This window comes from Tauraco erythrolophus, chromosome 3, assembly GCF_009769465.1.
Source record: "Tauraco erythrolophus isolate bTauEry1 chromosome 3, bTauEry1.pri, whole genome shotgun sequence".
NCBI classification, from domain to species: Eukaryota; Metazoa; Chordata; class Aves; order Musophagiformes; family Musophagidae; genus Tauraco; species Tauraco erythrolophus.
This window is the reverse complement of record NC_141467.1, coordinates 92501696-92567028: the sequence shown is the minus strand read 5'-3', so window position 1 is coordinate 92567028 and position 65333 is coordinate 92501696. Positions and strand designations below refer to the sequence as shown.

At 44.7% G+C, this 65333-nt stretch overlaps 2 protein-coding genes across 3 annotated transcripts; both read left to right on the top strand.

The window, feature by feature from the left end:
- The first annotated feature begins 5788 nt into the window (after positions 1-5788).
- Positions 5789-35009, top strand: ANXA13 (annexin A13). The gene is made up of 12 exons (XM_086609556.1): positions 5789-5803; positions 7506-7580; positions 22508-22586; positions 24855-24949; positions 27293-27463; positions 28141-28174; positions 28255-28334; positions 30210-30278; positions 30497-30598; positions 32674-32749; positions 33575-33687; positions 34890-35009. Exons 1-12 carry the CDS (start codon positions 5789-5791, stop codon positions 35007-35009), a joined length of 1029 nt encoding a protein of 342 aa, XP_086465682.1.
- Positions 35010-43207: 8198 nt separating this feature from the next.
- On the top strand, positions 43208-48356 carry KLHL38 (kelch like family member 38). Of its 2 annotated transcripts, XM_086609554.1 has the most exons (4): positions 43208-44576; positions 45587-45591; positions 45987-46092; positions 48070-48356. In XM_086609554.1, exons 1-4 carry the CDS (start codon positions 43208-43210, stop codon positions 48354-48356), a joined length of 1767 nt encoding a protein of 588 aa, XP_086465680.1. The 2 variants fall into 2 exon arrangements, with proteins under 2 accessions (XP_086465680.1, XP_009976503.2); XM_009978201.2 differs by lacking the exon at positions 45587-45591 and having other exon boundaries at positions 43208-44557.
- Positions 48357-65333: the final 16977 nt, after the last annotated feature.

The window sequence follows — 65333 nt, the reverse complement described above, 5'->3', positions numbered from 1 at the left end:
GGACGTGCCCCATGGCACCTACAGGCAGAGATCCCTGCAGCTGAGGAGATGGTGAGCAGCTCACACAATCTCCAGAGTCTCAAATAAGGCCTCCCTGCTGATATCACCGGCAGGATTCAGTCCAGGAACACAGTGACAGCCTGCCAACCTGACCTCATCCTTAATTCCTTTAACTCCGGTTGTCAGGTTTCTTATGAGCCTTTCTCTGTCACACCCTACGTTGGTTTATAAATAAACTATGAAAAGACATTAATGAGAAACCCTTTTTGCCGTGCCCATTGCCACATAAACCAGATGGTATGAGTCTCTGGCTGGTACTGTCTGTTTGCTTTTGATATCAGTAATTAGACACGCCTCTCAATAGGGCAGGACAGTTTTTTTCTCGGATGGTTCTGAGGTAAATCATCTTGTTAGTGGCACCAGCACCTGAATAATACTTGTGGTAAGACACAGATAGGAGAATCCACAAGCTAAAACTGCAGGTGCTCAGAATAACAGAAACATAGACAGTATTCCTCTTCCATTATATTCCTATCAGCTGCCTCAGAGTTTTCAGTGATAGCACTGGCAAAAGGGAAGAAAAAACAAGACAGTTAGAAACTATTGATGTGGGGTAGATCTTCAGACAGGCAGAATAATTGAGCAGAGCTGTAATTAGAAGCCAATAGTGGAAGTACCTAACTTTTAACAGGATTTTAATTTATTACCAGAAAGGGTACCATACAACAAAATTGTTCTGTGTTTGTTGATGAGAATTTACAGACAACTGATTCAAATTCACTTTCTAAATGAAGATCATAGATAAAACACACTGAACTCCTGCACCTTCAGTTGAGGTCATTGAACTCTGAAGTTATAATCACATTGGTTTAAATCATGTGTAAAATACAGTAAACTGTGCAGATCAGGCCACTGATCCTTTCATTTTTCCAAACCTTAGGATATCAGTAAAACCACACCTACTCCCTCTCAGCTCTGCTCCTCAGGATGGATATGTATGTGTTAGATGTTGTGCAGTTTACAGTTTCTCCAGTTGACCCTTCAGGCAGTTGCAGCAATGAGCAGGTTTATCCTGGAACACGGGCACTATGTGTAGACTTCTCCAGTCATTTACAACTTTCCCTGACTCGCGTTAGTGCTCCCAGGTATTCAGCCCTGGTTCAGATATCACTACCTACCCCTAGTCTGACACTCAGTAGACCTGAACTGCTGACTATATATAACAAATATTCATTACTTGTATTATTTTTTTTCTATTCTTGTTGGTACACATGACTACTTGCTTAAATGCATTCATTTCTGGCAGGAATAATCTTCCTTTGTGAGGACAAGCAAAACAAGGATTGAACACTTTAGCCTGGTCTGCATCATCCATTACCTGCTCTCCTTCCACATTCTGTAATAAATCTCCACTTACCTTTGTTTATCCCTTACTTTTGAGATATTTTTAGACCGCTTTTTTTTTATTTTGATATCTCTTGCTCATAACTTATTCTGTCCATTTGCTTTTCTAAATTGATTCCTGTGTAGTTCTTGTTCTCTGTATCTACTTGCAACCTCAGTTATGGTTTATTGTCTTTTGGAGTTTCATTTTCTTAAAGAGAACTTGTTGCAGAGTTATTGCTATACATTTTGCTTACTATACTTCCTGTCTGTCCTTCCTATAGAGAAAATTTGCTTCCAGTTATTCTCAGCAGCCTTAATTCTTGAGGCACCTTCTCAAAAGACGTTTTGTTTCACTGTCTTTTCAAAAGTCTTTTTTCCTTATTCCAAGTGTTCTGTGCTTTTTGCTTGCAATAAGTTAACTCCATGTGTCATTACCACTTTCAAACAAGCTACCTTCCCCTTCTGAATTTTCAACTAGTTCCTGCTTGCTTAAAATCAGAAGTAGCAGCTTGGTTTCGTCTAGTGACTTGCTGTGTTTCCTGAAACAGAAGTTGATTCAACAGTGTGCTCAACAAGTTTGATGGACTGGTAGAGGCCTGCCAGTTTGCTTTTTCCTCTGACAAGTAGCTAAGGCACATCTACGGAGCAAAATACAGCTCTCTGACAGAGTGAGCTGAGCTGAATCAGTACAGCTGTCCTCTGAACTGAGTGCTTGGACTGGGAAGTTGCAATGAGGTCTCATTCCTTCTAGTCCTGGCTGGCCTGATCAGCTGCATGCCACCTTCACCAGCGTGTGAAGAATATCTACTCTCCAAGATAACTCTTGTCTCTTTCTCAGGAGTGAGTTGTGCAGCAACCCCAAGCTGCTTATTCAAATTGACAGCTGTTGATCAGATCTCAAGACCAAATAGTTCCCAGGGACTTCTTTCCTCAGAAATAATGGGTTTTTGCATATCCAGGAATGAGACAGTGACTTCCTTTAAGGACACTGACCTCCAACTGGAGACAAATTCATTGTAAATGCCTGGTTTTAGCTGAGTTTGTTGGCAGGCTGAATTGTTTATTTAGGACTTCCACCTCAGTTTTCAGCCCCTGATATTCCTTTCCAAAGTGAACATTTAAAAGCTTAAATCCTTCCTGCAGCTTATCCCTTTTAGTGAATGTCTTGGTAAACCTGTCTGAAAATCTGTTGGTCCCTGATAGTGCCCAATAAGCCTCCAGTCAACCCACTTCCCTTTTTGTCTGGTCTGGATAAATCTCCAAATACTGTTCAGAATTCTTGTGGTTGTCTTTACTTTCTGCAAATTCTCTGTCTCACACAGGTTCACCAGGGATCAGCAGAGTTGAACAGGACTGCCAGGCACCACTACCACTGTAAGAGCCATTTCATGGCTCATACCAATGCTGCAGTCAAGGTCGGCGAAGGCATTAATTCTGTTGATGCTTATGTAATCCACAAGCCATGTTTCTCTGTCACGCAGAAATCCAGGTGTCTGTCTCTCCGTGGAAAGTTCTGCCTCTTCTGGCAGACAGACGAAGCACCATCCTGTTGCCCAGCCATGTGGACACACTGCTACCACAAATATCCTCTGCAAAAAGCACAAAGCACAGCTTCACTTAGTTCTTACCTGTTACCGCCTTGGTTCTTCATGATTTCACTTACTTCACTAGACTGAAGATTTTAGTTTCCTCTTGCATTTAGCCTCAGTTAAGGCCCATCAGTTTTAACCAATTCTGTGGTTACCTTTAGAGCAAAGAGTCACTTGGTGGTCACCCGCAATAATCTCCAGAGTCACAGTGTTATCAGTCAACAGCTACACACTGCAGTGTATGGTGTTTCTTACCTGGTATAAGGTTTTATCTCCTTTTCAGCTTTTTGAATTCTCTCCACTCCACCTTTCAGAGGAGAATGTTCATAGGCACCCTTTTGATAAGTCCTTAGTGCCTTCTCATCCTCTGCATCCAGCCTGCTTGATCTTGCCGTGGCTAAATATCTGTCCCTCAGCTTTCCGTCCTACTGGCAAAAGAAGGAAGAAATAGGTGGAGGCGGACTCCATTCACTAGATACCAAGAGATGCCCCTATCTCATTTCCTGGGGTATGTTACCCACAGGACTATGGCCCTCAGGTCTTCTGCAGGGAGTCAGTCCTGTTATTTACAAAGCTGAAAAGTACCATACATTCCTTACTTTTAGTTAATTATTCAAACTTCTAAACTCCCTGTACCTAAGCTAAGTCAACTAAATTGATCAGTGGGAGTAGCACATCGTTTTCCTACTGATACCCTGTTTGCATGTTTAGATAGACCATTTGCATGCACAACACAATATTGTCTGACTCCATCTGCTGTTTGTTTTAAATCCTTAATGAGTTGCACCTTCTGGGGTGCTGTATTTCACTCACAACCAGTAAAAGCAGTAGGATTACCAGTCTGTATTGGAGCTTATGAGTGCCCTCCAACCTGACAGATTCCAGAGAAACCCTACCGTAGCTTTCTCTCCAACTTTAGTATTTCCTTTAATGTCAGTTGGGCTGGCTTTATTCCCAAAAATATTATGAAAGAAGTGGGTAGTTAACAAGTCAGTAAAGGCTTTGAAGATGCCTTTGAGACAGTGTGTTACCACAAAGCATTGAATTCTGGGTAAAATTCCTCATATTCACGTTTGATTTTTGCATTGCATGTGTTCAAACACCATAATCAAAGCTAATTATTTCTAAGTATGTTTGAATGGTAGCGACGTCTTTGCAGGAAAGTACTATCTGTCAAATCATTTTAAATCTGGAATTATTACTGCACTTTAAGTAACGCATTGATTTTCTTTTGCTTACTGTTCAGATAATCACATAGATTTATTTTTTTCCCTTGAACTGCTATCAATTCAAATGTACTTGTTTTCTGCTCTTATTTTTCTCTGATTGTCCTACCTGAGGTCTAAAGCAAGACCGGGGCTGGCTGCGAGGTGCCCACCACGCTGCTCTCTCGCTCCCCCTCCTCAAAAGGACAGGAGGAAAAAGCAAGACAAGAAAGCTCGTGGGTTGAGATAAAGACAGGGAGATTGTTCACCAGTTACTGTCATCGGCAAAAGAGGCTTGACTTAGGGAAATTAATTTACTTTATTGCCAATTAAAACCAGAGTAGGATAGTGAGAAACAAAGACAAAACTAAAACCACTTCCCTCCACTCCCCCTGCCTTCTTCCCAGGCTCAGCTACCTTCATTCTCAGCTTTTCTACCTCCTCCCCAAGTGGTGCAAGGGGATGCGGAGCGGAGGTTATAATCAGTCCATAATACTTGTCTCTGCTGCTTCTTCCTCCTCATGTTCTTCCCCTGTTGTAGCATGGGTCCCCCACAGGGACACACGTCCTGCCAGAAAACTTGCTCCTGCCTGGGCTCCTCTCCGCAGGCCACCGCTCCTGCCAGGAGCCTGCTCCAGTGCAGGCTCTGCATAAGCTGCAGCTTCTCTCAGGACGCATCCACCTGCTCCAGCATGGAGTCCTCCATGGGCTGCAGTGTGGATGTCTGCTCCACTGTGGACCTCCATGGGCTGCAGGGAGACCACCTGCATCATCATGGTCTTCACCATGGGCTGCAGGAGAATTTCTGCTGGAGCACCTAGGGCACCTCCTCCCCCTCCTTCCTCACTGGCCTGGGTGTCTGCTGGGGTGTTTCTCTCACGTTTTTCTCATTCCTCTCTCGCAGCTGCTGTGCAGTATTTTTTTACCCTTTCTTAAATACGTTATCACAGAGGCACCACCAGTGTCACTGACTGAGCTCAGCTTTGTCCAGCGGTGGATCCATTTTGGAGTCGGCTGTCACTGGCTCTGTCTGGCATAGGGGCAACCCCTGCTCTCTTCTCAGAGAGGCCACCCTGCAGCTCCCCCACTACTGAAACCTTGCCACGTAAACCCAATAAAGCAGTGAGATTCTGTTTGAAACATTTTGTAGGAGCTGAGGGTTCTCAATGACATATTAAATACCGCTGAATCCCATAAGATCTGATATAAACTCTTTAGAGGAGGCATCCTTCCTTCTAAAATGTTTGGAAGGCTCGTGTTGGGCACTACCATAGCTATATGTTTTAAATCATTGTAATAACAATTAGAAAAATGAGTATGTTTCATCTCAAGGCTTATGTTGTGAAATTCTGATTTTCCTTGGATAAATCAGCCAGCTCCATGAGCCAACAGGATGTGATATTAGATAGCAGGGATAATAAAGCCACCATGTAATGATGAATACGCCCCATCCTGAAGTGACTAGAATTTAAATAATGTCAGAAGTTATTGATTAACCCAGGGTTGGGTAGAATTTACCTGCTGTAGTGAAAGTTGGCTATTCCATCTGAATGCTCGTTTTATTGAAGAGCAGAAGAGTTGCGTCTTCCACACTCAGGCTAAGCAAAAATGGGCAGTTCACATGTAAGTAGTTATTTAATTTGCATTCTTGAGAAGGCAACAATTTCCTGTTTTTATTTTTGTCCATTTCACTTTAAATGACATTAATACAGCTGCAAATGAAGATTTAACCTCAAAATCTACTTTAAGTGTGGGTGGGAAACTTGTATGTAGCTGGTAACATCACTTAATTGCAATATATGAATAATGAAACTATTACTGTTACACACAGATTCAGAGTGTTTTAACGCTCATTGTGGCTTAGTGAAAAAGGGAAGTGCTTTAATTTTGAGAAAAAGAAATTGTGTTTAGGACGTAATGGGAAAACCTATTTTAGTTAGTTTAGCTAATCTGTGTTGGAACATTCTGAACTCTAAAATAATGCCCTAAAGATGTATGAAAAAATTCCTTTCCCAAAGGCCAACACTTTCAAAATTTGGCTAAGTTTGTCACTGAATGATAGGGACAGGAGAAATCTGAAAGTGTGGTGCTTACAGAAGGGCCTGGTTAAAATCCAAGTGTCAGGATTTACTGCATCAAATTACCATATGAGTTTTGACTGAGACAATTTTGGCTAATGTTTGGGTGTTTAATAATAAATGTCTAAACCTGCATAAGGATATTTAACCTCAAAACAGCCCGATTGTCAAAAGTTTGTGTGGTAGTTGTGAACAATCGGTGCTTCTGAAAATTAAGTAGCTTGTGCTGAAGAAGTTGGTAGTTTTTAGCTCCAATTTTAAAACTAATGCATAAAAGACAATATTTATTCAGCAGCGTATTTTCTCCTTGAATGCTAAAAACCTGCAGTTTTACAGTATGCATCAACAGAAGACAGCCTGTTTCCCGATACAGGCTAATGTTACGTTAGTTTCTCTAAGGTTTATATTATTCTATTACCTGACTCCTTTTCTAATTCAAATTCAGCAAGTCCTTGAGAGATGGGGAGCATGTGCTGCTTTTGGACCAGCTCTCCAGGACATTTCTTCTACCAGACTGAGCAAGAGAGCCCATACCATTTGCGCAAAGCTCCAGCTACTAAGCCAAGGAGCTTTTTGTCTCCCTGTGAAAGGTGAATGGTCCCATCCCCTCATCATTTTGTGGCCTGGCTGCTTGCAAAAGGGGAGAGAAGCGAGCAGTTCGGCACCCTATCTTTGCATAGGAAACACGGCGAGAAAGCTCCTGCCACACAGCGCTGTGCGTAGACACAAGCACGCATTGTCCACAGGCATCTCCTAAGGGTCCGCAACCTGGAGAGCCTTTCACTGGATGCTGCACGGAATGCAATGTAGAGCAAGCATATTCAATTTAGGCTTAAACTAGCCAGTTGAGGTCTAGCTATGGCAAGAGAGATCCCAGCACTGCATCTCGGACAGGTTTAGCAGTTGTACGAGCTCCATGCTGGACTAGGTAGCCTGACTGTAGATGCAGTATGCTGGAGTTGGACTGTAAGCTTCAGCAGGTAGAGGTGCGAGCCCTTGTTGGAAGAGAATCTCAGGATTCAGCCCATGACTCACCTGGGAATTGCATCATTCTGTTTGTCCCTAGGAAATTACAGGTAATCTTGGACAAATGCCTGCATTCGTATCAGTGAACCATTCTGGAACAGCCTGAAAATACTCCATTCTTAAGAGAGCTTTTCAGCTGCAGTTTGTTCTTTCTCCAAATCTCGTGTTTTGCAACCATAGGTTCAAGAGTGTCTTACATGTTGTGTTTTTTAAACCTCCAGAGCAAGTCTTACAGACTCACAGAGGATATACGGGAACCAGCCATAGGGACTGCCAGTTTGTCAGCAGATGAGCCAGTAAGCACTTTTTTTATGAAGGATGAAAGGGGCACTGTGGTGTTGCAGCACATGTTGCTGTGGTTTATGGTGGCTGTGGGAGCACTGCAGTGCACAAGGGCAACTCCTCTTTCATGGTCAAGACTGGCACTGGAAAGCTGGGTAAAAATGGGTTGTTTCATTCTGTTCAGTACTGCATCTTTACAAAATTTGCCTGCTTTGAAATTTCAGAAGTGGAATTTTTTTGAATAGCCCAAATTCTGCTGGGAGAAATATCAAATTAATCATCCGTGTCAAAAGAGGTATTTTATTTGGTTAAATGGATTTAGGTTTTAAAGGTTTTTTTTAAATGTCATTATTAAGTGAAGTTTTCACTGAAAGCTAAGCCTTGTTCAAAGAAAAGTTTCCATATGTGGATGTTAAAATAAAACTTTTCAGCTATACCAAAAGGTCTCATTTTAAAATGAAGCTTTCATCAAAATTAATATCTTCCTGAACATATTAATTTGAACAAAAGTAACAAATTTTACTGGAAGACATTATTTCAGCAAAAAATTTTCAACCAGCTCCAAAGTGTACCTTTCTCTTAGAAACTGAGCTCTCAATGAAGAGCTGCACCTGGTGTAACATTACAGCTCCAAATCCGCATATTTCCACACGCTTTTTGCTCTCTGAAGTTGATCCGGTCCCTTTTTCTACAATCAAAGTTTTTGACTGCACATCCTTAGAGATTTAAAGTCTCTAATTATTTTCTCTGTTTGCAGTCTTGCATCAAGCTTATCTGTACTGCTGTCTTCAAAATTACCACAAGTAGAATCAATCCACCTGAAAATCTGGGTAGCTGCTCTGCTGTAAGCATGGTGCTTTGGGGACATTTTGGGAATAGCATAAATGCTTTTGATAATATGATGGTTTGAAAAGTTTGATGGGTTTTGACTTTTGTGAAATTGTGTAATTGTTTTTTTAACCTTCTGTCTCTCAAGAATCCAAGGAGACTCTTTGTGCATTATTCTGTTGTTTCCTGTGGCATTTGTGACTTGAATTAATCTGGGGAGTAGGCAAGTTATGTATTTTTAATTTAAACCACTTTTTGAGGTTCTCTGGGACACCCTTGAGTTTCATCTTCTCATTGTAAAGCAGCCCAAACCTTCTGCTGGGGAGAACTCTGTAACGTAAGAAGGGGGTGGCAGGTTGTCATGGGCCAGACGGTTTGAGAACTTGAAGGTAAAAAGTAAGTATAACCTGGAAAACGTATCTGTCCGAGGAGTCCTCTTGAGGATAAGCTCACGAACATCACAAGGGCCTCAGTGTTGCCTATGGACATTTCTGTCCTTGTAGAAGTGTTTCCTTAGTACAAGTTTTACTTACCACAGCGTGATTTTATTATCTCATCACAAAGCTCAACAATTGCTATTTGTTGCTTCCCCTGGCAGACCAATATTCAGTGACAGTTGATTCTTGTTCAGTCCTTGGCTGTAAGCCAGAGTCAACAGAAGACAGAAATACCTTCTTGTTCAGCCACCCAACACTGGGGAAGAGCTGTGGCAGATTCTTTTCCATTCCATGGTCCCCTTTTATCCAGGATATTTGCTGTTCGTTTTAGGTCTGAGGCTGACCTGCGAGTGCAGCTGTGGTAGGTGTTAACAAGCATCTGCCCATTTATGATGCACTTGTGGCAAAAAAAAAGAACCCATCTGAAGTATAAAAGGGTCATTATGTTTATATTTTGTATAATGTAAATATGCCAAACAATTAGGTTTTACAAAAATATAAAAAAATCCAAAATATCTGGACTCTAACGCTCTTCTTTTTGTATACAACATTTTTAGTTTATTCTACCAAGTTCTGTTGTTACTATCCAGAAAAATTACTCTGCCTTTATTGTTAACTATGATTACTGACTGAAGCAATGGACTGATTATTGCTGCTCTGGGTGACTCAGCTGACCTGGGAGTATCCTGAGACCTCCTCCACCCTGTGAGGTGGCAGGGAGTTAAACACAGAAACCTCCAAGTTCAATAGACACAATTGGTTTGTTGGACACTAAACATGCAATGTCTGTACAGTAAGAGCCCTTCTATGTGTCTATGAATATATAGACGGTGTTTAGGTAATGCACCTTGCAGAGAAATGTTTTAAAAACAGTGAAGGGACCGAGAGAAGCATGTCATCATGGAGCTTCCCTGATGGGATGCAACATCCGTCTTGTTCTTCTCCTTTTAAGTAACTCAGCTTTAGAATGTATGACAGAATCAGCATGATGTTCCCAAGGATTATGTCCATGTATTTTAGCTCTGCATATGTGTATTTATTTAAGACATGCTAGCTTTTGTGCTGGAATACTCAAGAATCAACTTCAGTTCCATCAATGTTAACTTAGCAGAACTCATCACAAGTCTTAGCTGAGATAATGAGTGTAAAATTTTTAATAAAATGTAACAACACTTATCTCTGTATCTGCATGCAAGTCAGAAATTTGGTATCTCAGCTGAAAAAGAGGGAAAGTATACCAGTTTCCAATCATTTTATTTATCATTATCCCTAATGGCCCAGCACACAGTGTTTTGCTACCAGGCATTATGGTCAATAAAATGAAAGTAAACAAATCCACCCCTAGTGTAACAGAGAATTATTCCAGATTTGGAATTCTAGATTCTTCCTAGGTGAATAAAGCCATTTGTTTGCCCTTTTTTTGTGGCTTCCGTTTGCAAGATAAGTATTAAAAGGAAGTGATGCAAGGCGTGACTCATGCCTAAACACAGGGGTGACGTCTCTGGAGATTTCTGGCATCCTTTCCTGCCTTGGCTTCAGCTGCCACACTTGCGGAGTCAGGTCCCTGGCAGCCCTGTGTCACCTCTGCCAGCCCCACGCAGGTGCCAGGTGCTCTGGCACGTGTCTGTATTTGAGCAGATGAATTGAGCCCTCTAGAAATAAAAGCTGCAGCTTTGCAACTTTAGCATTCCCACTACATGGTAATCTGGTACCTAACTGATTTTAAAAATAATCTGCATTAAGGAGTTCCATCAGGAACAGGAGGGTAGGATGCATTAAAACTGGACGGTGTAAAATTCAGCAATGAGAGAACTTGTTTATAATAGGAAAAAAGTAAATGTGACTAATTCTATCAGCATCTTGTTGACACTGTAGTTTTAGTCTCAGATGTAGAAAATAAGACAATTTGCACCTCTCTATTTGAAATCATAGAATCATAGACTCATAGAATGGCATAGGCTGGAAGGGACCTCAGAGATCATCTAATCCAACCTCCCTGTCATGGGCAGGGACGCCTCTCAACTAGACCAGGCTACTCAAGGCTCCATCCAACCTGGCCTTGAACACCTCCAGGGAGGGGGCATCCACAACTTCTCTGGGCAATCTATTCCAAAGTCTTACCACCCTCGTACTGAAGAATTGCTTCCTAAGATCTAATCTAAATCTGTTCTCCTTCAACTTAAACCCATTTCCCCTTGCCCTATCAGTGGACACTCTTGTAAAGTCCCTCCCCAGCCTTCCTGTAAGTTCCCTTCAGGTATTGGAAGGCAGCTATTAGGTCCCCCCAAAGTCTTCTCTTTTCAAGGCTGAACAATCCCAGCTCCTGCAACCTGTCCTCATAGCAGAGGTGTTCCAGCCCCTGGATCATCTTTGTGGCCCTCCTCTGAACACGATCCAACAAATCTATGTCTCTCTTATGATGGGGACACCAGAACTGGACACAGTTTTCGGGGTGGGGTCTCACAAGAGCAGAGTAGAGGGGGAGAATCACCTCTCTTGACCTGCTGACCACGCTTCTCTTGATACATCCCAGGATGTGGTTGGCCTTCTGGGCCGCATGAGCGCACTGCCGGCTCATGTTGAGCTTCTCATCTATAAACACCCCCAAATCCTTCTCATCAGGGCTACTCTCAACCCACTCTGTGCCCAGTTTGTATTTGTGCCTAGGATTGGCCTGACCCAGGTGAAGGACCTTGCATTTTGACTTGTTGAAGCTCATGCAGTTAGCACTGGCCCAATTCTCAAGCCTATCAAGGTCCCTCTGTATGGCATCTCTTCCCTCAAGTGAGTCCATGGCACTGAGTCATTGCAAAGGCTGTCGAGTAGCGAAGTCTAATCTACATGACATATATATTGTATTGTCCAGTATAGACTTCATCTAGAAAGTGTTTTGTTCTTGATAGCAACAAACTGTCAGCAACAAGCTAGCCCGACAGTGCTTGTTGCTGTCATACAGCTGTTAGACCTAAAACAGCCGTGAGGATTTGGGAGAGTGACAGCCTGCCTGGCAGATGGCGGATAGCATTCGGAAATGCTGATACCATTCTCTGAGCAGTCGAGGAGGCAGATGGCAATTTTCCAGTTACATGTTGTGGTTGACTGAGAAAATTACTCAAACAAACAAAAATGACAGGTACGTTTTACAAAACAGCAGAGGAAGAAACCCTGCGGTCAAAAGGACACGCATAGTCCTTAAGGCAGCACTTGCCAATTGACATACGTCACAAAGGTGTTTATTAACCCCACCTTTTATTACCATAGTACAAACCCTGGTGCTCACTGATACTGCCCCACTGCCAACATGACACAGCTGTCGGCTTTTGTTTGTTTTTTTAAATGTCAGCACCCATCTACTCTGACCTGTGTCCTAAAAGCCTCTACATTTCTCAAAAATTCCTACCTGAATAACTGAGCACAATTATTTGAATTTCACTGAAGAAGAGCTTGCAGAACATCTTTTCTTGATACAAGGAAAATAGGAGATGGTGAACCCACTATCTGGTAATGACTAGATATCCTCACCCTTCAACAGCCTTTCCCAGTTAGATGAGACCTAACCTTGCCTGCCAGTAATTGCTCTCTATTTCTTTTGCTTCTCCAGTGTATTACAGAGCTCTAATATTTGGAAGTTTTTCTCGTGGAAGTACCTATACACTGAAATGAAATGGGCTTTATCTGCTTTTCTGCCCTTTCTCATTGATGATCTGGAGCTTTCTGAAGCAAGTCACCCTTTTATCCCTCAGGAGTATTTGCAGCCCCGTTCCAGGCTGGCTGACATGACCAGGAACAGGGCTGTGTTGGTGTCCTGGGGCCTTGCTGCCACAGAAAGCAGCCACAGGTCACCAAACCCCATTGACAGCTTGTTCCCAGCCCCTTATACATCCCACAGCAAAGCCAGAGGCTCCCAGCGGAGGGCCAATCTTCTACCTGCCCACTCCAAGAGCTCTTCCACTCACAGCTCTGAGATGCGTGATACGTGTCTCCAGACTCTGCCATGGGTGAGGGAGGCATGTCACTTGACAGGCAGGCTGGATGCTACCACTGAAAAGGCTTTTCCTTCTCTCTCTGTTGATGTTCGTTCCAGTCTCAATGGCATTTTTAAACAACACAAGCAGGAAGATTTATTTTCTATTAGGAACGCATAGGTTTAAAAAAAAGTTGACGTTATTATATAAGAATAATATACCTTAAATAGTGGTAGGAGACTCCTACTATTCCTGTTGTGCTCATGCCTTCTGCTATGACCTAAAAATTGATCCAGTTCAAAGGGGCCTAAGACAGCACTGCAATAGGTGGAAAAAAATATAAATTTATGACTGGAAATGTCTGTTCTAGTAAATCAGAGTATTGATGAAGTACAAACGTAGCATCATGCTTTCAGTCTGTCTTTGGAAGTAGATCAGAACCACGATGCAGCAGCCTACTCCCATGTTTGTTCTTGTGTTTTATTCTTAACATATGGAAATGCTTGGAAATGAGTGATGAGATTTGGGCTGTTTGTCACAGAGACTGTCCCTTTGGATGGGAGTTCAGAGTTCGTTCTGCTAACGGGATGTTATCCTGACAACATGTGATGTAATAGAAGACTGAAACCACAAGATCTGAGAAAACATGCCTTTTTTTTTTCCTATCCAGTACTATTAGTCTAGTTAACCTTGGATTCCAGTTGCATTGTAGCTCATTAAAGGCTTCTGCCAGGATAAATAATTAATCTTGAGTATGCACGTGTTGATAAAAAATTAATCATGTAGCTGCTGCTTTGCTAAAAGCTGTCTTCTGTGATGGTAGTATAGTAGATACAATTTGACTAATGAGATGAACGCCCCAGTCCTGTTGTTTATTATGCTAACAAGGTGACTAGATGGTTTGCAACATTTCTTGGTAGACAGAGAAAACAAATTTTCCTCTCCACACAAAAGAGGAATATAGAAAATCACAGAACTGGAAGGCACCTTGAGATGTCAGCTCACTTGTCCATTGCCCACAGCAAGATCAGCTCTGCCCAAACCAGTCCTGACAGCTTTAGCCGTGCTGAACTGGAGGAAAACTGGTTCATTAGGTGAAAAAGGGGCTCCCTGAAGGTCTTTGAACTGGTGACTCAGTGACTGTGCTTAGAGAGAGCTGAGAAATCTCAGCCACTTCCACAGTTTCCCATTTGTGATGGGGTTTCAATTGTTATGGCTTGTTTGTTTTTCTGGCATTCCTGTGCTCACCTTTGGGACATTAGGAATTGTTTGGGGCTTGGCTTCCTAAAGAAACAGGTTGCATGGCACTGCAGTTTGTATATATCTGTTACCCTAGCTAAAAATATTTGAACCCATTGGACAATTTTTAGATAAATTTACCAGTTAGTTTCAAAATTATTAGGTGCCTTTTATGCTTCTTGACAATCTTGAGAAGAGAGAGTCTGTATTAGAAATCCATTGAACAAAAGACTGAGGCATGAGCTCATCCCTTGGAAGCCGCCACAGAATCCACACAGTGATGGGCCATTATGCCTGTGCCCATCACAGGAATCACTTCAGCTGCAGTAGGCAGTAGAAGCACCAGAATCAACCAGACAGGAGATGTAAATCTGTGGGAAACCAGGCAGAAGGCTTTTGGGTGTTCCCCTGCTTGGCAGAAAGGAAAGCTGACATTGTTGCACATGGAACCAGTTGATGTCATTCTTTGTAAAACCTTGGTTTTCTCCGATGCATTTTTAGAGCATAATTGAATGTACGTGAAGAATAACAAAACTGGTGAAATAGCTGTAGCGTGATTCTGTTGCCCACTTCTGGTAACCATTGGTGATGCCCTCAGGTATGTGAGATCTGCAGCAGGTTAACGGAATCAGGTCCCCCAGGAGACCATGCGTTTCTGACAGGCAGCTTACCCTGGGGCATCTCTATCGGCACTAGATACCTACCTTTGGACAACTGAATACAGCCCTAAATTTTATTCCAGACCCCACTCACGTGCACTAGTCAGTGCTGTAAAGAGCATGGCTAGGTCAGTCTGCCCTTTCTATGTGCTGCCATTTTCACATTTAATTCTTATTTCTGTCAAGCCAGAGAAAAATGAAAGCAGCAACCAAAGAGAAGCTTGAAATTAGACATCCACTAAATAAAGCACATTAAATGGACCTGGCAAAAATGAAGACGGGGGTAGGCACTCAACATCCCTGGAGCAATCCAGCCCTTTTTAGAGCTCTGCCCATTGCTATTAGACCTGCATCTCCACTGCTCTGCTCAGCAGCCACATTCCTGCTGGTTCTTCCTAGCAATTTGCTTGTAAGAGTTTGCCTCTGCATTTATCCGTGCACATTATCAGGATCGATCTGTGTTAGAGCTGCAGCGGGTGAGCACTGTCAGCGGCACCCCGAGCAGATACCCTTTTTGTTGTTTTGCCAGTACTCCTCCATAAACCTCTGTTCCCGAGCATGGTTGTGGCATCTGCTTGAGATGATGGAAATAAAAAAATAGTTGTGATTGCTCAGCTATATTATCAGCTATTTTCAGCCAGGGTACGTTGTCTCTCTTTTGCAATACAGGAAGCTACCTGGCAAGCTCATCATAGGGTTTCTTCTGTTCTTGTCTACTGACAGATGAGCACTTTGTATGTACTGCAAGCTTAATTGTCTTTAGCTCAAGGAAGATATTACATTTTGTCTTCAGAAATGTCTGCAATGTATTGCAACATCCCACCAATTCTAACTACTGATGCCTTGAATCCACCAGAGCTCTTATTTCTCACTCGTCCATGTCTTTCCTGGTTTTGCTGACCTTTTTGTTAAACTTTATTTGTGCACCATAAGGACTCCACATGCTGAAATATCAAAGAACAGTCTCCAAATGCTTCTCTAAGCATTGCAGGCCATCTTCAACTATAAACTCATCTTACATCTCCTGAAAATCCAGTGTAATTTACAGTAGGAAAACTACTTGGTGTGCTTTACAAGGTAGAAGTGTTAGTTTTAAACCAGTTATAATCTATCCAGTTTAATAGAAATAAATCTGTGGCAATTATTGCCAAAGCTGCAAGGAAAAATGATTAGTTAAAAATGTCTTAAAATATGCTTAAGCAAGGCAAAAACTATTTAAGGAACAGCTAAGCAACACTGTTGGCAGAAAAAACAAGTGGACACAGGCATTGAATACAGCTAGGCTGGAAGTGAAAAGAGGGTTTCTTCCCACTAGAACTCTGGTTAAACTAATTAATATAGAAGTATTGGAGAGAAATGTAGAAGAAAATGAAGTGGCAGAGTAGATGGAGCCGGACCAATTTATGAGAGAAAGTTCCCTTACATCCTACGTCCAGCTGCAAAATTTGTATGCAATCTTTCCACCTGGTATTTCAGACTCCACATCATGCTATCACCAAAATTGCTATAACACTTGTAACTTAACTACTCAGATCCAATCTAGGATCCTAACTCTAAAACTAGAAATATATTAAAGTGATTCTGCCCATATTTTTAAAAGAAAAATGCCTTCAAGTTACAAATGGTATTAAACATCAATTTATTTTGCCATTTATCCTATAGTGGAAATTCCACCTGTTAGAATCCACAGGGTAGGGAGCAGTACAGTTCTGAAACTGCTCTCCCTCTCCTGCGTGGGAAGGCTGCGTCAGTGGGCAAGATCGAGGCTGGGACCCAGCAGGTAGTGAATTTTAACCAGAGTGTTCCAGATGACTCAGGAGTTGGCCTTGACGGTCACCTACGCAGAGTATTAGATTTCCTGTCTCTAAAGCTGATGCTAGTATTATACACAGTACTATCAGAATGATACCTTCCAGGCCCATCATTTAATGTTTTACAGTGATTTATTTGAAGACAGAGGCTATAGCAGAGCTGACTCAATAGATTCCTCTGGTGCTTTAAAACAAATATGTTCTGAACATCATTAAGAAAGAGTCCTCCCTTCCCTTCCACATGATTTTTCCTTTGAAAAGAGATATATTTCTTTATGTCTTTATGAATCCTCATAAATCCACAGTGTTATTTCAGTCACTGGTGCTACCGTTTTCCTACCTGTTGCAACTGTGCCACACACAAACACAACAACTACAGTGACAAGTTGCACCTAGGAGTTAGAGACTCGCTAAAACCTGAGCGTAACCAACCAGGCATCAAGGCATAAGAAAGCAAACCAGTCTCCCAAAGTCCTGTAATGACATTACCAGGACCAGGTGCATCTGTGATAGTGTTGGGGCAGTGGGAGCTGTGGAAGTGGCAGCATCAGCATGACAAGGGCAATACTCACAGCACAGCACTGCCCATGGGTAAGGGCAGAGCAAAGTACAAACCAGCTACTTGCCTTTGAGGGGTGTGTAGGTGTTTCTGTCCAGGCTGAATGACTGAGAAGTAGGAGCGAACACTAGGCAAAGCCTTTTTCCTCCCACTTCTCACCAGTCCATCTTCTGTCTCAGGTCAGGAGGAATGAATCTGGTGCAACAGTTCTCAACTCATACTGCTGGAGTGAATTTGAGGGGCTATAAATTAGAATAGCATTTGGATGCTATGAAGTAGTCAATTTATGCATTTGATACATTAGCACTTTTCTCTGTATTTGGTGCTCCAGAATTGTCCCTTTTTTGCTGATTTTTCAGCTGCTTCGCTGGTCCTTACTCTCACAACGAAATGCTTTGCAAACAACTCTAGAATAACTTCAGTACTGGCTGCCTAACACAGGATCAACCATATGAGTGGCATGAACATCATCTGAAGAGCCACAACAATGATAGCTTAATGTCACCATCATTTACTCCACTTGGATATTGTATGTACCCTGTTTCTACAAGCAGTGGTAACTCTGACTAACAGTCATGTGTTAAAGTATGGACTGAAGTGTTGGAAACACTTTGGATGTTAAACTTGGTATTAGGAGAGGGGAAAACCTTATTGGCACCGTACACTGCTGTCTGTGGGACACATGCAATCGACCGAGCAGCAGAGCATCCTCTTGGATGCTACGCCACGATGCTCATGAAGTCCACCGTGTGCTGAAGAGCATCTGGACCACACTCCTTGTGTCAACACCATGCCTGTACAGCTCTCCAGCAAAGAAGGCCATTGTGCAGGCAGCATTTGCATCCTGGAGCTGTATATGCAGAAAAGGCTTTCATTATATTGTACATACACCCTGACATAATAGAAAAATGTGAATGCAATTCATTTTGGGTAAAGACAGTGATAAGTGAGTCTGTTTTCTAACTTTGTGGTTTTCCCTTTTCTTTTTGACAAAATTCCTGAGAAATTTGAAGGCCATTAAATAAAATCTTCCACTAGAAAACATTAGTTACTTGTATGCATTTATTTCCACCTTATTTGAAGGGTTTAGAGAAGCACATGTGCGCGTCAGAGCATACGGTAGGATACACGTTTCCAAGTGACATTTGTGATGATGATGTGACAATGAAAGTCTTATCTTGTGCTGTAGAGACCGATAGAAATTATTGCATTGTTATTGTACCTTACTATTTGCTATTGTTGTAAAAATAACTTTCAATTCCAGTGAGATGGCTGCACTACAGCAGCTACCATTAGCAGTAAGTTGTATCCTAGCTGCCAACTGCATTAGAAAAGCCAGGCACCTAAATGGTCTATCATGAATGTACATTGGTAAAGCAGGGTAGGGACTGGATTTGGGCTTTCTCCTTGAGATAAACCCCTTTGACTTTTGATAGAGAACTCCTTTATCCAGAGCTGTAGCTCCTCTACCAGAGCTAGTAGATCACAGTATGAAACTTTCGAAAAATACCAATGAACAGACCACTAGGCTATATCTATACTTGTAAATGAAACAGGTCATCTCTGTCCAGGTGGGTACATGGAGAAGCGTGGCCCACAGCCATATGGCTACATTCTCTTTATCCTGCAGGCAGAATGATCTCATGCCTAATGTCTTTCACAAATGATCTCTGCCCTGTGCTATCCCCAAAGACAAGGAGGCTAATCAGCCATTCAGCCTCTTCTGCTCTTCAGTGGGATGGTGGCATTTGCAGAAGGGCTTAAAAGCAGACTGCCATGCCCCGAGGTGTCATAACCCTTAGTTTAGTGGAGAACAGAGTGTCATGTTCTGGGGTATCATAACCCTTAATTCACAGTGGTGGGAAGCCAGTGCTTGGCAGTCCTGTAAATCAAGTAGCCCGATCCACATGTTGGTACTTGAATGGAAATGCCAGAGCTTGCAATGGCACCTACTTAGAGCCCCTGAGTAGGTGGTGTGCATATAGTTCTAGTTGATTTAAGAGCCTAGGACCTATATACCAGTATTATTTTAGAGTATAGGCATTTAAAAGATCTGATTCTTTATGTTACAGGGGTTAGAAACGTTGCTGACCTCCTGGTCTCAGATACTTCTACCCTTGTCTGAGAAACAGCAGAACAGAGGGTGTAACAGCATTTCAGCCCTTGTGATTCACAGCTTGTCAGATTAGTAGGAATGGGCATGGTTTTCTGTTTACATCAATATGTCAGGCTGTAAACTCTGTAAACTGCTGCTGCAGCTGTGGACTTTGAGTTATTATCCCCAATAGATTTAGGTCAAGGTAACCACATGTACTATTTTGCCAAAAAAAAAAAAAAACCAAACACCAAACCACCAGGTTTATCACATTATATATCTCCAATTATCTTGTTTGCATAAATGTGTCAATGTAAGAAAGGTTTGTAGGATGAGTTTTTATTCAGAGGATTGGAGTTGTTAAGTACTTGCAATTGTAAGTACTTACAAATGTACTGCAGGGATGGGGCATGGTTCTGCACGCATCTGATGAGGTGTTTATCTTGGCTTACTGTCAATTAAGCTTCTGTAGGTACGTCAGTGACAAAAGAAGGACTAGGGAAAATGTGGCCCCTCTCCAGAAGGAAACGAGAGACTTGGTTACCCAGGATATGGAGAAGGCCGAGATACTCAATGACTTCTTTGCCTCAGTCTTCACTGCCAGTTGCACCGCCCAAGTAACAGAAGGCAAAGGCAGGGACTGGGAGAATGAAGAACTGCCCACTGTAGGAGAAGATCAGGTTCGAGACCATCTAAAGAACCTGAAGGTGCACAAGTCTATGGGACCTGATGAAGTGCATCTGCGGGTCCTGAGGGAAGTGGTGGATGAAGTTGCTAAACCACTATCCATCATATCTGAGAAATTGTGGCAGTCTGGTGAAGTTCCCTCATACTGGAAAAGGGGAAACAATTTTTAAAAAGGAAAAAAAAGAAGACTCAGAGGACTACAGGCCAGTCAGTCTCAGTCTCTGTCCTGATTTTGACTGGGATAAAGTCAGTTTTTCCTTTTAGCAGCTAGAAGAGCTCTGTGTTTTGATTTCAGTCTGGAATTTACTACAAGAAGAATGTTGATAGTGCACTGATGTTTATAGCTGGTGCTGAGACATCAAGGACCTTTCAGCTTCCCTTGTTCTTGCCAGTCTGCAGCAGCACAACAGGCTGCGGGGGAGCACGTCCAGGACAAAGGGTCCACAACTCCTGTAATTTGAACTGAGAATTAGGATTGAGGGCTAAAGTGGCCAATGCAATATTCCATATAATGCAATGTCATGCTCAGCGTATAGATGAGAGTTGACTGGGAAGAAGCTCTTGCTCTTCTGGGAATTCTCTTCTGAGGTCTCTCTCTTGGAGTCTCAGACTCTTGGAATGCTATCTCTTTCTTATTCTCTTTTGGGGCTTCTCACTTTTCCAGGATTGTGGTGTCAGGACTTATCTGTTTCAGGATCTTTTGTCAGGATGGGACAGGCGTTGGTCACTGGGTGGTGAGCAATTACACTGTGCATCACTTGTTGTATGTATTATTATAATATTATATATCTCTATATTCATATATTATTAATATTTTCTCATTTTATTTTTGATTTAATATTATTATTAAATGGTTCTTATCTCAACCCATGAGTCTCCTTCTCTTTTCCCCTCTAATTCTCTTCCCCATTCCTGGGGGTGGTGGAGTGTGAGCAAGTGGGTGTGTGGCATTTAGTTGCCAGCTGTGCTAAACAACAGTCTCACCTCTGTGCCCAGCAAGATCATGGAGCAGATCCTCCTGGAAACTATGCTAAGGCACACAGAAAAAAAGGAGGTTATTGGTGACAGCCAACATGGCTTCACTAAGGGCAAATCCTGCCTGACTAATTTGGTGACCTTCTACGATGAGGTTACAGCATTGATGGATAAGGGAAGAGCAACTGACATCGTCTACCTGTACTTGTCCAAAGCATTTGACACTGTTCCACATGACATCCTTGTCTCTAAACTGGAGAGACATGAATTTGACAGATGGACCACTTGGTGGATAAGGAATTCAATGGATGGTGCACTGAAAGAGTTGCGGTCAACAGCTCGATTTCCAAGTGGAGACCAGTGAAAAGTAGTGTTCCTCAGGGGTCAGTACTGGGGCTGACCAGTACAACAACAAAACAACATCTTTGTCAGCGATATGGAGATTGGGATCGAGTGCACCCTTAGCAAGTTTGTTGACAACACCAAGCTGTGTGGTGTTGTGGACATGCTGGAGGGAAGGGATGCCATCCAGAGGGACCTTGACAGGCTGGAGAGGTTGGCCTGTGTGAACCTCATGAAGTTCAACAAGGCCAAGTGCAAGGTGCTGCACATGGGTCGGGGCAATCCCAAGCACAAGTACAGGCTGGGCGGAGAATGGATTGAGAGCAGCCCTGAGGAAAAGTACTTGGGGGTGCTGGTTGATGAGAAGCTCCACACGAGCCAGCAATGTGCACTTGCAGCCCAGAAAGCCAACCATATCCTGGGCTGCATCAAAAGAAGTGTGGCCAGCAGGTCGAGGGAGGTGATTCTGCCCCTCTACTCTGCTCTCGTGAGATCCCACCTGTAATACTGCATTCAGCTCTGGAGTCCCCAACATAAGGACAGGAACCTGTTGGAGAAAGTCCAGAGAAGGGCCACGAAGATGATCCGAGGGCTGGAGCACCTCTCCTGTGAAGACAGGCTGAGAGAGTTGGGATTGTTTGACTTGGAGAAGGGAAGGCTCCAGGGAGACTTTCTAGCAGCCTTCCAGTACCTAAAGGGGGCCTACAGGAAAGCTGGAGAGGGACTCTTTACAAGGGCGTGTAGTGATAAGATGAGGGGCAATGGCTTTAAACTGAAAGAGGACAGATTTAGATTAGATCTAAGAAAGAAATCTTTTACATTGAGGATGGTGAGGCACGGGAACAGGATACTCAGAGAAGTTGTGGATGCCCCATCCCTGGAGGTGTTCAAGGCCAGGCTGGATGAGGCTTTGAGCAACCTGATGTAGTGGAGGATTTCCCTGCCCATGGCAGGGAGTTTAGAACTAGATGATCTTTAACCTCCCTTCCAGTCCATACAATTCTATGATTCTGTGATTGTTAAAGTGGTACGAACAAATAATATTCGATCTGGTATGAAGATGCCTAACATAAAGTTATTACCTTTAAATTATTTGAATAAGTCTGAACTGGCAGAACAAAGTTATATCAGATCAGCACTGTGTGTCATGTGATGACACCTATTTGTGGATCCGTTCTAGGAGCCCTAGTAATCGATAGAGTATTGCTGCAAAGCCCAGAGGGAACTTCATGATTGGGATGGTATGAACAAAGATCAAGCAAGAACCTGGCCCAAACTGCTGTCATTCAGAGAGATTAATGCAAAAATTTTTCCTGTGTATCTGTTGTGTCTCTGCTTTCCTAGTCAACCAATAAACGCCACAACCATGGCTTTGATGCGGACCGAGATGCCAAGAAAATACATAGCGCCTGCAAAGGAGCAGGTAAGAAAACTCTTGGGTTTTGTACAAAGGGCAATTCTAGATTATAGAGAGTATATACATAAATTTAGGGCAAAACAACTATTTCAACCAGTTTCAGGTAATCTTTATGCTTTCTGTCACTTACTAACTCAAAGAACATGCACACTCATGAAGCTTTATATGATTAAAATAAATGGGAAGGAAAGTTAGTTTGTTCCTCAATTCTGGTAAGATCTAGTTGGATAATTGCTTGGCTCCAGGCAATTGGGATAAACATATTTGCTCTCTGCGATAGGAACATCAACCTGTCAAGGCTGATACAACAGTCATGGAGTCCAACCAGTCAGATCAGATTAAGGTCATGGTTATGTGTCCTTTCCCAGGCCTTCAAGGACCAATCAAAAACATCACTATTTCCATATACTCATCAGAGCCCACTGCAGCTCCTTCAGCTGAAAGGAATATATGATGCTCCTCGATCTGCGTCAGTGATTTTTTAACCAAAAATACTTGCTCCCACCATCTTCTAAGGCAGTTTAAAGTAAGCTGGCTGACTGTGCACTGATGTGAATGAGGAACGCACAGTGTTCATGGGATCCTCAGGTCTGTGGAGGTAACAGTGTCCAGCAGAGGAAGAACAGCCAGGCAGCACAGGAGAGCAACAAGTTATTAATTCACTCCAGGCATTTGCACAGTAAACACATATTTAAGTATTTCTTCCTGGTATAGCACTGACATTCAGAACCAGCTAGTTAAGTGCTGAATTTTAGGAACTGTTTTTGTCCTGTCAGCTGAGCCCTCTCAAGACAGTTGCCCGGAGGACTCCCCTACTGAGAGTTTAACCCCACATTGTCAGATGGAAGTGCTTTTCCTTCTAAAATGGACCATACCTTCTGCCTTGGTTCTAAGCAGGAAGAACTGGACAAGATGACCTGAACTTGTCCTGTATGAGCCTGACGATGATATGCAGGGATGAAAACTCATCAGCTGCTAGTGGATGCCAGTATCATTTGTATTTTTATGTTTTGTACTGGTAGCTCCTCAGAAACCCTTGTTGGTCCCTGATCCCGGGAGCCTGCAATGAGGCACGGCACAAAGCCCAGTTAGGTGGACGCAACAGATGGAAAAGCACAAGGAGAACATGGGGCAGTGTCCACCAGTGTGACGTGCGTGTGTCAGCAGACCTGGCATATGGCTGGATGCCTTTGATCTGCCATCTAAACCCTTTATATGCTATGGGTATTTTGGCAGTGCCCATCACACGCAGAGTCATAGGTCTCTCCTGATACACATTCTCCATTTCAATACTTGTCTTGAAGATATAATACTTGAGGCAAGCTCCTGGCCCTTAGATGGAAGTGCATCAGGACACGTGTGTTAATGCAATAGCTACTCTATTGTGTCTTTTGGGCATCCAAGTAGCATCGCTGCAGTCCTGTCCCATTAGCCACAAACATAATGAATGCCTTCCAGCAGCTTTGTTTAGTGCAAACATCTGTTTATATGCTGAGGGCAAGAAAAACATGAGAACAAGGTCATTGCCTTTAGTAAGCTGCTTCCATCCGTTGCATAAGTCACAGCTCAAAGCTGCCCAAGGGCTTTCTCCCAAAGACATGCTGCATGTTCAACTGCAGGTTCCCAGGAGATGCAGCTGCTGTGGTGTCCATCGCCCGGGCATCCCATGCTCCCACTTCACTCTCATTTACTTTTGCCAAGCAAAACTACATCAGCAGAGACTCAGACCATGAAGGCTGGTTCCTGCTCTTCTTCCTGACTCCATCTAGCACAAAGCACAACCCGTTTTGTACAGGCTGTACGTTCAGGCTGTGGGTTAATGAAGCTGATGTAAACACATCCTCACCTACCCCGGCCTCTCGTTCCGCACTGTTCGTTCTATTGTGCCAGCACAAACGTTCACGCGCTTAATGAACTGGATCTGGTGGCTGATCCATCAGGACTACTCAAATAAGAATAGCCACTGCTACATGTTTGTCAGCACTGGCATAACCCAGATTTTAGGAGCAGTGTCTGCCCTTCTCAAGCAAAAGACTCCATTTCTCTGATAAAATATGAGCAGCACGAGATGGTGAACTTTTATTTTATGGTCTGAACATTGTAGCTGACTACAGTTAAATATATCCTCAAAAGAATCTCAGATGCTACAGATTCTAAATTTGGCACCAGTGGAGATATATGTATAGCATTTTTTTTTCTCTTTAGACATCACATTTTCTTTTCACTGCAATAGATTCCTGATTAAATAATTCCTATACATGATTTCTTTTTCAGGAACCGATGAAAAGAAAATTATTGAAGTCTTGTCAAGTCGAACATCGGAGCAGAGACAACAAATAAAACAGAAGTACAAGGCTCTGTACAGCAAGGTATTTTGAAATAAATGACCTTTCTGTTTCAAAATGCATGCCTGCTAGAAATATAGCCTACAGACCTCTGCTTTTGAAAATATCAAGGGCACAATGGATTTAAGGAGGACACCAGTTAGTTTCTGATTCAGCAATTTATTTTATCTTCTAAAATACCAATTGTATTTCTAATCTTAGCCCTCAGAATCTTCTTGAAATCAGCCTTAACCAGATCAGAGCACTTTAACCAATGTTGGGAGAGCTAGAAAACAATTCATAACTGAACTGAAAAATATTTTAGCTTGTGTTCATCTTCAGCACATTCAGAAACAGGAATCAATGTAAAAGGGAAATTTTAAGTCAGAATCCCTCTCAGACCAGATGTAAATTCAGAGGAACTATTTTATCTTACATCAGTGTATTTTTGTTGAGTTTAATTGATTTCTTCCAGCGATGAAGTAGAATACACTTTGTAAAACTAAGAAGTCTCATTGGGCACTTGATTTCTGGAGGAGGAAACATAGACAGCAGCCTTAATGATTTTGCGTGTAAGAAAAATAAAGCTTCCAACATGGTATTTAGGTAAACAACGGAGTCCTGCAAAGCTTCTTATTAAATTGGTATTTTCTTAAGGTCTGCTTGCTCATTAGTCATTAATCAATGTTAATAAGACAGGCAGCACTGAACCTGAAAGTGTGTAAAACTTACAGCAAACATGATAAAGATTTTGGTTACATAAATATTACAGATTTAGTTCTGTAATGAGGATTACTAAAAATAGGCATAAGAAATGAGCAAATGCCATAAGACATCCCGGTTATATCAGCATGTAGCAACCCTTCTCACTTGCCCAGGCAACTTGAATCTCTGGGGAATGTCCTAGTTTTAGCTGGGACAGAGTTAGCTCTTCTTTTTAGCAGCTAGAAGAGCTCCATGTTTTTGTTTTACTGAGAGGCTCGCTCTGAGAAGAATGTTGATAGCAAGTTGATGTTTGAGACTCCAAGGACTTTTCAGTGTGCCGGAGTGCAGAAACACGGCGGGATAAGGGGGCAGCATAGCTGGGACAAGGGGGACACGATTCCCCTTGTGATTTGTGGTGGAACTTAAGATTGAGGGCCAAGCTGGCCAATTAGTATTCCATACCATGCAGCGTCATGCCCAGTATAAAGGTGAGGCACAGACGGACAGAAGGGCTTTTGCGCTTTGGCTCTTTCGCCGCTTTTGCTCTTTTGCGCTTGCTGCGCTTTTGCTCTATTGCCTTTTCTTTTTTTCCTCTCTCTCCCAGCACTCCCACTCTCGGAGTACTCTCTCTCTCTCTCTCTGCCCCTCTCTATATCGGGGCCTCACGTTCGTCCGGGATTTGCAGCTTCAGGACGAGACGGGCTTCGCATACGAGGGGGTGGTGAGCATCTACACTGTGTATTAAATCATCTGTATTAAATTGTTCTTATCTCAACCCACGGGTTTCCCGTTTCTCCTTTAATTCTCTCCCTCATTCCTGGGGGTGGGGGAGGGGGAGTGACCGGCTGTGTGGGAGGGTCAGCCTAACCCACGACAGGAAGAAGCCACAAGTTGCACCATTTCGCCCCCCTGCTGCTGGAGGAAGGGAGGTTCATGGTGCGCACTGAAACTGCTCCAGCGCTGCTGTCAGCCTCTGACTTGAAGAGATTGAGTGTTCACTTTCGATTGTGTAGGAAGGTATTTCAGAAACAATAGATTTAGAGCTGGGCTTCTCCTTCGTGGTTCTGAACTTGTCAAGTACTTCCCATACTACAGGAAATGTTAACTGCAGATAGGGCTTCAAATGAATCATCAGAAGGCATCCTTCTCGGTGTGCATGCACTAGCTCATTCCTCCCTGAGTCTTACTAAATTTTGAATTAAGTAGATCATATCACAGAAGGTTGATTTTTTAATTTTTTTTTTAATGGAAAAAATACTGATTGCTTAGCACTGAAGCACTTTGGAGAAATTTGTTGCTTTTTGCAGTAGGTCAATTTTAACCAAAACTGGAAGAGAATTGTGGCAAGTTTGACCCCTTCTGTTGCAGCTCTTTCAAAGCCGGAAGTTTCTGTTAAGCTTTTAAAAACACTAGTTTGCATTTAATTAAACATGTAAGAGTGAAAACTGAACTGATACCAGCTGGTATTTGAAGATGGGACAATCATTTCATTCAATCTGAAACAAAAATTTTTAGAGAATTTATTTTGAAAAAAAAAAGTCCACATATTTAAAGGCTTTTTTATATTTTTGTCCCTTTTTGGTACAGACAAAGCTTTGAAATCATGAAATTCCCCAAAACAAATTAAGAAACCCTCTAATCCCACCTCAGCCTTTGCACTAACCTTTCCAACTGTCCCTGCAGGATTTGGAAGAGGACCTGAAGGGAGACCTGAGTGGGAATTTCGAAAAGGCTGTGCTGGCTCTACTGGACCTGCCCTGCGAGTATGAGGCCCGAGAGCTTCAGAGGGCGATGAAGGGCACCGGGACAGACGAGTCGCTGCTGATCGAGATTCTCTGCACGCGAAACAATAAGGTTTGGACACCATGTGTGACCTTCCTTAGGTAGCAGGGCAAAGAGCTCGCCAAGAGCGTCTCCCTGTAAGGATGAGGAGGGATCAGACCAGCTTCCACGGCTGAAATGCCTGTTGTCAGCGATTGCAGCCATGAAGTTGCCATAGCAGGGCTGAAACTCTTGCAGGAGTTCAGAGCAATATAATTCAAATTCCTTCCTTGATCTGGCTCATGTCTCCTATAGATGTCACAGATGTGACACTGATGATAGAGAAATCCCAGGGTTTCTGTTAAAGACAGCTTTGCTGCTTTGCCCTGACCATTCAGAGGTGGCTCCTGCAAAGTACAGGAACGTGATCCTCATCAAAAAGCCCTTTAGCTTATGCCTAAACTAAAGTGACATCAGAGTGATGCCTGCACAAGTCAGGCATCCCTCAAAATGCTGTCCTGAACTGGGCTAGGTTTGACTCGTGTCTCTGCATTCCAGTGAGTCCCAGCAGGAGTGGGGAATGGGAATTTGGCTTCTCCTGCCTCCACACCTGCTACACCTCAAGAAACACGGGCATGGTACTGACTTGCTGGGGTTCTGTTTGTTTATTTACTTACTAATTAATTAAATGTATTTATTTATTTATCTATAAATATTTTTCTTATTTATTTATTAATTTGCTTAATTATTTATTTGATTTATTTGCCTAGGAAATTGTAAACATAAAGGAGGCATACAAACGGCGTAAGTAGTATTGTCTTTCAAACACCTTCATTTAAAGCCTTTATCGCTGGGTGAACCCTCACAGATTTTTTTCTTCACAGTCTTTGATAAGGATCTAGAATCTGATGTTAAAAGTGACACAAGTGGCTCCCTACAGAAGATATTAGTCACTGTGCTAGAGGTAAGGCTGGAGGCTTTCCTCTTAGATGTCTACCTGACAGAGATATTTCCTTTTCTCTATCCTGTCTACCCTGGGCAATCATCATAAGTATTAGCTGGTATTTATAATAATATAATTATGATATAGAATACAATAATGAGGTAATTATAATAAGCAAAAGGCATTCTTCAGGAAAAGAGCCTTCTATATTTATAGCTTTTTAATATAACTAAAGGAATTATATAAAATCAAAAGTAATTTTTATAAATTGCAATAATTTAAAGACAACGGCATTGTTTTGTTACTATTTATACTACAGTAATGGCTAGAATACCAGCTCAAGGTCATGGCTATATTGTGCTGAATTTGGCCTAAAACAGGCAAATTCTGATTTGCATCTCAACTGAGGAATTTAAAATTCAGATAGATACAGAAAAAGTAAGAAAGAGATGACTGTTAATTTTACAATCACAAAAAAATACCCATATTTTTCAGTAGGACATGCTTTATTATAAACCAACTACATAGAATCATAGAATATTTTCAGTTGGAAGGGATCTCCAAAGATCATTGAGTCCAACTCCCTCCTCCTTGCAGGGCTACCTAAAACTAGATCATATGATCTAGTCCAGATGCTCCTTGAACTCTGGCAGGCTTGAAAGAAATTAACATCTCCATAAAGACACAGTACAACTGAGAAGAGTAGGGTCGCAGCTGGGAATGCAAAGTGGTGGCCAGTCTGAGCTGACAGCTCTCAGAAATTAAAAGATTCAATAAATAGAAAAAGCTTTAAAGACCTAACAGTCACATTGCTAAATGCACCACAATTGGACTCCCATTTTGGAAAGCATGGATACATCTCCCTTCAACATCTTGGGGTGTATTTTTGGGAGTGACAAATACATATTACTCGTAGATTATTTTCATAGATTAATCCTTCATAATTTCTACCAGAATTACAGTGTTAGTGAATGCTCAGAGTATATAGGTTAGTCAGGAAAATATTTTGCAGTTGTCAGGGTGTATCCAGCACCATGAAAACCACAGCACTTCACTGCGGGTGCTGGGAACCATTTTGCAGTAGCTGGGTGATGGGTACAGCAGCTGCTTTCCTAAGAAGCTTTGCCGTTTGAGGCCAGGGTGCTGTACGTGCCCAGCAGCTCAGCCCTCCGGGGGTGAAATCAAAGGCCGTGTTGGGGCAGTCCTGCCCCAAATATGTCTGCATGTTTCAGCCCCATTCCCACCCTAACATCTAGCCACGAATACTACCCCTTCCCACCAGTAGAAAAATACCCACAAAAAAAGGCAAAAAGCAGAACCAAAGACCAAGCCAGGCGGGATGGGACCTCTGGAGTGTCTCTGGTTCGGCCCTCCTCAAAGCAAGGAGAACTCCCAACAGATCACGTTTTCCTCTGATTTTATTTTCTGTTCCTGGCACATGCTGGCTAGGAGAGGGATTGAGAACACCCACGGAATGTCAAGGAGCCTGGGGACAAGGGGGGCGGCAGGCCACCCTGCCACAGGGGAGCGTCCGCAGGGTACAGTCTAATGCCATGCAGCTGCCCAGCCCCAATAGTCCCTTCCTGCTCCAGAGGCATTAGAGTTGCAGTCTTATAAGGGTCCCAGTCCACAGCACATAAAACTGGGAGATAAACCCTACCATACAGGCTTCACCTCTAAAGTCAGCAAGACCAGGGGCAGCCGTAAACGTGAACAGACCACTCAAAACTGTACCACCAAGTCCCACTGTGCCCCATTACTAGGCATTGTCAGCAGATGGCAGCAAGACTATAACCAAAATGTTTGTGAGGGCCACCAGCTGACAATCTTCCCTTCTGCTAGTAAATGTCACAGGCACTAGGTCTGGTTTTTTTACTGTCATGTCCCTTCCTGTAGGCAACCCGAGATGAGACCCAACAGGTCAATGCAGAGCTCGCTGAGCAAGATGCCACAGATCTGTATAAAGTAAGTGCAATCATGGAAAAATCCCTGTTTGCCCTGTGCTGTGCAGCAAGGGCCATCTCGGGGGTGACCAAACACAGCAAGTGCGGGGGCAATGGCAGGGTGAGGAGTGAGCCAGGGGGGCACAGACTGGAGCCTGGGGGGTGAAGGGCTCTGGCTGACTTTTTTGTCTCTATCATGAACAAACAAGTGCTTCAAAAAAATAACATGCAATCTGTAAGGCAGGAGAAGGCCGCTGGGGAACGGAGGAGCTGGCTTTCAACGTGGTCTTAGCGAAGAGAAGCTACAGTCAGCTGAGAGCTACTTTTCAAGCCTATGAGAAGGTGAGTTCATCTCTTCTGCGATGTGGGTTGCGCAGGGCCCGAGGTGTAGTTTGCAGACCCTACAGCGACATGTAGATCAGGCAATCCCTTATTTGCCATTTTAAAACTTCTGAATGCTTTAAGAATCTTGGAAAAATGTTTCTGTGCGACTGGATCCTGATCTTATGGAGAGACACATAGAGGATAAAAGCTGTATCTTCTGGCAGTGAAGAACCTATTCCTCTTCATAACCCACACAACATCTAGCCAAATAAATGTCTCTATGTCATTTTCTTCCCCCAGCTGCGTGACAGTGAGTGTCCCCACTCCTGCAGGAGAACCAGCAAAGGGACAGGTTTACAAACTCCTGCCCTGAAGCAGCATTTTGCTTTTCTGGTCTTTTTCTCTCCTTCTCCAAAGCAGAGCCTGACGAGGTCTCTCATCCTGATCCTCCTGCTTCACATGCTCACAATGGCTGGGCAGAGGCACATCTCCAGCCTCTGCCCCCGATGGTCAGACAGCCTGTGCAGGTACTTGGCTGCACTCTCCTCTGCCTCCAAGCATAAGGCAAAGTAGGCAGCAGGATCCTGGCTGTCTGGTACTTCTCCCTGTGTCACACACCAGAGACATTTTCCTCATGCTTGGACCTGGAACTGACCTCCACTGAGACCTCTCATCTGGAAATGATCTGTGAAAGTCAAAACAATGGGAGATCCAAGGTCCTGCTCCTGGCAGGGAGGTGGAAGCTCAGCAGAGACATTTAGTCTCAGGAGAGGGTCCCCCCTCCAGCCTCTGGCTCATAGTCCTGAACTTTCATAGGATGACTCTGAGTTCATCAGAAGATTGTAACTCTAGGCACTGAAGATGAAAAAAACTCCAGCCAAGGCCATACTTCAGCGTCAGCACAATAAGGAACCCATACTTGGAAAAATGTTTGCAGTTTAATCCAAGTTTTGGTTTGCTGCTGGCAGGAGAACAAAACCAGTCACTACTGATACTCCATCCCTCGGAGTGGCCCAGACCCTGGGGGTTCAGTTAAATGCTTTGATAGCCAAGCTACCTTGGTTTTTTGATTCCAAAAGCCAAGCAGATCAGGTTGCCCAAACCGATCCACCACATCCTGCCTGGCTGTATTTGAAGTAGAAGAGGGCCAAGATTAGAGCCATGCAAACATCAGTCCTTCTCTGCATTTGTAAAGATAAATAGGGCCGGATCTAATCCAGGTTGAGAGTTTGCAGAACATAAGCCCAAATCCTCAGAAGCTACCCCTTCCTGCCTTGTACCCGCGGTCTCCCAGCTCTGACCTAAAGATCCACTAAAGTCTTGAATCACTCAGGGCCATCCTGATAGGCAAAACAGAGCAAAGTAAAAGGCTTTGAGGTTCACGAAGTTCACAAAAGTCAGAATAAGCTCTGTTTTGAAGTGGCAGTTTGTTTTTCCCCTTTCCTACAGAATAATACAAAAACTTGGGAACAACTGCAGTGCTTGTAGACTTCTCCTGCGAAGCCAAAGACGATAAGTAACAAAACTTCATAGAGCTGGTAAAGCTCCAAAAGTTATCCTTTTTTGTGTGGGAGCCATCCAGAGCCTTTGATAGAGGGGTTAGAGGAAGCTCGAACAGTTTCTCCTGACTAAGGGTCACTCAAGAAGAAGCTGCATCTTCTTTGTCCGAGACGCCCTCAGATACATGTGACTGGTTGGTTTAGTTTGTCCACCTCTTAACTGTTGTGCCTTACCTGGCTGCATGGAATTACAGAATCATAGAATGGTTTGGGTTGGAAGGGACCTTTAAAGGTCACCTAGTTCAACTTCCCCTGCGATGAGCAGGGACGTTTTCAACTACATCAGTTTGCTCAGATCCCAGTCCTGACCTTGGATGTTTCCAAGGACGGGGCATCTTCTCTTGGTGCCAGTGGATCTGTGAGCGCTTACCACCAGAGGAGAACTTAATTTGCCCTTGAATTACTCCCTTGGAAAGACTCTAAAGGACTGAATTGGCCTTTGCCATTGGATCCTAAATCTGATGCTGATTTTATGGCAGTGGGATGACATCTACAGACAGAGGCTCTGATGACTCCTTTTTGTTGTCCTCATAGGTGTGTGGGAAGGACATAGAAGAATCCATTAAAAGTGAAACATCTGGAGATCTGGAGAAGGCTTATCTCACTCTTGGTAAAAAATAAAAAAAAAAAAATTGTTGAGAGCTTTCTTTTCTAGTTCTTGCCATGATCTGACATCGGTTGTTGAGGGTCTGTGTACAGCCTGGCGACAGACATCGAGATAGCCCTAAACTGAGCTGACATAGCCGCCAGAAAAAGAAGAGCCAGTTTTCAGTAGTGATTTGGACCCTTTGGTTTTAGTAATAAAATTAGCTAGACGTAGCTGCTTTCCATGCAGCTGAATTATTTGCCCTGTAACACAGGGTGGCCATCTCAAAGCCACCCTTGAGGCCATGGCTGTTGATAACTTCCAGAGGATGCCTGGGCATCATTGGAAGTGTGCTGGCCAGCCACCACAAAAATAAATTTTGTACAGGGTCCTCGACAGCTATTTAGCTTTGGAGATGACCATGACTGGTATTTAAGCCAGTGCCCTGGCGCTTGGTTAGCTTACTGATAATGCTGTTATCCATCTGGATCTGGGCTCTACCAAATCTTGCCCCTGTGAGCTGTGGAGTGACTGGCTACCCCAAAAATAGATGGAACTCCAGAGGGCAAATCCTCATTCTCATTCATTTCATTTTCACTACGGAATGGCAGAGTACTCAGTGCTGATCATATCACTGTGTAACACACTTAATGTACGACTCCATTCAGACTCCTCGACGTCTCCTTGCGTACTGATAGGGCATCAGTCACAGAATGACCAGCTCATATGTCAGAGCATAAACCCTATAGAGTTTCCTTTATTTCTTCCTTATTTATTTCCTTCTCATTGAAGATGTATCACAAAGTGTAAATATACAAGTATAACGAAGTCTCTTACTGTTTCCTCTAGTCAGCTGTGCCAAAGACTGCCCGGGTTACTTCGCTACACTTCTGCACAAGTCGATGAAAGGAGGTGGGACTGATGAGAAGACCTTGATTCGCATCCTTGTGACCAGGGCTGAGGTAAGGTACCCTGTGACCTGTAATACCTCACATCAGCTCTGGGAGAAATACGAATGTAGAGGGTATGGAGGGAGTCCTGGTAGATCACGTGCTCACTCAACCCATTTCAGCCCCATGACATCAGTGGTCACACTCTGCTTTTGTACCCAGGCAACTCTAATTTTGTTATTGCATCTATTTCTGTTTTCTAAAGAACTAAACCAGAAAGCATGCAGGCAATTTCAAGTGGAGTCAACAGTACCTGGTTAATACTAACCCATGGGGAAGTCTGGCCCCAATAAGATGTGTAAAAGTAAATTCCTAATTAAATAATAATAAAGCAGCAGTTCCCAAATTGAGAATTGTATCTAAATATATGTTGCCAATTCTCTCCAATTCCAGCTGGGAAAAACAGATGGGGAGGAGGGAAGTAAAATAAAGAGCCAAAGGAGATAGTTGTAATTTTAAAAAGCACAAAACTGCACAAGACATTTGAGATCTTAAACACAGTCTTTAAGTCTTCCTTCCTTGTAAGCTATGTAGGTTGTAACCCCAGGGCTGTTTCAGTCTCGAAGCAGAGGAGTAGTCGTTCACAGGGACGAGGAGAATGTTTCTCAATGATCGGAAGTATGAGAAATTAGGCTCCGGGGTAGTCTCTCTGTTAAGACACAGTCCAATCATGATAACATTTAAAACTCCCAGTGATAAATGTCAGACCCATGCCATGGGTGCCTTTTCACAGGAAAGCTCGAGACATTGGCGTTTAATTCTCCCCCCGTAGTAACCAGAAAACTACTTCTGTGGGTGGAACAAAACTCTCTTTTAGCCATGCTCCTGGAAGTGCCTCTATCCCTGCTTGCCACCACAGAGTAGCCTCAGGAGCTCGCAGCAGCCTCTGTGTTTGCCCAGTACCAAGGCTGTGCCCACGTGGCACCGCTGTGCACCAGGCAGAGATGCCCCCGGTCATCCCAGCACAGTTCTCCACACAGGTCCATACTCCTCTTTGCAGAGAGTGTCCTCTCACCACACCATCTGACATGGGCTTACCTCAAATCCAAATGCTTAGTGGAAAGTCCTCCAAGATTTTTAGACCTGCTTTCTCCTCTCCTCCTCCCACCAAGTACGGTGGACCTTGGATCAGACCCCAGGGGTCGTGGCAGGAGCAGGGCATGTTACTCAGAGAATGTCCCACTCTTCTAAAGAGGCTTTTGGTGTCTCCTCAGAGCGACCTGCCAGCAATAAAGGAGAAGTTCCAGCAAATGTATAAGAAGTCGTTAGCTGAAGCTGTCCGATCTGATACCTCTGGGGACTTCAGAAAGTTGCTGCTGGCTCTTTTGCACTAAAAAGCCATCAAGAATGAAGAGGCATGCTGAGCAGCCACCTCTTGAGTAGTTTCCAAAATAGCATCCAAAAAATGTGGCATTAGCACAAAGAAAAAAAATCCAATTTATTTTCTTTCCAGCTAGGAAATATGTTGCCAAGTAATGCTGGACATGAGGTTTATGTTATGGCTATCTTGCCAAATGTCCTTAAGCAATAAAGACATGTTAAGAAAACTAAATCTAAATTGACCTCTTTGTGTTTGCCTATGTGGAGGAATCTTCTGTCATTGTTTCTTCTGGGTAGATTTTCTGTCTTTCATTCTGAAGATTATCCCTGTTCTTTCCCCAATTTGATGGGTGCCATGTCATACTGTTACAGTCTTGCCAAGAGAAAATGGATAGTAATTTCTTCTCAGCCCATTATCACAGCTCTTTAAACAACCTGAGGGCTGTGAATTAATGATTTAAGTCAGGCCCTGATTAAAATCCTTCTATTAATGGGGATGGTTGGAACGATTGCCCTGTCTGTGAGTTGGCCTCTCAGCACAGTCACCTCCTAAGTTATCCCATGAAGAAGATAAAGAGCTGCAGTCCCCATCAGCATCACCTCCTGGGATATGGTGCAGGAGCATAGCTGGGGAAGAGATGAGGCTTCATGAGGTGGACCTGTTAACTAGGGAAATGCTATTCCCACAAAGGCAGACATGGGCCTCAGGACAGCTGCATGGTCTCCATTCTTGGAGGTTTCCAAGATCTGACTGGATAAAACCTTGAGCAACCTGGTCTGATCTCATGGCTCACCCTGCTTGAAGGTTGAACTAGAGAGAGGTTGAACTAGAGGCCAGCAGAGGTCCACTCCTCCCTGAATTACCCTAAAATCCTATAATCGTATGAGAGAAGATGTAGATGAGAAATAACATGACAGGTCCTGACAAATGAGAGAGAGAAGAGTCTGGGTCAAGGTGATAGGCTTGTGAGTGTTTCTCTGTGTCGGGCCCCTTCTTCCTTTTGAGTGTGTCGCTCTGCAATGAGAAGGGTCTTTCAGACCTAGATCCTCTGAGATATGATGGCTGATGGTGTCTCAGTCCCACTGAAAACAGTATTTCTGAAGCACTGGACCTTTTTCTACCTGCTTGTATCAATGTCACAGCAGTCGTAACCAGGCGTCTAGTTACAGCCTGTAAAGAAGGGGTACAATAAATGGGAAAGATGGAGGGCTTTTAAGAAGGATATCTGTGTGTCACACAGGTGTAACAGGATGTTCCAGCACTTTAGAGGCCTGATCGCCCTTTGGCAACATTCCTAGCAACCTAAAAACACCAGAGGCAGATCCTGAACCTGCAATGAACCGTCTGATTCCAGATTTGGCTTTATCAAAGGCATTTTAACGTTCAGACCCAGCAAGAGCGGAGCAGTAAAAGATCTGCGTATCTCCTTGTTGCTGTTGCCATGGGGCTTTTGTAACCAGAGACTACAGAAAGAATAGATGAATAATCTACTTAGGTATCCGGTGTTCCTGGCGATATTTTATCCTCCAGAGGTCACACTGTATGTTCAGTCCAAGATAAGCTGGCAGGTGCCCATTCTCAAATGAGGAAGTTTGAAGAAAAAGCCAGAGGGTGTCTGAAATGCACATGAAGGAGCTGGTTTAGGCAAAGGATTTGTTTTAAAATATTCAAACAAGAGTGCCCAAAGCTGTATGACTGGTTCCTGTGAAACCTCTAAAAGCTCAGCACACTTTAAACCCAGCTATGTCCTTATTTAATGTGAAGAGCATAACTTTGGCAGCCAAATTTATTTTTGCCTGAAGACTGTTTTAATTAACACTAGTAGGTCATTCTAACTAAAGAAGGAAGAGTACAATTGCTTTCATCTTAATCTTTCACTCTTTAATTAGAGATTGGCCTGAAACCAAGCCAGGAGCCCACATATCTTCACACCCACACATACTGGGCCAAAGTAATTATTGAATTACATGCTGTATCTCTCTATCTGTACACAATACATACACTTGCAAAGCTGTTCTGTGTCTCCAATGCTGTCAGAGTAAAACTTGTCCCTGTTCCTCTCTAACAAAAGTTTAGGTCAGGGATCCAAAAATCAAGTTCGCATTTCAAGACCAGTGTCTACAGATGTAGTCTGTTACCTTGCCTACAAAATCAGAACCAAACCCAGGTTCAATCAGGTCTTAAACTAAACCTTAGTTTAGAATTAAATATTACACCAATGTGAACGACAGCTGTGGTGATAGGGCACTCGGAGAAATCATGTTTGCTGAAAAGCTAAATAGAAAATGTGTAATGCAATAACGATAGAGGAATGAGAGAGAAGGATCATAAGGGTATCTGGACTTAAAGAATAGGAAGAAGACCAGATAGTTGGCAACTAGTAGCAGCAGAAGGAAGTTAGCAGGCTTCTCTGTGGGCAAGAGGCAGCATTTGCAAGTTGCATCAAAGGAAATTCCTATAAGACACACAGAAAAAAATCTTCACCAAGGAGAGTGGTTCAAGACTGGAGCAGGTTGTCCAGAGAGGTTGTGAAATCTCCGTCTTTCAAGATTTCCAAAACTCAACTGGACAAGTCCCTGAGCAACCTGATCTAACTTTGAGGATAACTCTGCTGTGAGCAGGAGATGGCACTAAGTGAGCTCCTAGGGGGTCCCCAATCCAATCTTCTCCTGACTCTAGGAGAATTAGGTAGATTTTGAGCAGGAGACTACACCTGGAAGTGCCGTGTGGAATAGTCATTTTATTTCTGTTGCCTGAAGTAACACGAAGGACTTCACCTTATTGTCACGTACGATTGTCTATCCATTCCCCATATTCATGCTGGATTCTGTTTACTTTTCGGTGTCTTCTCTGCTGCTTGCTAGCTTGGGAAGTTTCATTGCCTTCAGTGAACTCAAGATGCCAACCAGCGAGGTAGAGGACAGGGTCAAAGGGCTGTTTTCCCAATCTGGTGAAGCAAATAGTAAATCCATTCTGGGCTCCGGCTGAGCACAGCAGGACTCGGGGAGGCTGTTTCAGTGGGGAGTACCAGGATGCGTCCAAAACCAGGTGCTGGGTGTGGGGAAACATTTCCTTCACACGCCTGGCCCAGACATCACATGTGGAGGTAGGGTTCCTGGTGGTCTTATCAGCTGGGTGAGATACAGACATACGTGTGGAGTAGAAAGATCCCCATCCATGCTATCTCTTGATAGTAATCTACTAGTATAGACATATCTTTGCTCTTTCAATGTACATATTCATTGTATATATTTACATGCATGTGTAAATATGCAATGCATAAATCTAATAATTCCCCAACACATTAGTCTTCCTTTCTGCTCCTGTATTTCTCTCCCCTCCAGTTTTCAATAAGCAAAATGATGTTGGGTGCCCATCTTACCCTGGTCAGGTCCCACCGACCAAGCTCACACACCAGGGGTCATGCTGCAGCAAGAGAGGCCATATAGGACATACTGTTCTAGGATATGCCATGAAAAATGGTTTCTAGTTTGTTTATAAAGGAAATTCTAACTAAGCAGTGCTGATGTGCGCATTTGGCTGGAGATGTGTCTGAAACCATAATCTCTGGGAAAGAAAGGAGAGAGAGTTGTAAAGCAGGCAGCAGGAGCTTCATTGCTTGGGAGCCTTGGCCCTGATGCACGCAGCATCCCAGGCAGTGCTGGTTGCTCGCCCAGTCTGGGCTGAGGGCTGTTACCCCAGCCAGCCACACTGCTGCTTGGGGCATCTTCCTGTCCTCCCCAACTCATGGCATCTGATTAACTATGATCCCTGTAATTGTCTCTTTTTTACAGTGAGGAATGTTAATCCTGGGTTTTGTTCCCTCTCCCAGTTTTATAAAGACAATAATAAAGAATATTTTTTCTTGTTCCTCTGTCTATTTAGACTGCAAATTTCGGGAAAGAGATGATATCTCTCTTGATAGCTGTGGGTGCTGGTAGTCATCAAGGCAGTGCGCGTAACACTGAATGAGCTCAGTGAAGTCTCTGCCTTCAACAATCATTTTTCCTTATCCATATTTGTTCATTTTCACCTGAATTGTAATAGGATCAGCGTATGAGTTTTAGAAGATGCCTGACATCACCAATCTTCTCTGTGCACCTGTCTGCTGGCCGATTAGATTACAGCTTTTTTCCGCTCTGTTGCTTAGTGCATGATAATAGCCATTTCATCATCCCATTTCATTAAAACATAAGAAGAGCTGATCTGGGTCAGATCAAAGGTTCAACCATCCTGATTCCAAAACGGAGCAATCACAAACACCTAAGGAGCAAGAGCAGAAGGAGCAGGGTGAGTATAAGGCATTGCAGCAAAGTGGTCGCTCTTTGGTAGACATTTCCATTTTCTAGAAACTGGCCCTTGGTGGAGTTCATACAGCAGCAGCTGCAGAGTCGCTGTTTTTAACAGCCCCCGATGGCTCCAGCCTCCCTCAAGGGCTACGGGGGACCTGCAGCATCACGTCTCACAGTGCTGTTGGGTCACATAACCTGTGAATGAGCCCACTTTCCCACTGGCACATGGTGTTCAAATCAGCCCGTTATCCATGCGACATCCCACTCCTGTCGTTAATGCAGTACTCTGTCGTCCCAAAAAAGACTGCTCAGACCGTGTTCGGTGAATAGCATGCCAATCTAGAAAACCTGCCTCAAGAATTCATTCAGAAATAGACTTTCTCAGACAAGTTACACCATCTCACCAAATAAACAGCTCTTCCCTCTCACCAGGGGTCATGCTGCAGCAAGAGGGGCCATATAGGACATACTGTTCTAGGATATGCCATGAAAAATGGTTTCTAGTTTGTTTATAAAGGAAATCCTAACTAAGCAGTGCTGATGTGCGCATTTGGTTGGAGATGTGTCTGAAACCATAATCTCTGGGAAAGAAAGGAGAGAGAGTTGTAAAGCAGGCAGCAGGAGCTTCATTGCTTGGGAGCCTTGGCCTTGAATTGGCAGGGACCTGTGCGGGGACTCAGCAGGGAGCAGCAACCCCCCCGAGAGCAATAAGCTATTTAAACAGCACACGCTGTACTCTGGGTTAGCAGTTTGCATAACTGTGCAAAGCCCTCAAGCCTGGGATCTTCTAAATACATGCCACATTTATCAGTATCTAAAGCAGAAGAAAGTCCCACCTACCCCTCCCCGAGCGCATAAAACAGTGTCATTAGTGAAGTCAGAGAGCATCATTTGTTTCTTTAAGGGTTAAAAAAATAATCCACAGCTACTGCCAGGAAGAGGCAGAACTAAACAGGCAGCAAAGAGTTAGAGCCAGAACAGAGATATAAAGCTAAATCAATCATCGAAACGGGCCGCGACGAGAGTATATACATACAGAGCAAGAAAGAAAGGGAGAGGGCGTTTTGTTTGGGTAGCTAATGTTCCCTGGACGAGCAGAGGGAAATTCTCCTTTGCGTTTTTAATGCCACTCTAAATATTTATAGCAAGATCATGGCCAGCTGGTGAGGCAGCAGCAGCGGGGAGCAGAGAGGAGAGGGCGCGTTTTCCCCAACATCATCCTCTGGGTCGTCTCTGTAGTTGAGGAGAGAGCAGAGACCACACGTTGCCATGTTTACCCTCAGAGTGACTCATCTGCAGGAGTCAAGTCCAGTGGCTCCTGCCCTTGCCCTCCCTTACCTCGCCTGGCTGCTCACACACGTGTGTGCACGGACACACACAGATTGTGCAGGATGGGAAGATGTCACCATCTCCAAAAAGCTATGCCGGCCCCACTCCGCCCTGTCTTCTGCAAGAGTCTGGGCCTTCAGGGTTTTGCCTAGCCTTTGGGCATTCCACCATGTTGTTACACTGCATGGAAAAGTCTCTGGGAAAGGCCATGTATGGCATGACCTGTGATGCAAAGCTGCTGTTTTTGGAGTAACAGGCTGCCCCCGTCTCTGCAGTCTGCTGGGACACGGGCGTGGGGGCAGGAACACACGGAGGGCTGCAAACACCAGCGTGGCATGGGAGTTGACATAAGGGCACGGTGGCTCCCAATGAGTTTCGCTCCTCTGCCTCGCTGTAACTAGACGCAGACATGACTCACCCGTGAGCTTTGGCTTCGAAAATATGAGAAGGAGTTCTGCTTTAACCTTGTGTTTCCCTGTGGTAGCGATGCTTAGGAACGCCGTTTTGGATTCAGTCCCATCCCAGAACAAAGGGAGGAATTTCAGCAGAGATGATGGGCCCAATCCAGTTACTCAGGCATGGGCAGCCAATGCCATTTTTCTTGAAACATCCAAGAAATTGGCACAGATCTGGGACACATCGCACTGGACCTGCTGGAGACCCCAGTTGGGGGCCAGCTGGGGTTATGGAGGACGAGGTGCTTGACTGATCCCAGCCCTGGGGATGGATTTAGACTCATCATAATAAATACCTACATGGGAGTGTTAAACATGGATATCTACATGTGAGTGAGGCAGCTGAGCACCTGTGGAGACTCAGCAGTGCCTGGAGGACTGTTCACCTGCCCAAATATAGGTGGCACTTACTGGTGACCTGAATAACTCATCGGACTCAGTTGTACTGGCTGCAAAAGGAGCTCGGACACCTTGTTCACGTCCAGGCATCTGCAGTTAGAGACCCCACTGAGGTGCCGGCCCTGGGAAGCTGAGTGTCCCCCTGGGACCTGCCACCCTGCGACCCTGGTTTTCAGTTTGCTGCACTCACTTCAGCAATCTGCTCCAGTCCTCCCACCCATAACGCTGAGCTTCCTCCAGCCCCCTGCTCAAGAAGTTCTTTGCTAAGGGTTCCAGAGAGCTGACATCTACACAAAAGGCCACAATCTGGTTATTTTCTATATGAAATATCAAGTGGCATCATAAAATAAATTGTTCCGAGACTGAATTTTGTTCTCTGCTTGGCAGAGGTAGCCAAGCTTTCCCTGCCCACTTTGGGGCAGCCCTGGGTATCAGCATCTCCCACCAGACTGCAACGGGCTGACACTCCCCACATATCTCCATAAGGTGGAAACACAGTCCATCCCACCAGGGTCCCCGGAAGCCCTGCTCTCTGCCTCTTCCTCCATGAAAGTACGGTGACTGCGCACTACCTAGCGCAAAGCATGGCAGACTGTTTACAGCCTTCTAGAGTTCCCAGGCACTTTAGGACAGGGTCCTGCCACTGTTTCCAAATGGACAGCCAGGACTTTTATAAATGAACTTTCCTCTCCGTGTCTATTTATTATACATAAACATTTGCCAGAAAAACACCACTCGGGCATGCTCAGTGCTGGCCAGGTCATTGCAAAAGGCAACGGCGGCGTCACATGTGATAACAGCGAGAAGCCCGCGTGCGCCTATTCTTAGCGCTGGAATGTACACAATGCCCCACCGCCTCGCCGCTCCTGCGCACAGCTCCCGAGAGCAGCAAAAGTGGCTTCAGAATAAACACGTCCAGAAATCACCCTCTATGAATCACTTACCTACTGAAAGAAACGTCCTGTGGGTTTATAGGTTTTTATCCAGGCTCTAGCTATGGAAAATCTCAGCAGAGAATAAACGGCAGAGAGTAAGTGCATGCAGTGAAGGACAACAGAAGGTAAACGTTTCTACCCTACCGTTTCACTGCAGGTTGAGCAGTTAGCCATGACAATAGATACTCATCATGTTGTTCTGCCTGGCACTTAATTTAGTCATTGTGTGTCTGATTAATATAAAAAACCCCACAGCTAAGCAGAGTTAATAAATAACCGTTTTAATGCAGATTCCCAGTCTCTAGGGTTTCGTCTGCCCTACTGCAGAGTTCAGCTCTGCCAGATTTACATTCTTTGGGAGTGACTAACTCTAGGGGAAAGAGGCGCAAGCTACTAAACTGCTAATACTTTAAAATAGTGAATAAATGTCTAAGCGCATTTATTCAACGTGATTAAAATGAACAAAGCAATTGCTTCAGCCGTCCAGCTTTCATCCCAAATCAGTGAGATAACTTCAGTGCTTTTGCTTCTTGCCAGGGACACAGGCAGTGCTGGCCTCGGAGCTGCAACCTATCTGATAACTTTATGAAAACTTTAAAGGGTCTTAGTGACCTTTTAGCTTCTTTATTATTTTCCCACTGTGCTTAACCCGTGTTCCATTTTTATGCATAACAGTGAATGGATATTTAGAGCAACATCAAAGTCCCGATTTGTTCCCTTGGAGCTGGATATTTCAATAAAAGTTGCTAAGAATCTGGTTTTTTCTGCCAAGTCCAGAATTCATCTCTCTCCTATTTTGCTATGGAGGATGGATCCACTGAGGAGTTTCTCTTCAAAGACCAGGACTTCTCCTCCGAACTGCTGAGGCAGCTGAATGTTCTGCGGCAGAGCGGGATGCTGACTGATGTTACCCTCTGCTCTGGGGGCTTCGAAATCCCCTGCCACCGAAACGTGCTGGCTTCCAGCAGTCCATACTTCAAGGCAATGTTCTGTAACGACTTCAGAGAGAGTCGCCAGGCTAAAGTCATCCTGAAGGGCATCGATGCCGAAATTTTGGATCAGATTATCCTTTATGTTTACACAGGGGAGATTCTTATATCTGCTGAGAATGTCCTGTGCCTGTTGGAGACGGCCTCCATGCTGCAGTACGCTAAGCTGTTTGAGGCCTGCTCTGCCTACCTCCAAGACAAGCTGACTCCTGACAACTGTCTGAGCATGATCAGACTGGCGAAAGTCTTGAACTGCCAAAGCCTGAATAAGAAAGCCAAGGCTATGGCTTTGAAATGCTTTCCTGAGGTGGCCTCTTCTGAGGACCTGAAGGACCTTTGTCCCTTGGAGCTCATTGATTACCTTGGGGACGATGAGCTCTGCGGGGAGGAAGAGCAGGTCTTTGAGACGCTGATGGTCTGGATCCGGCATGACCTCCAGGCGAGACAAGGCTACATCCAAGAGTTGTTCAAGAAGGTCCGACTTCAGTACGTCCATCCAACTTTCCTCTTCCACTTCATAGCCAATGACTCCCTCGTTCAGTCCTCACCCACTTGCAGGAGCATCCTTGAGTCAGCCCGGAGACATATGTTTTCCTTGTATAGCACCAACGCACCTGACATCAAGCCCATGCTGCATGTTCCTCGCAGGTACTCCAACCAAGAGTTCCTCATCATCATTGGTGGCAGGAAGAACAGCCAGCAGACAACGAGGGATGTCCTGCTGTATGATGACAGGACGAAGCAATGGCTAAGCCTAGCCAAGCTTCCCATGCGCCTGTACAAAGCCTCTGCAGTGAGCTTACACAGCAATATTTATGTACTCGGAGGGATGCCTGTTAGCAACAAGAAAAGCCCGGTCAGTGATAATATTTACATTTATTCCCTCAAACTCAATCAGTGGAGACTGGTTGAGCGCATGTTAGTTCCACGTTACTCCCACAGAAGCTTAGCATATAAAAATTATATTTTATCATTCGGTGGAATTAGTGAAAACCAGGAAATCTTGAATTCTGTGGAAAGATACGATAGCATCTACAACACCTGTGAGAGCATGGCAAACATGCCTGTGGCCGTCCTTCACCCTGCTGTTGCTGCCAAAGATCAGAGGGTCTACCTCTTTGGGGGAGAAGACATCATGCAAAATCCTGTCCGGCTGATCCAGGTAATGGTCAGTCCTGCTTGTTGTAGGCAATTTCTTCTAAGGTGTTCAGCAGTTCATCACTCTCCTGAGGAAATAAAACCCCCAGAAAAACCTTATTGTGAGTTGCAGCAAGAGCCAGGATGAGTCAACACATGGCTTCAGGGAAGTCTTGTCTGCAATGAGCATTGCAACTCTTTCATTTTCCCTCTTTGAGTGTTTTTCAGGCACAAGTCCTGAGGTACTTGTTTGGGTGTCAGTCAGCTCTGCCGCTGGTGGGCACTAGGGCCAGGGCTGCTGCAGGTGATGCTATTGGAGGTAGTGGCTGACCCCTTGCCTGGCTTTCTGCCTGTAGCCAATCTCACCGAAATCAGTGCTTTCCACTTGGCAGCCGAGGCAGGGTCTCAGCCATGCACCTGCTCGCTCACAGCGAAAGCAAAGATTTTAGATCATTAGAGCGATCAGATTCTCACTCATCAAAGGGTCGGGCTTAAACTGACAGTTATTTCGTATAAACAGTTGTGTTAAAAATGTGGCTCCTGCCACATGTTGCTGGCTCTCTGCCTGCTTTCAGCGGTTACACTCTATTAGGAGGAAAAATACATGAAATCCTTTCTTATCTGATTTAATGCTTTAGCAATATCATAGTGTTACTTTCCCCACGGGTGTTTTTCACTGGTTTCGGTGTTCTAACTAAGAAGACTCGTTAAAGGCCAAGATGGCAGCCAGCACATGAGCAGTACTTCTTTACGGTGATAACGCTACCTGATTATGAGGGGGAAGGAAATGTATTTATCAGTTAGCGGGGAGATGTCCTCAAGATATTTGCTGTATTAAGAAGCGGATGATGCGACATAAAAGTGCATCACCCAGATGCAGGTGACTGAGTGAGCGTCATCTGGCAACGTCTGTTTTTCTCACATATTATTGATGACTTGGATACCACTCTAAGCCCCATCGACAAGTCCCTTTGCCGATCTGAGTGCATACCAGCCACCAGCACAAATATAGCAGCTGGGCAAACACGGTGGCTGCCAGCAGAGCTAGGTGAAGTTGAGGTTTGTTTGCCCAGGAAATTGCTAAGGCTGAGGCAGGAATCCACAGAATAACTGGAAAATTAAATGAAACAGCTTGCACTTTGGGAGAGCATTATCCAGGAGTTACAGTGATTCCATGGCCATGCAAAGACAGCCGAGAAGCTTGCATATGGCAGACACGCTCTGCCTTAGTGTGTGTGCTAGCATCTCCTGAGCAGGCAAGCCTGGAGAACTAGAATGCTTTCCAAGGGGACATACTAGGAAAACAAGTGGGTAAATTCTCAGATTTCCAGCAGTTCAAGCCAGAGGATTGCATTCATTAGGACAAAATAAAAACCGTAAGTTCCTCTGTAATTACAATTACCAGTTAAAATGCAACATAAACAGCTGTGTGTGTATCATTATTTATTTGTCAGGTTTACCATGTCTCCAGGAATACGTGGTTTCGGATGGAGACCAGAGTGGTGAAGAATGTCTGTGCACCAGCTGTCATGATTGGAGACCAGATTATCATCGTAGGTGGTAAGGGCTCTGCTTCACCCTTCCTTCCTCCTCCCCCTGCCCAGCTCCTGTGAGATTTAGCAGCCTTCCTGCTTGGGGTGCTCCCTCCAAAAGCACATGGAGCTTGGGAAGGAAAGGAGGAGTGTGCCTACCCTCAATATACGTCTTATGGGGTTTCATGGCCATGGAAGTGGGACAAGTTCTCCACAAGGCATCCTCTTACTCCAAGTAGCATGACCTGGGTGGTGGAAAAATATGGAAAAGCCGATGCAAGTTACTGCTCTGCAGAAGAAGGGAGGAAGCCAAGGGCATGGGGGTCCTGCTCCTCCCATGCTGACTCACAGCCTGGCTCTCCCTGACTGTTATTCTTGGAAGGGTGGAGAGACTGGTTACCATAAGGCGGTGGACAGCTTGTTGGGATGGGTGGGCTACAGGGCTACGAGGAGCCAATTGGTCCTGTAGCTGCCTCCTGGGGGTAATTGTGAAACGTCCTGAGAAGAGAGTGAAACACTCGGAGAGGGGAAACTTCTCAGTGTCTTTTTCAGCCTGAGGATGAGTGTTCTGGCACTTTGATGGATCATCGTCATTGGTAGTTTGGCACTCTACAGTCTTTAATGCAGCTCCCCTGAGCACAGGCTGGCATGTGTTAGATTATTTAAGGGAAAATGAGACTTAGGGAAGCTTTAGCAGAGCAGAGGACTGAACCCAAATCACACAGGACTCAAACATGGTATCATCTTCAGCATGAGGCCACTGCTCCCCTTTTCAGTGAGAATAGGGGAGAGCTGAATCAAAAGGTCCAAGACTATCAGGCTCCTGTGTAGCAGATCACCCTATCCTCAGACAACAGTGCTCAAATACAGTATTTTCAACTCTCTTATCTTCAAATGCATTAATTTGAAGGGCCTGTATTGACTCGTCTGCTGCTGCTGAGTTTAACTTATCAATTTATTTTTATTTATCTAACAAAAGCCACAAAAATTCCTGTTAACTTTAAACATCTTTCATTTTGCTTGAAAGTAGAGAGATTCACTATGGTCAGATTTTATTTACCAGCTTCCATGCCAAAACATTGGCCAAACACTCTTACTTTATCAACAACAGTAAAACCTACAAAAATAACATTCTATCTTAAAAATATCTTTTGTCACATTTCAGGTCCTCTTTGCATGTCTAGTCACATCACAAAAAGGGGGAGTGGGCTGGCCTAAGCAAGAAAGGCTTTGATTTTTGTTAGGGAAAGCATCTTCAAAGCCTGCAAAACACGGCCCAAAGCAGTTTGTTTGCCATGGGCACTCTTGATTATCTACAAGGATACATGGGCAAGGTACTGCTGGGTACCAAGCTTCCACACCTCCATTGCTCCTGGGCAATAGCCCTGGTACCAGCCCTTACCTCTCAGCAGATGGGAGGTTGCATCACCCCTCAGTGGAAGAACTGTCCATCGGATCACTGGCATGGTGGCCAGCACAGTCATGGACCTGAGGGCTTCGGGAGTGGAGTGAGCACTGATGGCACTGTGCTATTGAGAACCCAGCTCCATTCCACAGACAGCTACAACTCCAACCCAACAAACCCAACAGGCATTGTGGCTCCCTTCCCATGTGCCATTGGTTTCTATATTTCTCAGTGAAGCTCTAGGAGTCTGTTGGTAAAAGAAATGTTTTGGGATGTTTGAAGGCACATGAAGAAAACTGCAAGCTCCAACTGTGTTTGACAGGTTGCTTGCCTGATCTGATGGGTTTTATGGTGCTTGTTGAGCCTTGGCTGCCAAGGTGCTATGAGACAGGGTGAGGACAAACAGGAAGGGCAGACAGATAGACAGGCATTCTCGTGACATATCATCACTTCCCAGCTTAGGTATCTTAATTCTGCCAAATTATTTACAAGATTTATAGGTTTTACTGAAGGCTAGCAGGAAATATATCATCATTCCTTCTGATGGCCATAAACTCTAATTCCCATCTGTCTCTTCCACTTCTCTGGCTTTCCATTTAGGGTATACCAGAAGAATAATTGCTTATGATACAAAAGGCAACAAGTTTGTTAAATGTGCAGACATGAAGGACAGACGAATGCATCACGGGGCCACTGTCATCAAGAACAAGCTGTATGTCACAGGAGGACGGTGTCTCACTGCGGACAATGTCATCGAGGACTTGGATTCCTTGGACTGCTACGATCCAGAGACTGACACATGGACACCAAAGGGAAAACTGCCACACAAACTCTTTGACCATGGGTGCCTTACAGTCCAATGTGTCCCCTGTTCTAACCTTCTCTAAATGACTTTCGATACTTCCCAGCATGTTTTATGCTTTCCTTCTGAGAAAGGACACACCTTGCTCTGCAGAGAGCACATGGGGAATCCTCATGTGGTCTCACAAACTCCTGACCTTGAAGACATCAACAGCATCAGTCATTCCCAGAATGCTCTGCCAGAAAGATCATGAGCTTTGTGCTCATGCCATATTCACCTGACCAGTGTTGCACGTGGTGCCGCTAAGTCCCGCCCAGAGGCCTTACCCAGAGTCTCAGCAGAAAACAGGAAAAAGATACTGGGTAAGAACCTGGTGCAGGATTTGGCTTGGTACGGACTTCACAATGAAAGGTGAATAGGAGTGCTGGTATCTCCAGGGAAAGTAATGTCTGGGTGACCTGCACTTGTTAGCATGCAAACTCAGCTGCACGCCACGGCCCTTTGCTGCTCGGCGCTGACCAAGCTTGCCATTTCAAGTGATGGGAGCGTTTAGAATAGGAAGCCCCAGGTTCTAGCCTTGTAGCCAGCCCAGCAGCAGCTGCCTGCATTAGCTACAATAGTCATCTCAATAAAATTTTGATGTTCCTACCATCAAATTAGAAACTAGTAAAAGGCTGATGCTTTGATGTGAACTCTTACATTGTGACAAGACACAGATTTGACTTTTCTGAGCTACCACTCTTTCACAGCCCAGGGAAGATTTTTTTTTTCTGTCTGCCTGCTCTCTGAAGGAGCAGGAGAAGGTGGGATGGAAATGAAGGTTTTCTGTGTCGTCTTTTTCAAGGGATCTGGTTTTGCAGGGAGCTTGCTTCTCCATTTGCATCGGGGATAGCAGTGGTGTTAGTTAGGAAGCCCTTTGGCTGATGGTATTCCTGAAATCTGGAATAGCAGAGAGGACACATGGAGGAAAGGGGATGTAAAAGAGAAGTATTTGGGAGGAACAATTTATTTTTTTCCCTCTCTCCTCTTTCCAAACCGCTGGAAAACGGCGATGAGAGAAAGCCAGTGACAGGAAACCAGCTTTCCAAGAAGAGCAAGTCTAAGTCTGCCACTTGGCAAAGCACCTCTGGCTCCACCAATATTTTTGTGGGGTTCTGCCACTAAGTGCATATTTTTAAAGGGAGGGGATTAATGATCAGATACTGAATAGGATGTGAACTGCTGTTAGGTCACCAGCCTTGGTAAGTTTGCTGAGATAGCAAGGAGCTTTAAAGAGAGCACTGATGACCATCATCCAGAGAAAGGATGGCAGAAACAACACCTCTTTTTCCTCATATTTGAAAGAAAGTGGGACTTTTCCAAGGGTACCGGGTGGCATGAGGAAACCACAGTCAACCTTCCTCTTCACAGAAGGCTGCACAGCCATGTGGTCACCACCGCACTGCAGGACACCAACCCCGACCACTGAGATCCCCTCCCGTAAATCTGTATTTGGGACTAGAAGGGTGACAGAAATAGTTAACGAAGTGGGGGACTGGAAGGAAGAATTGCATATCAACTGCTTTAACAATGCGAAATAAAATGGTTATTGTTTGTATGAGCTTTGTGTTCAGGAGCCCCATTGTTCCCTCTGCATTGTTGATAAACGGAATTGGTTTTGTACCAGCGGTTTTTGCCAGAGTTTCCTTCTAAGGATCTGAGTAAACCTGCAAAAAATGAGTGGGAACCCAAAGTCATCTCCCAGCTCGGAAGCCTTTGGCTACATTTCTCCTCTGTCTTTCAGTCTAGATCATCATCTCCTCCCCGTGTAAAGCAGGGCTAAATAATGGCACTTGCCAAATTGGACCGGAGCAGTGATTCATTCTGCTTCATCACAGGCCAGTTCCAGCTCTCTGGAGAAAGAAGCCTTGTCATGGCCAATTATGGAAAGTCTGCCCCGGGGAGATGTTTATTCCTAACCCCTCAGCGCTGCCTTCCCAAACTCCTTCCTGTTGTGATCCCACTCAGCTCCAAAACTCCAGGAGACGCCAGTTGCTGCCATGCATTTTAGCTGACACAGATTCCTGCCAGGCTCGTGACTGTACCCAGAACCAAGGAAAAAAAGCTGACTTGGGGCCATAACCCCATGTTTGCAAACCATTTCCACAGTCATTGGTTTATGCTTGGAAGCAAACAGATCTTTTTAATTCCCGTATCATATAACTAGTGATTTTCTCAGCATTCATGCGGGGACCAAATAGTACCTTGCAGAGCTGTAGCTGGGCAGAAAATGGAGAGTGCAAAGAGGCATGGTTGCAGCAGCACTGAGCACAGCATCCTTCCCCTGGCCCTTGGGGAGCCCTCACATCATTCCCAAGCCCTTGGAAATGCCAAGAGCTATGGACAGCTCTGCTCTGGCTTGAGATCTGTGCTCCTTCCCTTCACAAACTCCTCACCTCATGCCTCTAATTCAAAGAATTTTGGTTTGCTGGGCAGTAAAACAAACAAACAAAAAAGCCTGGTGTCTGATAGACTTCTGTCTGGTGGTCAGTTGGCTTTGATACAAACTCTGACCAAAGCTTTGCAGAAAAGGGTTGAAACCGGAGAACAGTGTTGAGCCTTACTGAGGTAGATTAGGGCCGGCAGAGTCGCTCAGTCACAGGGAGGCTGCGCCACACGCGGCTTCAGGGCAGGGGATACGTAGCTCCAGGACAGAGGCTATGGGGAGAAAAGATGCTGCCTTTCTAATTAGGTGCTGGCCACCACCTGGCCCACCTAGAGCAGTATCTAGTACCATCCCGAGTGCTTTGCCATTGTTGTACCCAGTCATGCTATGGGTGAAAGCATTTCTAACAAAGATTGAGCAAGGTACCCCTTTCTCCAGTGTCAGAAGGGGACATTCCCGAGCAGGATCTGCAAGGCCACCACTACTTGGAACACTTTCTGAGTCATCACATGCTTTTCCAGAAGTCTCACCATGCTAATATTCGAGCATTTGAGTGCTCACTTAGACGGGAAACCCTCATGGGAGAGCAGAAAGGTACTTCACAAATATGATGACAGGCCCATGAAGAGGTAGGAATTCGTTGCTCTTTATTCAATCACCATGGAAGCCAAAGAAAAGAGGGGTTTAAGAACGGGTCATTGATTTGGTGGTCAACTTTTAGAACGGCTGAGCACTTGCCTCTTTTTTTCAAACCAGGGAGTGCTGTGAAAGCTTATCACCTCCAAGGTCTCATTCTTAGGTGTCCCGAGACAGTCACTAGATCGTGGAAACCATAGGACCACATAGCCAAAGGCAGCCTGCTCCATGGGATAGTGACACCCAGTCCCTCGTGGAAGGTACTTGTCCAACACATTGAAAATCTCCCATGAGAGACACTGCTCCCTTTCTAAGTAACATACTTGAGTGCGTTATTAACCTCACAGCTTTTGATACTATCTATCCTAAATCTTCTTTGCTGTGCCTTCTGCCATCCCTGTAGAGATAAAGGGCAATTGATTACCCTTTTTGATACCATATATTTTTTTACATCTTTAAAGTTTATTAGGATGTTTCAGATTCTGTAGACTAAACAAACCCAGTCCTTTCAATCTTTCCTCATAAGTCATGTTCTCTAGCCCTCTGATCATTTTTGCTGCTCTCCTCTGGATAGTTTCCAGTTTGTCTGTATTTTTGTTTTTATTTAAGCACAGGGCCATGGCTCAGCCTCACAGTGCTGAGAAGGGCAATAAACCCCTTCTACGTCTTACCTACAGCACTCCCGGTCTCACAGCCCAGAAGCACTTTTGCTTTTCACAGCAGCAACAGATTACTGACAGGTTCGGCTGTGCTCAGGATTAAGGAATGCTTGCAAGCTTGAGCAAGGTCGCATGGAAAGACTGCAGGAGATCCAGGATCTCCCAGGGTTGTGCCGTAACTCCATCTTCGCTTTGGCTCATCAGGAACCCGAGCCAGATCCCTCTGAAAACAATAAGTCTCTCCATGGGCTTCAGCAAGGGGCTTTGGACCAAGCCCTAATTATTGTGTTCTCAGCTGGGTTCATCACTAATGCTATTAATTTTAACAGCAAATATTTAATGTTTGAGTCATTTTTTATACTAGGGGAAAAGTTTCAGGGTGGGGGAGTGGAAAGTATGGGAGGAGATTGCATTTTCTTTTTAACTTCCTTTCACTTCCCTTGCTGCAAACTCAGAGCTGAATCCTGCTGCACGGGCAGCCTGCGGTGGCAGGCGGCTTTGCTTTGATCTTAGCAAAGAGCTTCGTAGGTTAAGCCTGTGTTTTTTCACCGTAACCGTTTATCAAACAACACAATCCTTTCCAAGAGCAGCCTTTTTCTTGCGCTGTAATATGTTTATAATTATAATGCATTTCCTGCTTCTTTTAGATTAAACACACCTGACAAAGTAGGAAAGATGTCGATGCATAAATAAACGGGCACTCTGAGTTCATCACTTCGTCAGTCCTTTTTTTCCGAGCGCCAAGGAGTTCACTGCGAGGTGAATCCTCTAGCTGAGAAGGAAACAATTGGGGAGAGCATATATGAATAGCGTACAGGGTAATTTATCCCTGGCATTGTTCCTTAGCCTGACCTGAGAGCCATTAATAATTGACAGCGGCAAAAACAATCCCTTTTTAAAAATATAAACATCCATACTTTTTTTCCAGCTGCTTGAAAGCTCCCACACAGAAGTTAAACAGTCATATTCTCCATGGCACAAAGGAGCGTGAATTCCTTGGTGCAAGCTTGCACCAGCAAAGGAGCTGAGACATGCTAATTAGAGGATTGCTAATGATGTTTTCAGCAGCTATTTCTAATGAGTTTGCCTGGGGTCCGAACGATGCACAGTGCATATGGAGAAACCAGTGTCTCAGGCTGCCATTGCCACCAAAGTCAATGGGGCTCCTCAGGGTTTGTGCTGGAGCACTGAGAGATTGATCTGGCCTCTTCTGTTTATTGCAGTTTCCAAAATAGTAGCAGAGTAGCGAGGAGCCCAACTGCTCTGTCACTCGGCAAGTCACCCGCCAGCTCCAGCTGCCGCTTGTCACTTCTCTCCCTGGGGCTCTTTGTTCTCCTGCACTTCTTTCATGTTGCAAGAACCCTTTCTGAGAAAAGCAAGGAGCAGCACGTCTCCAGCAGCCCCAGGTTGTTAGGTGGATACCTTGTGGCTGCTTTAAACACGAGGCATCCCCACACCTGTTGGAGACATTTGGCTTCAGGCTGGGGATGTGCCATGGGGTAGAATACTGCTGGAGGTGGGAAAAGGTGGTAGAATCTGGTCCTCTTCTTGATCTGGTCAGGAAGATGTCTATAAACTATCCTCCTATAACTAATCTTCCCATGTCTAGTCCTCTGAAGTTTGTTTCTTGATCAGGCTGTGTCTTCTGATGAATAAGCCATGTCCCACCGCGCCTCCCCAAAGCATGCTTGCTGGGACAAGGGCAAAGGCATGTCCTCTTCCTCAGGTCCTCCAGAGCCACACTGTAATGACATCCCCTGAGTTTTTCCCCAGTCTGGCGCATCATTGAGGTTTCTCCCTGCTCTTGGACACCTTCTCAGGCCAAACAACTGGTCAGATGTGCTCTGCAGGTGCCCTGCACCCATGTTTGGAGGTGGCAATGACTGCCCAGAGCACTGGGAAGGGTCATCAAGGACTCTCAAGTCCAAATTTTCAAGGTAATGAGATGCTCCTGGTCTGGAAACCAATTTGAGCCTTAGAGCAGACCTCTGACACCTCTCTGTAAGAGCTGGAGGACTGCAGGGGAACATGCCCCAGCCCTGAGGAGCAGAGAGAAAACTGCATGGAGGGTGCCGCAATGTGAAACTTGGCTACAAAACTTCAGTGCTGGGAAAGTGCAGTGTTTTATCCACATCAGCAGTGAGCCCTGGAATTAATAGGGTTGATTAAACCATTTTGATGTGCATGGTATGTGGAGATAAGGTCCCAATTCCCAAGGGCTTCCAGTGAAAATTAGATGTTAACCATAACAGTACGTGACATCCCCTGACAGGGGCGAGGAAGGCTGCTGGAAGACAAGAGATGAGGACAAACCAAGGGGGCAAAAGAGGCAGCTCTTGGGAGAACAAAGTTACCACGATCTTGCTGGATCTGTTTTGGATGCTGAAATGACGTGGACTCTGGCACCAGGCAGATCGAAAGCAAGGGAACTATGCCTGCTTTATGTTGTTATGACACATATATTTCCCTGAAAATGACATTAAAGAGTACCAGAGGCTCAAATATTGTTCTGTTTATCTGTTCCCTGGGTAGGGCTCTTACTCTTAGAGACAGCCTGAGCACTGCAAAATATGGCCCCTGTGAAGAAAACTTTGCCTCTGGCACGAGGACTATTAGCAAGAGTGACATGGGAAGCCAGCCCAGGGGGTCAGGGCGCGCACAGCTATTGCCTGCTTCCGCCTGGCTGGACAGCATCCCTTTGAGACATCCCTTTGAGACACGCAAAGGGATGAACTGCCAGAGGAGACTCCCCTGCCATGCACTGAGGTTCGCAGATAGGAAGCCAATGGCAGAAGACAATTCCTCCCCAAGGTGTTAACCTGGGGTTCATCCTATGCAAAACATGGAAAGGCTCCTTGTCACTCAGGCTGTGTCAATGGTGCCTCCATATGCTTCAGGCCACGTTTCAGCCCTGTAACTCCCTTGCAGTGGAGCTTGCACGTGAATTAACCATTAATGGGATCCCAAATTCCCCCTACCCACAGCATGAACTAATCCACACTTGCTCAAGCAATGCACACATAGCCGTGGCATCCTAAGGAGAAGGCTCGCAGCAGCTTAACTGGGCACCAGCTCAAGCCTTGACCAAGGAGGAAAGCAGAGAGGTCTTATGGACATTCTTCAAGATGCTGTGGTATTTAACGGATAATTCAAACCTTTTTAAAAGAAGGCAGTCTTTGAGCTTGGGAGGTGCTGGCTGAAGCCCTGAAGGCTTCTAGCTGAGAGATCCTGTTTAGAGCCTACAAGAGTTGTCTTTCTGCTTGTTATAACTTGGAACAAATGTCAGAAAAGAGAGTCTGTTTCTTCTCCAGGCATAAGGTCTCTGGAAATCTTCTCAAGAGAAAAACAGCAACATGTAGTGAAAGAAGTGGTGCCTGCAGACTGAAATGCAAGTGGCAGGGAAGCCAAAAGCATGTTCACCCTTCCAAGCCTGAGCTTATGTTTTTAATGGCATGAAATGTGACATGCACAGTCAATCACAGATTTCAAGCCGAGAGCACGTTATTTGTGATGGCAGCATAAAATACATGGGTCCTTACTCCAAAGAACTTACAAGAGATTCAGAGCAGAGGACACAGATGACCCTCAGAGCATCATCAGCTGGAGTTTCAAAGCATTCACCTTATACCATAACCTGGATAACTGAAGTACACCTCAAAAAAACCCAGCTCTTCCTCGTGGCTGCCTGGTCCACAGCCCATCCCACAGCCCAGCACACAAATGTGATCAAATAAGTGCCAAGGCCCAGGGCTCCCTGGAAACTCAAGCAACACGTGGCAGATTAACAGCTAACACCAACCTCTTCTATCCCCAGGTGACCCATAGCCAGAAGGGCATCATTATCCTGAAAAGTACTTAGGAAGAGAGTTTTCTCCCTGGTTTTCAACATCTAGATTTTCCCCTTTGCCAGGAAAGGTAGAAGAAGGTTTGGGACAACTCTAGGAATGGGCACACAACTGGGAAAGTGGATCCCTTCTACTTTTAAAAACAAATGATTTATAGGGAGGAGAGAACATTCAGACAGCTCAGAGCTCTCTGATTTCCAGCAACGAACTATAAAAGCCATTTAGATTGACTGAAAATACTTTGGCATTTCCCTTTCATATTTCCAAAGCAATTTCAAAAATAAGGTGATAGGTAGTGCAGATCAACCTTCCTAGGACTGTCACCGGGGAAGGCAAACGCAGCTGGGGAAATGATTACATGGATCAGTAGAGTTTCACCTTTATCTTATTTGTTTCATTCTAGAAGACGTTCTCCTCTGCTGATTTGTGGCTGGACTAATGCAAATATGTGGATTTTCATGTAAATACTACATACTGCTTTGTGGCTGCAGGATGTTGGTGAGCTCAGCTTGATCAGGAGGAAATCTCTGCCCAGGTTTTTTAGTAGAAATCTGCAGACACACTGCTAACAGAATGGTGGTACTGCCAGGCTCAGTGGGATATGGCATTTGCAAACAGCATGAGTCATTTGCCCTGGAGCTGTAGGAGCAGAGAACATCTGAAGATCTAGATCAGATTGGTGAATCAGCAGTATCTGACACAGTTTAAGAGGTTAAGCCTATTTATAGACAAATTAGGGTAATTTTCATAGCTGAAGGGATAAGATTTTTTTTTAATAAATTCATAATAAACTCTAGGGAGGAGAATACTGGCTTCTGTACTCAGTTAACTCCTTGGAGATGAGAGGAAGTTTGTCCAAGACAGGGATGGAGTCAAAAGAGCCAGAAACTCAAGAGTGCTTTATCCTCACTGCTTTGCTTTTTATTCACTCGCAGGATTAAGTTACGCTTTCAGGACAGTACAAAGCATCCCTGTGGAGCCAGACCTTGACCTCCCTGCCTGGTACACGAGTGAGACTCCTCTAGCACCGGTGCAAGAGCATTTGATGGGGGAAACTGGGAGGAACAAATCAGATGTGCATTCGTGGGAAACAAGTCCTGTGTTTACAGGGGACTTTCTGTTCATCATTTCTTGCCTTACTTCATACTTTACTCTTGATTATCACTAATGGTGGACATGAGAGTTAGTTTGCCAGTGTGTATCAGCAGCAGAGTTACAAGGCATCATCAGTCAAGTGAGAAAAGATGGGTCTTGCTGAGTGATTGTGGGTAAAACGTTATTTTTTTTATGTCTCCTTTGCCACATCATTAAAACAAGGATGATTTCAACCTCCCAAGTGCATTTTGAATTAATCCAGTAAAGCCTGAAAAATTCTGTCTTTCATGAATTGCCAAAGACTGCTGATGTACAATCCCACTGCAGCTACTTGCTATTTAGGAAGTAAACACACCTATAGAAACAGTGCTCTTAAATGAATATAATGATGATCTTAAATTAACTGGTAATCAGCTGGATGAGTACAAAGACTTATAAAATGAATACGGGTCTGATTTTGATCGAGGTTACCCCTTTCCAAAAAAAACCCAACCTAAATGCTCTTTTAAAGACTATCAGTGTTAAGAAAAGCCTTTTATAAACAATAGGGCTGACGTCAGCCCCCACCTCCTTTTCCTGTGATGTGTTTTTTCACACAGTTTCCCATAGAAATGAAGGATGGATTGAATACAGAGTTGTAGACCCACTGGGAGAACAGGTCTTGTGAAAAGGACACAAACACAGGGCTTGCAGGCGGATCGTGCCCATGACCTACTAATGCTTTTACTTAAGCAAGGGCTCTTCTGCTTGGAGGCAATCTCCCAAGTAAGCTCAAAGATACTAAAATCATCCCTTTGAGGTCATCTGAAACTTTTTTTCAAATTCAGAGTAATGATGTATGGAGCACTCCAGGCACTCATTTCATTCCCAAGTCTGCAATTTCAGATCATGCCAAAACATGGCATTTCCATAACATGCATTTCTACATCCAAGGTCTGTAGGACCAGGTCCTTGCTTGTTCTCTTGGAAAAAGCAAGTTTTTCAGTTCTTTCAATGTTTTTGCACCAGCCTTTCTGAGACGCCTTCTTATAACCTCTCCTCAGCATCTGCTTTATTTTAAAAGGATATAAATGCATCGAAGTCTCACACATTCTTGCTACTTGCAAGGTTCTCCAATTACATTATTTATATGAATCTATTCCCTTTTTTTGTTAGGGTTGTTTTGGGTTTTTTTTGTAGTTTAAATTTCGTATACCCAGTGGCAAGAACAGAGACTTGCAGGGTGTACTGTTTTTAAAAAAACATTTTATTTTGTCTGTTCTGTGAAGAAAACTGCCTGCAAATATAGGATTGCAAGGATGTTTGGGCACGAGCCATCACTCTATTAACTTTAAGCTGATCCTAGGAACTGGCAGTACTTGACTATCCGGTTCCTAAGTAGCATTTGTGAACTGTGGGAGTTCTTCAACCTTGTCTTCCAGGCACGACTCCACAGGTCCCTGCACTCACCACCTGTCTTCGTAAGCTTAACTCATGCTGAAATCTTAAAGCTAACATGAGGCATCTCTACACTTTGGTCTCTGCGTGCCTGTCTCGGCACAAAAGGGGACACAGCATGGAAATGCCCAAACTGCAACTCAGGAGACTCAACAGCGTACGCTTCATCTGCACTTGTCCCACTCAAAATTCCCTAATTTATCCCTGGAGTTTGATCTGATGGTAGATGGGTTGAAGGCTTCAGAGCAGCCTTGAGGCATTGGTAAAGTCTGCCAGGACTAGTGCGAGGCTCCTTGGTGCTTTACCATTTCTCACACCTTCCCAAAACAGCTCCGCTCAGCATGCTTCAAGAGAGACAATTAGCTGCTTTTGAAAATCCTGGCCCCTGTCTGTTATGACGAGATCCTCTTGATAACAGCACTGCCTGGAGCGAGCAAAGAGCTTTCCTCATTTTCCTCAATCCAAATTCAAGCAAACTTCTGCTGACCTCTTCATTTTGGCCATTTGACTTCAATGGGAAATGGACCGCACAGCGATCTTTGACCTCAAGCCTTGTATATTTTCTTTAATATTCTTTTATCTTCACTAAAAAACATTTTCTAATATTTTAAGCTAATGTTTCTCTTCAGGGGGTCACGCACAGTTCAGCATGCATCTTGCATCCAAAGATTTCTCCAGGTCTCTCATGTTAAGTTTTTCTAAACAGGTCGGGTATTTACTTGCTGTTGCTGAAAGGAGCAAGCAGAGCCCCTCCAGCTGACATCTAAAATAACGAAAGGAAAACCATATGTAAACCATGCTTTCTGGAAATAAACTGACCCTTCTACATTTACAGGGTCAGGGGAGTACAAGTGACCCTACATGTCCCCATGTGACTGCCCAAGTTTCTACATTGCAGGAGAGAACAGGTCACACAGATGTAGTTACAGAAGTCGAAATGGAGATGCAAGGGAAATGAGGAAATGCCGCCAGATTTAGAGCAACAGGTGGTTCCATCACAGTATCCGCGATGGACGAGCAAAGCTGGGTGCTGAGAGCAACCTCTGCCGAGGTGCCTGCACGACACGGGGTGGAAAAGTGTCTGCGGGGATGGGCCACCATGGAGATAAACAGAGGAACTGACACCCACAGCATCAGCCCTTTCCTAGGATTGGTCCTGCAAGGAGCTTCGGAGAAACCCAACCCTGTGATAAGGGCTGCACCTTAGGACTTTGGAAACACGAGGTTTAGGCACCTGCTGTCCCAGGCTGTGTGTGACTATCAACAAACCACTTGGCCACAATGTGCAGATCCCAGCGAGTGCTTAAATACCTTCATAGACGTGGGCGTTGCTGTCTCAGTTCTCCTGTTTCCTTTCCATACCGGGGAGAAAATAGCTCTTCCCTATCTCGCATGTTGGAGACGACAAACGCATTCAGACATGCCAAATGCTATTTGAAATGAGGTCCTTATTTTAGGGGTCCACTCAACTCAGAAGAAATAACCCATTCCCGTGTTTCCAGCTCAGCGCAGGCACCTCGTGTGACCCTGCAGGCTTCTGCCCGGCGGAGGACAGGTCACACGGAGGCGGTGACAGAAATCCAAGCAGAGCACTGTGATCTGGAGGAGATTATCAAGCCCTGGGCAGCTATGGGAGTGAACTCATAGCAGGTCAAGAAGAAAATAAATAGCACAGGGTTTGAAGTACAGTCTCTGGGAACACTCAGAAAGGCTTCCCATAGACATTTCAGCGTCTCATGTGGACACTGAGCTTGGTTCTCCATCATCCTACCCCTCATGTGGGCACTGGCACATAAAGTGCACGTGAAATACCATCCAGCTTTAAGTCATAGTTTACCTCCAATTCATGCTCTTGAGCCTGTCCAAGACAAGGAAGAGCTGAATTTTCACATACTAAGCTTCTAGGACTACGCTGCTGCTATGTGGCTTGGGGTCTCAGAAATTGAAGCCAAATACAGTCAGACCCTTCTTAGCCCCACTGACCTTTTCCCATCGATGACTAACATCAGGCCCGCCTGTACGAGCAGAGAGCAAACAAGTCCAGAGTGGCAGTTCCTTGGCAGGATCTTAGTTTACCTTTCAGTGCCACATTTAACAACACTGGGTGGCACTTATCGGAATAGATTTTCCAGCAAGTGGCATGCCAATGCCTTGATGAAATCAGGCCTTCTGTCTGATGTCAATCACCTACCCTTTGCCAGTTCAAAAGTGTTACCCATGCTGGAAAATCAAGAACACTTTAGCCCAAAAGTGCACAGCTAAACATGGCCTAGCAATACACTGTAGTAAAATCAGGTCATTGGTGCATGGTCTTCAACCTGTTCTTCTACACTTTGTGTTAGACAACAGACTCGCCTAACTACTGGATGTGCTTCCACATGTCTTCCTATTCTTTTGACAAGGAATCTTTCATGGCCACTGGAGCTGGAATATGCACATAGAACCTAGGTATCTACCGAGGTGCAATGAAGTGGAAGCGCATTGATCACCTTACTTTGCAGACATTCCCTAGTTTTCACAATAGATTGACCAGAACGGCCAATTGCAAATGTGAAGATTTTAGGATGTGGGCAAAGCTAATTCTCAGCTCATGGCCCGAGCCTATCCTCGCTAAATATGCAAAAATAGACATTGTTCTCACCCTAGATTAGGTTATAGTTTCGGTTCTTGTTGTTGCCTGGTGTCAATAGGAAGTACACTCTGTGGCACGCACATCAGGCCCCTTTGCACCAGTCTCCAATGGCTGCAGAGCTGCAAGTTCTGCTTGTGGGTGGCGACTTTGCCTCCTGGTCTTTTGTTTTTGAAATGCAGCTGCAGAGGAGAGGAACATGGCATCATTACTGCTATGAAAGGTCTTTTCATTCTCTGTGGTTTCCGGGTTAGAGCTGTGTTGGCTGAGGATTCCTCCCCCAGGGTGGAGGAGTAATGGAAATGCAGCCTAAAACAGGATCAGGAGGAAGATCTGAAAATGAGCGCAAACGTATAGCGTATGAGTCAGTGCCACAAGGAATCTCTGTCTCATAAAGTCAAGATCACACCTCCTCTTGGTGCAGCAGAGCTGTTCCCACACAAGGAGAAGGCATCATGAAGCATTCAGCATCTTAAAAAGGACTTATGTCCTGATTGAAAGTTTAATAGTGGGAAAATGTTTTCAGGTCAGCAACGTTGCAGCTTCAGAGAAGGGTAGGAAAAGTAAGCAAGACATGCTGCATTCATTATCAGCTGTAAAATAATATGGACTGGATGCTGAGGCCAAATCTGCTGCTTGTGCAAATCAACAAAGCCTCACTGATACTAAACTGTTGCTGAAGTGATTGACTCCAGCCAACAAAACCAGTCCTTGTACCATGAGGGGTCTCTCATGGGGTGTTATGTTTTCAAATTTTCATTAACAGCCTCACCTCAAACTGTTCAGAGGAATTAAACTGTAGCTTTAGCACAAGGAGTAGGCAACACAGGCTGAGAAACACCCAAAACAACACTTTCACTGTCAAGTGTCTCCAGACTCCCCAGCCCTGAAGAGGCAGCCCATGGCAGCCTGGGGCTGCCAGTGACTGGAGCTCAGACCTGAGTTTGTGGGTTCTCCAAGGCAGACACCAAGTCCATCAGAGTGGGAAGAATTTGTCCCCCAAGGAAAAAGCGAGGACTCGATAGAGAAAGACCTTCTCCTCTCAGGTAAGCATGAATAAGGCAAGGCAGAGTCGAGCCCAAAGAGTAGGGCCAGGTTTGAGCCCAGGCAGGATTAGGAGGCTGGCAGTGAAGCTGAGGCGGCCATGAGACAGACTAAGGAAGCTGCAGTCTGCTCTGAATCAAAGGTCCAGAGGACTGACATGGTTGAGGTCAAGGAATAATATAGAGTTGGTTTTGTTGCTTGTTTATGTCTTGAGGACCAGACTCTTACCTGAAGCAGAAGTGGGATGTAAAGAAGTGGGATGGAGCATAGCTATAGGGAGTGGGACTGCTGGTGGGACTACTACATGGACCTGACCACCAGGCAAACATCAGCCTCCTCTTGGTGGAGCTTATCAAGCCCTGCCTCTCCCAGGGCGCTAACTGCAGTCAGGGAGCAGAGCTGATAGACCCCATAGAGCTTCGTGGTCCATCCAGTTAGACATCTGAGCACATGTCATGCCTGGCACCAGCCCTCCGCTTCTCTGGACAGGCCCTACCAATAGCTGAAGAGCAGCAGCATGCCATTCCGCCTGCTCACCCATCACAGGGCAGACGGAGTGATGCGCCGGCCGCCCAGCCACCACCGCAGCGCCGAGCCTGCCCGCAGGCTGCCCGGCAGCCCGGGGAGCCATGACGCATTCCTCTGCCGTGAGCGTGGCTCTCCCCGCCGCACCCAGCTGCCTGCCACATCGGCAGCGGGTGTTGCAGCACCAACCCTCCTGCCAGCAGCTCTCCTGGGGGATGCCGGAGGAGTTTTTCCAGGAGAGAAGATGCTCGCAGAGGTGGTGGACTGCAGGTGTCACCCGCCACCAGACTGGGCAGACAGTTTTGGGGACAATCACCTCCAAGGAAGCTCAAAAACCAGGTGCCTCAGATCACCCTGCACACTTGAGCATCTTACCAGCCTGGGAGACATCCTGGGCAGGGGAGGCCCAAGACTTGGCCCGGGAGGGTGACCTGGGCCATACCTGTGTCCTTGGCACCCATTTCCCAACCGGTTTCTCAGAGGTGTCCATGCAGATGTGCACCTGCAGAGGCAGGGGACACCTCTGTCACCCCCGGGATCAGTAGGACATGGCTGAAGACAGGCCCTGAGCCACCATAGGTGCACGTCTCCTGTTTTGGGGGGGGCTGTGACATGGTATGCTATATTATAAAAGCCTCTGTGTGATTTCTCGCAGTAGCTGTTCTCCACTGCGTTCAGTTCATAAGTGCAATGATTTTTTTCCTAAGTGCTGGACTGATGAATGCCGCTGGCATCTGAGGTTCAGGATGTTCCCAAATAAAAAACGTGTTTCCAAGGTCACATGCACATCTTCCTCTCTTCCATGAATTTGGATGGCTGGAGCCCGGTGAACCGCTGACAAGTCTCAAGAAGGAGCAGGACGCAGGTCATTCTCTGGTATCCTTCCTGGCTTGTTTGAAAGCAGATCTTGTTTCAAATACAAAGCGCTGAGTAGAAGATGCCGTTTGTCACTCCCAGGAGCAGATTTTCACCATAGAGGCCTCACTCTCATTTACAATAAACCGCCTCATAATGCGTGAGTGATTTATGCCATTCTTCAACTATAAAGTATATTTACATCCACTCTATGGTGTCTTTACATTGTTAAAGTCTAGTAATGTGACTGTGGGGTAAGTGATAGTGATAACTTGTCTACAAGAAGAAATTCATCAAAATAATTGTGTACATGAAGAAGAGTCTTCTTCATCTTGGAAAAAAATCTGTCTGGTTTCCTTATATGAAAAAAGCACTCGCATCACAGATTCGATCTGCAGGCTTTGTTTCCCTTGACTTGAACACTGCAGATACGTGCCGTATCTTCCTCTGAAATGGGGTCAGGAATTAAGAATCTCTTCTGTAACTAACATTATTTTTATTCATAGTGTTCATCCAAAGATCCCAAGGAGAGAAAGGAAAGCTTCCACCAAAAGTGATCTAAATTGTGAAGGAGGATAAATTTGTCCTGTTTGCTTTTTTAGTTTGCTTCTCCAGCATCCGGAGGAATATATCTCTTCCTATTATAAGGTATTTTTCAAGGGTGATGTTACTTACAGTCTAAAATGAGCATTGTGAAATCAACTGGTAAATTTAGATCTTTAGGCTGTTTTCATCAGAATAAAAACATGGGGATTTGTAGCTGTCAGCTTCCCTAAAACTGGTTCATACAGAAAGACCAAATCCTGAGCTCAGTTCCCTTAAGGTGGTTTCCAGTGATACCGGAGCCGCAGGCATGAAATCAAGGTCCCTTTGGACCTTGGGATGAGGGATATTGTGAGCGTCTCAGGCGATGACCAGATCAGGAGAGGTAATTGGGAGAGAGCCACTTGAGCGGTTTCTCACTGCTAGCTTCCTGCTGAAACTCTTTAAAGAGGAAAACAACATTTCTGGTTTCTCATTTTTCTTTCTATTTTAGGATATTACTTTGGCTACAGTTGGAGCTTTCTAGTTTCGAGAGCCAAATTCTACCATTAGATCTTCAGGGCATTTTATCTGGGTGGGGAAGAAGAAAGTTGGCTGGAACAGGTGATGGAGGACTAGCAAGACTCTTCTCTGCTCCAAATACTGGTCTCAGTGGATCCGTGCCACTTGTGTGCTTGGGATGTCGTGTTTTTTTCAAGAGTGGGCAGTTCTTGTACTATCTGTACCACTAAAAAACATGCCTGTACTAGGGGCTTAATCGTCCCATGCGCTGTCTGACAACTTTTGAGGCCAGATTGCTTAATATGCAAAATTACAGCCAATTACCTATAAAGTATTTTCATCCAACATGCCAGGGGGATGAACGTTGCATATAACACGATGCCACTGAAGTTCAAAACAGTGTTTTTGGAGAAGAGATGTCCAGTTTTTCACTGGTAAAAGTGGTGTCTTTTATTGCTTCTCAGCAGAGGGAATCAACCAGTTACTGGATAAGCTTCTGCATTCAAAGCTGTACTTTAGTCTCAGAATTTAGTCCAAGAACTAAATTCTGGGCCAAAACTCTGGTATCTGCCAGCTTGAGCTTTCATCCTCCTCTGTTAGTCCAGCAAACCAGATGAATGGTCTGACGGATACTGCGTCAGTTTATTTGCAGGAATTGTGTTTCACCACTTAAAGCTTTGATGTGCAGGGTGTTTTTTATGTTGTTTTTATGTTGTTTTGAATGTCCTTTACATCAGGTTAGCTTGTCCCAGCCCTGACCCTTGTACATCATCTCTGTGTTGCTTTTTCTAGGGCAAAAAGCCCATAGCTTGCTACCAGACTGACTGCTGCTGATAGCCTGTACAGGATAAAGTAAATTAAAACCATG

Coding starts and splice junctions, on each gene's coding strand:
- ANXA13 (XM_086609556.1), top strand. Junction 30,279..30,496: donor ATGCCACAGATCTGTATAAA/GTAAGTGCAATC, acceptor GCAATCTGTAAG/GCAGGAGAAGGCCGCTGGGG. Junction 32,750..33,574: donor GAAGGCTTATCTCACTCTTG/GTAAAAAATAAA, acceptor TGTTTCCTCTAG/TCAGCTGTGCCAAAGACTGC.
- KLHL38 (XM_086609554.1), top strand. CDS start 43,208: ATGGAGGATGGATCCACTGAGGAGTTTCTCTTCAAAGACCAGGACTTC. Junction 46,093..48,069: donor CCAGATTATCATCGTAGGTG/GTAAGGGCTCTG, acceptor CTTTCCATTTAG/GGTATACCAGAAGAATAATT.